Source organism: Cyprinodon tularosa, unplaced genomic scaffold (genome assembly GCF_016077235.1).
Source record: "Cyprinodon tularosa strain WSP-4 unplaced genomic scaffold, ASM1607723v1 ctg47, whole genome shotgun sequence".
In the NCBI taxonomy this organism is placed as follows: Eukaryota; Metazoa; Chordata; class Actinopteri; order Cyprinodontiformes; family Cyprinodontidae; genus Cyprinodon; species Cyprinodon tularosa.
Genome location: NW_024039196.1, coordinates 79,299 through 149,981, shown reverse-complemented (window position 1 = coordinate 149,981; position 70,683 = coordinate 79,299). Strand labels below are relative to the sequence as shown.

The 70,683-nt window shown below is 37.9% G+C and overlaps 6 protein-coding genes across 11 annotated transcripts in view; all 6 read right to left on the bottom strand.

Moving 5' to 3' along the window:
* Positions 1-15,978: 15,978 nt before the first annotated feature.
* On the bottom strand, positions 15,979-42,287 carry gpt (glutamic--pyruvic transaminase). Of its 4 annotated transcripts, none has more exons than XM_038301583.1 (12): positions 42,131-42,287; positions 34,970-35,156; positions 26,471-26,560; positions 26,186-26,294; positions 25,889-26,022; positions 25,164-25,407; positions 23,163-23,242; positions 22,948-23,084; positions 22,660-22,834; positions 22,203-22,358; positions 21,118-21,230; positions 17,278-17,388 (listed from the first exon to the last, which is right to left on the bottom strand). In XM_038301583.1, the coding sequence occupies exons 1-12, from the start codon at positions 42,139-42,141 to the stop codon at positions 17,298-17,300; spliced, it is 1,527 nt and encodes a 508-aa protein (XP_038157511.1). In that variant the 5' UTR covers positions 42,142-42,287; the 3' UTR covers positions 17,278-17,297. The 4 variants fall into 4 exon arrangements, with proteins under 4 accessions (XP_038157509.1, XP_038157511.1, XP_038157510.1 ...); XM_038301582.1 differs by having other exon boundaries at positions 42,088-42,279; XM_038301584.1 differs by having other exon boundaries at positions 42,006-42,275.
* fuz (fuzzy planar cell polarity protein) lies at positions 40,219-41,999 on the bottom strand. The gene has a single exon (XM_038301585.1). It carries the CDS (start codon positions 41,799-41,801, stop codon positions 40,515-40,517), a length of 1,287 nt encoding a protein of 428 aa, XP_038157513.1. The 5' UTR covers positions 41,802-41,999; the 3' UTR covers positions 40,219-40,514.
* A 1,158-nt stretch (positions 42,288-43,445) lies between the features above and the next one.
* gng5 (guanine nucleotide binding protein (G protein), gamma 5) lies at positions 43,446-46,504 on the bottom strand. The gene is made up of 3 exons (XM_038301612.1): positions 46,319-46,504; positions 44,007-44,149; positions 43,446-43,907 (listed from the first exon to the last, which is right to left on the bottom strand). The coding sequence occupies exons 1-2, from the start codon at positions 46,397-46,399 to the stop codon at positions 44,024-44,026; spliced, it is 207 nt and encodes a 68-aa protein (XP_038157540.1). The 5' UTR covers positions 46,400-46,504; the 3' UTR covers positions 43,446-43,907; positions 44,007-44,023.
* Positions 46,505-46,589: 85 nt separating this feature from the next.
* ssx2ipa (synovial sarcoma, X breakpoint 2 interacting protein a) lies at positions 46,590-56,986 on the bottom strand. 2 transcript variants are annotated; one of them, XM_038301609.1, is made up of 14 exons: positions 56,871-56,986; positions 54,828-54,957; positions 54,461-54,618; positions 53,540-53,746; positions 52,517-52,627; positions 52,295-52,430; positions 52,105-52,180; positions 51,848-52,028; positions 51,411-51,552; positions 50,681-50,817; positions 50,413-50,586; positions 50,213-50,330; positions 47,774-47,930; positions 46,590-47,057 (listed from the first exon to the last, which is right to left on the bottom strand). In XM_038301609.1, the coding sequence occupies exons 2-14, from the start codon at positions 54,859-54,861 to the stop codon at positions 46,919-46,921; spliced, it is 1,770 nt and encodes a 589-aa protein (XP_038157537.1). In that variant the 5' UTR covers positions 54,862-54,957; positions 56,871-56,986; the 3' UTR covers positions 46,590-46,918. The 2 variants fall into 2 exon arrangements, with proteins under 2 accessions (XP_038157537.1, XP_038157538.1); XM_038301610.1 differs by lacking the exon at positions 56,871-56,986 and adding an exon at positions 56,753-56,862 and having other exon boundaries at positions 54,828-54,956.
* A 1,883-nt stretch (positions 56,987-58,869) lies between these two features.
* On the bottom strand, positions 58,870-65,621 carry mcoln3a (mucolipin TRP cation channel 3a). The gene is made up of 13 exons (XM_038301552.1): positions 65,491-65,621; positions 64,748-64,973; positions 64,506-64,673; positions 64,277-64,430; positions 62,362-62,443; positions 62,190-62,286; positions 61,734-61,833; positions 61,525-61,637; positions 60,442-60,591; positions 60,242-60,343; positions 60,037-60,159; positions 59,762-59,968; positions 58,870-59,679 (listed from the first exon to the last, which is right to left on the bottom strand). The coding sequence occupies exons 2-13, from the start codon at positions 64,967-64,969 to the stop codon at positions 59,524-59,526; spliced, it is 1,674 nt and encodes a 557-aa protein (XP_038157480.1). The 5' UTR covers positions 64,970-64,973; positions 65,491-65,621; the 3' UTR covers positions 58,870-59,523.
* Positions 65,622-67,204: 1,583 nt separating this feature from the next.
* The window catches only part of bcl10 (BCL10 immune signaling adaptor), a 7,990-nt gene continuing 4,511 nt past the window's right edge, over positions 67,205-70,683 (bottom strand). Inside the window, exons 2-3 of one of the 2 annotated variants that reach the window (XM_038301635.1) lie at positions 69,398-69,686; positions 67,205-69,321 (exon numbers count right to left, since the gene is read on the bottom strand). In XM_038301635.1, coding sequence (XP_038157563.1) covers positions 68,918-69,321; positions 69,398-69,686 — 693 coding nt within the window. In that variant the 3' untranslated portion in view covers positions 67,205-68,917. Of the gene's footprint in view, positions 69,328-69,397; positions 69,687-70,683 lie in introns of both variants that reach the window. The other variant, XM_038301634.1, reaches the window with a different exon arrangement.

The window sequence follows — 70,683 nt, the reverse complement described above, 5'->3', positions numbered from 1 at the left end:
TTGGCTGTTTTTACTTGTGTGTTTTGGATCATTATCCTGTTGAAGACCCATAACCTGTGACTGAGACCAAGCCTTCTAAACCTGGGCAGACCATTTCTCTCTATATAGTCTGGAGATTTCATTGTACCCTACATAGATTCAGACACTCTGTGCCAGATTAAGCAAAGCAGCCCCAAAACATATCAGAGCTTCCTCTGTGTTTCACAGTAGTAACAATGTTCTTTCCTTGATATGCCTTATTGTACTGTTTGTAAACATAGAGCTGATGTTCCTTGACAAAAAGCTCAAGTTTCCCTCATCTGTCCATAGGATATTCTTCCAGAAGCTCTGTATCCTTTCAACTTTTAGCTGGGAAAATTCCAGTCTATGTTTTTATGGTTTATTTTCAACAATGGTGTTCTCCTTGGTCGTCTCCCATGGAATTCATTTAGGCACAAACAATGACAGATAATGTGACCTGACTCTCATATTCCTGGAGCTTGAAGTTCACTTTTAATCTCTAGAAGTTTTTCTGGGCTCTTTTGTTAACATTCATATTATCCTTCCTTTCATACATATTTGTCTATAATTTTCCTCATGATCTCTTGAGATAACTCTTTCCTTCACTTCTTTTGGTCCGTGTTGAGTGTGATACACACCATGTAACCAAACAGCTCATTGACTACCTGCAGCCCCCACATATAGACCAAATAACTGATTACAAGGTTGTAGATACCTGTGATGCTAATTAATTGATACACCTTGATTTAATGTGCCTCCTTGGTGACAATTCTTTTCATTGTTTCTTGAGGTAACATCATTTTTGTCCAGGTAGGTTTTATTCCTTTATCTTTTAAAAGCATTCTATGTCTGACTTTCATTTGTTCATTTTATTTATTATTACTTTTGCCAGATTCAAGTTATTTCTGTGACCATTGTGGGTTTTTTTTCATGAAAGTGGGGCGGCAAAGTTTTGTCAATGTGTGTATTTTGGTGCAGAGCCATTAATGGTTTATAGATTAAAATAAGCATTTTAAAGTATATTCTCTGAGATACAGGCAGTGAGTGTAGCAATAGTAATAGTTATATATAATGAGGAAGCAGGTAGCAACATTCCGAATCCACTGCAGCTGTCTGATCAACTTTTTAAGGAAACCTGTGAAGACAAAGTTGATTAGTATTTCACTATTATTTCGTTTTTCAAGATCCTGCTGAGAAAGTTGTCCTGCTATCCTGTAGATTTTCTTTAGGCAACTTAAGGTAAGCATTATTACAGTCTTTATTTGCCTTTAAAAGTTCAGGCCTGAGTCCATAAATACTCCCAGATCTTGAGCCTTATTGGAGTTTTCTAGCTTTATTAGCTGAAGCTGGGCATTAACTTTTAAATGATCCTCCTTCGGTCCAGAAATTATTACTTAACTTTTGTTTTAATTCCATCCATCCATTTTCTAACACGCTTAATCTCAAGTGGGGTCACGAGGGGTGCTGGCCATGAACCACCAAAATACACACATGGACAGCATAAATACTAATCTATGGGCGAGAGGTGGGGTACACCCTGGACAGGTTGCCAGTCCATCGCAGGGTAACACAGAGACAAACAACCATTCACACACACACCTAAGGAGAACTTTAGAGAAGCCAATTAACCTAACAGTCATGTTTTTGGACTGTGGGAGGAAGCCGGAGTACCCGGAGAGAACCCACGCATGCTCAGGGAGAACATGCAAACTGCATGCAGAAGAATTGAACCCATACCTTCCTGCTGCAAGGCAGCAGTGCTACCCACTGCACCACTGAGCGGTGGGTACTGTAGCTTTGCTGAAGAAAATTTTGGCACATACATGCACTGATTTCTTCTATGTATTTACCCAGAGATTGAATGGGTTCATGGTTATCTGGTAACATCATAATGCATAGCTGTGTTTGATCCACATAGTTATTGTAACTTAACGTTGTTGTTAATCAAAATCAGATTTCTTCCAGCATACTACACCTATATTGTTCACAGATTTTTACAAATTTTCATGTCAGACAAAGATAAATTAAGATAAGGTAGACATAAAACTGTATTACATAGCTTTGGAGGAAGTTTTGTTTTTCCTTTTTTTTTTTTTTTGAAATTATATACTTCCTCAACATTCAAGGGTTTTATGTGTGAACGTCCTGCTAAAGGTAATGTCACAACCTTTCAATCTGATTCATGTCCAGATTATGACTAGGCTACTCCAGATGTTCATTTAGTTTAAAGAATCACACTGAGATGTTTTTGAACTTGACCAGTCTGACTAAACTGCAGCTACACCATCCTAATCTCAGGCTGAGGCTTTGACCAAGTTCAAAACCCTGACTAATTTATTCTAGCCAATCAGAGGTGTACTTGCTGGTGTGACTCTGATAACTCAATTCAGTTCAGTTTCAATTCAGTTTATTTAAATAGCGCAAATTCACAACCCACGTCATCTCCAGGCACTTTACAGAGACAATGAACTCGGACTGGTTAAAAGTTTAAAGCCAGGAAAACCAGCTGATTGCATCGAGTCACTGACTTGCAAGAAATTTTCCTCCCGGACAAGCTTGCAACTCAACTCAAGTGCACTTGATGTAAGAGATGTCACAATCTGAAATCGATATCGGATATCGACCAGATGTTTGCCAAAAAGCTAATATCGGATTATACCCGCCTGCAGGTAAAATCTGATATTTCATGCTGATAGAAACACTCTGCTTCTGTTTCAATTTTCTGTACCTCATTGGTTAATTTTTCTTGGGTCATTTGTTCTCATACCTTTTGATGTTGACCTTTGTTCTCTGTTTTAGTAACATCACTTATTGAAGCCATTTCTAACATTCTACTGTACAAAAAAAGTAATTACAATAGTATGCATGGTTTATGCTAATATTGTATCGGGTCAACATCGCTATCGGCCAAATCCCAAAGCATCAGTAATAGTTTATGATTTACAGCAACTCTCCAAGGTCCTTAACTGGCAGTGTTTGTCACAGATCATTACATAACCTTCACCATATTTGACAGAAGTAAAAATGCCAAGTTTAAAGCATCTTTACTTTAAAAAGCTTCTCTTCTGCCTCATTAGTCCACAGCATGTTTTTCCCAAAGTTTTTTGTCTAGAGGATCAGAGTGAAGACAGATGGACACAAACGCATGCCACACATTTCTTTATTTACTTTATTAGTGGTAACCAATGAAAGTCGTGTATCTTGTTCCTCTATAATTCTTTCTTTATGTTTGTCTTCAAACCTGATTAATAATTGTTTTGAGTGTTGTGAAAATAATCAAACTGTGAGGAAACCTTTTCAAGCCATGGTATTTGTCCTTTAACGTATAACGCAACTAGCCGCAGTTAGTCAGTATAATGTCAGAGGAGATTTAACTAAGTTTTACAGGTGTTTGCAAGTTTAAAGGGCAGTGCATGTAAGCTAAGACTCATTAACATTTCTAAACAGACACATTTTCTGTGGGAAGCGTGATACATAGACAAGTATATAAGTGGACAGTATATAAAACTCTGGTACACAGTCACTCATGCACAAACACAGTAGGACATACTGTGGCGGCTATGAGTCAGTGAGCACTTGTTAGTGGTCAGGCTCCTTCCCTCCAGTTGGCACAAACCTCCAGTGACTCAGGGAGACTTGTCGACCAGGAGCCAGCATGAACAACAGTGTCAAAACTCACCAAAAGCTGTGGGAAGATAAACAAAATCAACTTGTGATAAATGCTATTTGCACTTTCACACAACTGAATCAGTTTCTAAATATTGCAATTAGCTGGAAAAGCAGCAACTTACGGCTTGTCCGGAGCTCATTTCCATCACTGGCTGTCCAGTGCAGGATCTTCGTTACATGGCTCACTGTGTCGAGAGTTTCCTCTGGTGGGGGAGAGCCCTGACAGGTTGTTTTGAGTCTCAGCTTCAAAGTTCATTTACAACCAGTCAGGCAGGAGTCCACCGGGAGTCTGATGATTTTTCTGACACCCAGACAAGCAGATGTTCAGAGAACATGAATAAAACATACAGCCCATCTGACCACGGAGCGAAAGCTCTACGAGAGTCTAATAAAATATGAGGTGTGATTTCAGTTTGCGAGGAAAAAAGGAGGAAAAAAGGAAAAGCTTTGTCAGATAAGTGGGATAGGGCATGAAATATGTATGACCTTAATGTAGCCTGGTCAGATTGGCTAAGTGCGGTTCAGATGTGGATATGACAATCAAAGCTGAGACAGGTTTTGTCAAGGAACTTAAGTGGTGAATGAAAGGAGAGTGAATGGACCTCTCATTAACAGCCAGGAGTATGAACAGAAACATTATGCGACCCGGGTGTTTATCCACCGATAACACACCATGTGTGCCATGCCTCAGTATTTTTCCCGTTCTGCTCACTCTGAATCTGGCTGTTTATTTCTTTTTTTGAATCCACTGAAAAAGCCAGAGAAAAAGCTGGACTCGGGCGTTGAGCACAGCAGGAGGTGGTAACAGCGTGTGTTTCCACACAGCCCACTCAAAGCTGCTCCCGCCCCGCGTTTTAGACGGAGAAGCAATCACAGTTGTCCTTGGTGGGACATTCAAGCAAAAATCAAGGTGTGATTGTGTTATTTAATTTCATTATTTAATTCCATCAGACCAGCTAACAATCTGAGTGCATGTCCTTGTGTCAATGGGTCTTTTCATATTTCAATTACCAGTGTGGGAGGGATGTCCTTGTGTGGACTTAGAAAATAATCAATTCAGATTAGATAGATTATAACCACACAGAATCAAAATAGATTTGGAGCTTATGCCTCACACAGGTATAACTCAAATCAGACCTTTCCATCTAATGAACATTAGCTTGTATTTATTATTTATTTGGGGATTTTATTTTTATTTTCTGGAATAATAATAAAGAACTTTAAAATAGACAGGAAAACTCATACATTCATGTAAAAATATATGCACTCACCAGTGAATTGATCAGATATACCAGTGAGGGGCAGATTTATGGATAAAAATTACTTGTTGAGGTCAGACATCAGAAAGCAAAGACTTTAATCGTAGCATCTAAACAAAAACCTGTTCAACGAAGTTAATTCTTCCAGTTTTGCTAACGGGAATGCTAGATTTTAAGTCAAATACCTGTTGTAAGTCTCCATGTAGAATTGTGTGGTTTTAGAGAAAATCGACAATTAATTGAAACGTGTGCATCCAGTTCTAGTAAAAAAAAAAAAAAAACAGCAAAAAAACAACAATGTTTCATAAATTTAAATCTTTGCCGATGAGTGGTTTTAAACTTATAGTGTAGCCTGACAGTTTGATACATGAACTGTGAAAGTAATTTAAGCTTTTAACAGTTTGATTAGGCCAAACCGGATAAAAGAGTAACACAATGCAATTACCAGCTGTGTTTAGGTCAAAGGATTGTGAAGGCCAGATGGTGTAAACTGTGAAGTGAGATGAATGACTCAGCCAAGTACAGGTGCTGGTCATAAAATTAGAATATCATGAAAAAGTAGATTGATTTCAGTAATTCCATTTAAAAAGTGAAACTTGTATATTATATTCATACATTACATACAAACTCATATATTTCAGATGTTTATTTTGTTTAATTTTGATGATTACAAATGACAACAAATGAAAATCTCAAATTCATCATATCAGAAAATTAGAATATTGTGAAAAGGTTCAAAATTGATGGCCCCTGGTGCCACACTCTAATCAGCTAATTAACTCAAACCACCTGCAAAAGCCTTTAAATGGTCTTTCAGTCTAGTTCTATAGGCTACACAATCATGGGGAAGACTGCTGACTTGACAGTTGTCCAAAAGACGACCATCGACACCTTGCACAAGGAGGGCAAGACACAAAAGGTCATCGCTAAAGAGGCTGGCTGTTCACAGAGCTCAGTGTCCAAGCACATTAATAGAGAGGCGAAGGGAAGGAAAAGATGTGGTCGAAAAAAGTGTACAAGCAAGAGAGATAACCGCACCCTGGAGAGGATTGTGAAACAAAACCCATTCAAAAATGTGGGGGAGATTCACAAAGAGTGGACTGCAGCTGGAGTGAGTGCTTCAAGAACCACCACACACAGACGTATGAAAGACATGGGTTTCTGCTGTCGCATTCCTTGTGTCAAGCCACTCTTGAACCACAGACAGCGTCAGAAGCGTCTTGCCTGGGCTAAAGAGAAACAGGACTGGACTGCTGGTGAGTGGTCCAAAGTCATGTTCTCTGATGAAAGTAAATTTTGCATTTCCTTTGGAAATCAAGGTCCCAGAGTCTGGAGGAAAAGAAGAGAGGCACTTCATCCACGTTGCTTGAAGTCCAGTGTAAAGTTTCCACAGTCAGTGATGGTTTGGGGTGCCATGTCATCTGCTGGTGTTGGTCCATTGTGTTTTCTGAGGTCCAGGGTCAACGGAGCCACATACCAGGAAGTTTTAGAGCACTTCATGCTTCCTGCAGCTGACCAACTTTTTGGAGATGCAGATTTCATTTTCCAACAGGACTTGGCACCTGCACACAGTGCCAAAGCTACCAGTACCTGGTTGAAGGACCATGGTATCCCTGTTCTTAATTGGCCAGCAAACTCTCCTGACCTTAACCCCATAGAAAATCTATGGGGTATTGTGAAGAAGAAGATGCAATACACCAGACCCAACAATTCAGAAGAGCTAAAAGCCACTATTAGAGCAACCTGGGCTATCATAACACCTGAGCAGTGCCACAGACTGATCGACTCCATGCCACGCCGCATTGCTGCAGTAATACAGGCCAAAGGAGGCCCAACTAAATACTGAGTGCTGTACATGCTCATACTTTTCATGTTCATACTTTTCAGTTGGCCAACATTTCTATAAATCCTTTGTTTTTATTGGTCTTCAGTAATATTCTAATTTTCTGATATGATGAATTTGAGATTTTCATTTGTTGTCATTTGTAATCATCAAAATTAAACAAAATAAACATCTGAAATATATGAGTTTGTATGTAATGTATGAATATAATATACAAGTTTCACTTTTTAAATGGAATTACTGAAATCAATCTACTTTTTCATGATATTCTAATTTTATGACCAGCACCTGTACATAGAGGGGGTCTGTTGTAGTTTTTGTTCAAAGTCTGACATTAAATTGCCAGCATGCAGTAGCAACCTTTAACACTTGATGGAGGGGCAGAGAAACAGTTAAACCTGGTTTATTTTTCATCTTGCTAAAATCTCAGATTAACACAGATCTTGGGAGCCCAGCACAATTTGAAATGAGCGTATGACTCAATAACACCTTCAAATCAGTTTCAGTTAGAGATGAAGCAACACACATTATTTTCTTTTCTAGAAACATCTGGAAAAAGTGCACCATGCTATATTACTTTCCAGGTGAATCCCAGATTGTGCTTCCTTGTCTTTTCAAAAAAAAAAAAAAGTGCTTTAAATCAGTCCTACCTGTCTTTATCCATGCTGGGTCAAATCCTGACGTTTGAAAAAAAGAGGCAGGGGAAGCAGAATAAAGCCTTAGCCTTGCTGCATGCAGTTAGCCAAGCCTTCTAGCTTAACCATGTCCTGGATAAAGACCAGGAGTAGCTTCTCCCTCTGTCTTTGGACTGCTGATTCATTTTGATGTTGGCTGATCAGGTCCAAACGATTTCACCTGCTGCTTCTCTCTGTAAGTTTGCTTTAAGGGACTTCACTTAATTAAATTGTTCTTGCACCATTTCTCTGTACGACTGTGACGTCCGCTGAGATCGCTTATGGTTTTGTATTGTAGAGTGACTACTGCGCATGTACAGCTTTTAACGAGAGTCAATGGCCAAAGATTTTTGTGCCCAAGGGTGGAAATACATCACCAGTCCGACGAAGAAACAGCTTTACTTGTCATTAAATATTTATCTTGCACATCTAAAAAAAATCTGTTGATATATTTCGGAATATATTTTAATTTTATTTGAGTTTGTTTGTTTTTTTAAGTCTTAATCAAGGTCACTGGGTAGGTGGGGCGGCACCCTGACGCCCTCTATTGGCCAGCCAGCACTGGTAAGAACCTAGTTTGAGTGGCATACGCTGAGGCATTATTTTATATCATATGAGTTATTTGGAGGATTCATGCAGAGTCTAACACGAAAGGATTTTTTGAGGTTGTTACCTTGAATAAAGTCACCCTCTGGAACAGAGGTGAGTCTTGCACTTCTTGTCGTAGGATGGTTGTCAGCTTCCATCACAGCCAATAATGACTTCTGCAACTGCATTTGAAAGCAGTACATTGCAAACTAGTTATACCTATTCAACTTTTCAAATTTGGTCACTGTCATACCGCAAATATCTGTTTAATTTAATTAGTTAGTTCTCGCCATAACCTACTCTGAGCATAAAATGCTTAAAAAGTATATTTTTAGGCACTTTATGGATGTATTTTATAGTTATATCATCTGATGTTACTTTATATGGGTCTAATATATGAAATCCTCATAAGACCACTGAAGTATTAAATATTTATTCAAGGCTCTTTAGCTTAATCTGTAAAATAAAAAAAAGGGACATCTTTAGTAACCATTCAAAGAAAGTTTGTAGATTTGTTGTGACTTTGCATTGGTGACTGTAGCGCTGCTTCCTATTACTAACACACTGATCACGTTTGGTTGTTTCTCTGCTGCTTCCTCCTGTCCTCCAGCAGGAGCTCACAGCCAAACACGTCATCGCTCATATCTTTGAATAAGACATTGAATCATGAGTTGCAGCCTCTGAAAAGCAAAGGAACAATGTAGAAAGACGCTCAAATGGTTTCAGTTGAGGGGGAAAAAGCCTGTCAGGAAAGCTGTGTTCTTAAGCAACTTGACCAGAACTAGTGTGGATGGGATAGAAACAAACGTGTTATAGACAGACAAAAATGCCAGTATTCTACATCATAAAGTAAAAATCAAAGTAAATTTAACTTTCACTGGACAAATATTAAATGTTTTGCAAACAGAAGAGTCTACTGTTTATTCTTGGATTGTTGTGATTGCTCACAGTAACTTTGTGCTTGGAAACCCGGAGGACGAGATTACAGAGGATTATGGCGAAACCAAATCCCACCCTCTCCATGAAAACAACAAAAAACATATAAGTAGATTGATTTTCATGGAGATGTCAATCGATGCTTTGTTTTGCTGATGGCATCAGAGGGTGGAGTGTCACATTTTCTGCCGATGAGATTGAACGGCATCGAGGGGCTTAGTGGCAAACACAATCGAGGAGTGTAAACACAGCGAGGGCCACGAGAGGCCGATCAATGGCCCCAGTCTGGGATTGATTAATTACCCCATGAAAGAGACTGAGGTGTGAGAGCACCACAGAAACCTGATCAGAACAAGATTTATCACCCAATCTCTGTATCATCACCCCACCCCTCTCACTGTTTTCTCTTAACAGGGTTTTTTTTTTCTCTTTTTAAACAAATCTGTCCTTGTTTCTCTATTTACTGACTTGACTGTGTCACATAAAAGTAGAGAGATCCCTTTAATTTTCTCAAACAGAAAAAATAGGAGGTCAAAAAACAAGGTTATGACCTTTAATCTCAGTTTTAATTAACACTGAAATTAAATATCAAGAGCCCATAATGATGCCTTGTGCTATAATAAGAAGTCATTTGATTGTCTGAAATATGATTTTAAAGTCATTAATTAAACAAATTAATATGTTTAACAAGAAAGGAAACATAAGAGAAAACATAACAGTTCATAAATATTTTATTCACCTGAAAAACTCGTTCTGGGTAAATATTCTTCTCTAGACTTAATGTACTGTTATGGCTAAATACATGTGAGGTAAAAAGCTCATGTAAAAAATCTAGAAACAGCTGTTAGGGATATAAGCATTGCAGATATATAACACAATGACACATTTTACATGATGTGAAAAATAAAATGTCTTTTTTTTTTAAATCAATATCTGAGGTTTTTTGATATTTTTTCTGTGATAGTCGATGGCTCAAAAACTCCTTTACAAAAGGGTGAGCAGATAAAAAAAGAAATAATAAAATGTGGGACATATCGGATGGTTTAAAGGGACAATGACAGACAATTTTGTTTGTGCGTTTCTTTTGCAACTCACTTTTATTGTTGCTTTACATCGCGCTCCCATCGAATCAAATTGGAAACTAACTGGCTTATTACTAACTGGCTTATTGCACTAAAAGCTAGCTGGACTAACTTTTTTATAAACTGTCTTTGTTGTGGCTGCTTTTTATTTTCTTTAAACACAGTTTAAAATATAAGAGCATGGCAAATAATTGGAACTTCTCAACATTTGTGATGGCTGCTCTGCACCACTCAACTAAAAAGCCAATAATTCTGTTTGAAGGTAAAAATGTAAAAAACAAACAAAAAAAAACTGGTTGCCTAACTTCAAACCCTGAAAAATAATCTTTTCCTAGAGTCTATATTGGTTGCAGCATCCCAGGATTCCTCAGCCTGATTAAAACATATTTCCACTCTCTGTCTTGCAAAAGTTCTTCCAATCCAACATCTCGTGTGGACAGCCTTCTTAAAAACCCCTGGTCGGGTTTAATTCTGAAATCTGTTAAGTCCATTCCCACACTTTAACTATGGTGGAATGTGAGGGGGCCTCTACCGGGTTTAACTGGGGTTTTGATATTATACTCCAAAGGTTTGATGTTGTTTTTGTGTCTAATTTACTTCCTTATCACCTGACTTTAGTTCTGTGGAAATATAATGTTGGTAGACAATTTTCACTATTAGCAAATCAGGAAACTGAGTTATAATCTTAGAGCATTCATTGATTATATTGCAGCGACTAAGAAAGAATGTTTCCATTGTAATGAATTTAAAATTAAATTAACATCTGTCATATTAATTAAGTCTTTATCAGATTTAATTAATGTCGGATAGATCCATCAGGCTGCTTTCCATCTTGTTAATGTTTGTGACACACTTTTCATTATTCACTCTGAGTTTGTTTGTGTTTAAATGGGTGTAAAATTAAACTGATATAGATAAAAAAAAAACTGATGTCTCTGTAACTAGACGAGAGTCCAACCCATATTCAGAAAAACATGTAACCGACTACAAAGGCGGAAATCTCTAACTTGTTAACAAAATACTATCATATATCAACCACCTCATATTCAGTGGGGTTAAATCAGAAATCACAACAAATACATTTAAATTCCCAACAATTTCTCCATATTTTTTCTATTCTAAGCTTACTTAACAATCTGACGGTCTAACATATCATACCATAACATAAACATGTCTAACATGTTCTACAGTGGATTAGAGACCTTTGTCAGTGGATTAGAGACCTTTGTCAGCCTTGGTAAGAAGAAGAACAATTCCCATTTTATCCCATTTGTTTTACTCAATTTCATTGGCTAAAAAAAACTGAAAACTTACTTGCTCAGGACAGGCCCAAGTGCTGCAACTGAAATAAATTACAAATGATCAGTTTGCCTTTTTACAATCAATCAATCAATTAATCAATCCATCAATACATCCACCCTTCCATAATCCATCCATCCTAAAGGTGACTTTCCTCATGCATGTAAGCATTTTTCAAAAATCTTTTTTTTTTTTTTTGTACATTAAAGTTATAGTGGAGGAGTTTCTTTTGGATCTGGGTGGATCATCAAAATAAGTGGTCCTCCTAATTGTCAATCATTCTGGTGATATATTTTAGGCTGTCCTAGGTGCTCGTCCGCATTTTCACTTACCGGTGGTGAGTCTGACATAGTGGAAAAATTCGGTAGTAAGCCTGTATGAGCGATGCAAACAGCAACTTTTAAATAGAGCGTGCACGGGGAGACATGGGTTCGTGCACGCTCTCACACATGTTTAATTGCGGTTCCCGCTTATGAGCGGTTACAGAGTTGTGCATATGTATTTTTTTGAAGTGGAGAGGGCGGGTCTTTTCAAAGATTTACTCAAATCCTCCACTATACCTTTAATTCATACAGTTTTTTTCACACTGATTGTAAATGCTTACCAGGGTAAGTTGTCCCTCAGATAAACAGACCAACAAGATTTGCAGGTTCAGCCATACAAAGTGTTGCTCCACAACAGCTCTGCAAAAGATCCTGCTAGATCAAACTAATTTTTGCTTTTTCAACAGAGCAGAAAAAAATTGCCACACTACTAAAGTATTGAAAACATGATGAAACTGTAAAGGATGAACTTTGACCAGACTTTCTTCTTTTCTGTTTAGCCATTTCAGAAACATCTGAAATGATTGAACCTGACAAGCCAGGTGGACAATGTGTAGCAATGTCCTGCTCCAAAAAAATCTCTACGGAATATTAGGGACATTTGGCAGAACCTTACAAGCTGAAGGAGGAAAGCGAAACCTATGTTGATAAAATGTAGTTACTGTATGGTTAGTCAGTGGGTAAAAATAAACAACACATCTTTGCCATCTAAAGATAACCAAAGCCCTTGTTCTTCTTTCATTGTTTAAATTATAGGGTCTGACATGAACAGATGTGATAGCAACCAATCCATAATACTGCAACATGATTGACTGACCCATTTTGGGTCGGTTCTTGAATGACTGAGGCAGGAGCAAGAAGAGGATTCTAGTGCAGTTCTGAGTCAACAAATACACTTTAAACCCGATTCCAGTTGGCCAGGCTTCCTCAACTTTGTGATGAGAGGAAGCTATTTAGAGCTGCATAATGCAGGAGAGATCTTGATAGCATAAACACAAATGCAGGGAACCCCTCTTAGGAAAAAATACTTCTCTGATATTTTCATTTAAATTAATGGTTTTATTTGAATTTAAATAAACTGAGTATTGATTCATAAATACTGCCACCCTCCTTCACAGTTTCAAATTATTAACTTGTGCCATCCACAAAAATAATGTAAAAAAAAAAAAATAAAATAGAAAAGGCATTTTTTTAGGGCTTAAAGCCTTTCACACCTTTTACATTTGCAATCTCCATATATTTTCATACACCCCAAACCTGATGTTTATAGAAGATATGAGAAGTCCCATTAAAAGTTCATCACAAACCATGTGGGGAAAACAGCCTGTGAAGAAGATGGTCTGGTCAGATCAGACCTAAACTTTTTGAACAACATGCAAAACACTGTGTAAATGAGAACTGAGGAGTTTATTATGAAGATTGGTGATGGCAGCATGATGCTGAGGGAATATTTTATTTAGCTAGGATAGGGAATCTGGTCAGGATGACTAGAGAAATTAAAAACAATTAATTTTCTCTTTATTCTACAAGGATGGAATACTTTGTGTTAGACATGCACATAAAATCCCAATAAAATAAACTGATGAACTTTTCTTGCCTCAGCCCCTCCTATCGAAGTTAGTGCCATTCCTGACAAAATAACTTTTAAGATCCTGAATTACACAATTATGAAAACATTCCGATGACAAATTCTCAAACACCACTAAGCTTCAACTACCCATCACAGTCGGCTAAATGAACCTCCACATATGAGACAGTGCCCTTACTGGTCACTGTCATAACCAGCGAAGCCACATGACAGCGCTGATATCTGATGCATAGCTGTCTCGCTGTCGCCCGACATCCTCACCCGAAATAATGATGACCTTTGATTCCCAAAAGATGTCAGGAGACAGGAGGAAAAACTGCAAATGCAGCCAATTAATTTGGGGTGAAGAGGAGTGGAACGAGTGAATGCGTCAAGCAGCTCGAGTGAACGCTGAAGGGCTCCAGGAAAGACAAAGCTCAGGATAATTAGGATTCAGAAAGCCCTTTGTCAAAGATAATTAAAGCTGACAGCCACTGTGGAATGGAGAGGAAGAGAGCAGAAAATCCCTTCAAACTACAGCGCCCACTTTTAACAATCACACTGCATCATTCTTCAGCCTCACACACACTCACAACCTGCAGTAACATCAATCATCCCTACTTGTTCTGATATTGCATACCATGCATTATAAGAGACGACAGATCAAGCAGGGAGACAATAAAAGCTGCTGTGGTTTTTAGGGAAGCCTGTTGGACATTATTAAAGCCAATAGATTCTGATTCTGTTCATTATTCTGCCCAAATATTTGTACGAGCCAAACAGGACATGGGGGAATCCTTTTTTTAACCTTATAATTGCACATCAACAGGACAAAATTAGCTCTCTAAACTGTTTGCTTTAATAAGTGACAACAAAAATGAATTTTATAAACCATTTAGTGTTTCTCGGGGATGTTTTTTTTTTTTTTTTCGCTCAGGCTAAATGTTGTTTTGATGTATTGAAGTGGATGCCAATTTTGTTTCTTGATTATACAGATACAATAAATTATTTACACCCCTGCAAGATTTTCCAAATGCTTAAAATGTTGACACATTTGTTGATTTATGCCATTTCTATTATTCTTGTTCTTTGCATTTTGTCCCCATCCTTTTTTTTCCTCAATCAAACAGCAAAGCCTTTATTTGCCATCATAGCAATGAAACACTTATTGTGTTCACTAACAAGCACTTTGCATATCTCCCCTTTTCATTTCTGAAAACCATTAGCTCTTGATGTTTGCGGGTCCAGCTTTTGTTGACTTAAGGCAAAGACACTAATTCTGCAATAGGAAATAAAGAAACTTCATTTAGCCAATAGTCACAATGTTTGCAGAAATTCTGGTTGAAACTGCAGGGGGATTAAAAAACAAAATAAAAAACAGAGCCAAACACGTCAGCAGTTTTGTCAGATGCTATGGTCTGCATCCTTTGTCCTTAACCTTTAACCTTAAATATGACCTATTGGTTTTACATCCAGTGACTGAGTCAGTGAACTCGCCTTTATGTTTAAGAAACCATCTTAAGATTTCTGGGTTTGTGAAATGATCCATTATTCTGCCAAGAGTTACAGTCAGGTGATTGATACATATTGTCCAAAGAAGATGGACGTTATCAGCATGCTAGTTCTTTGCTAAAGTGTGCAGCCTGATTCGTTTGGACTTATCATGATGGGTCAAACTTTTCTCTAAAATGAAGCGCTGATGGTGAACAATGCAGCACTGATCTACATAATTAGGTTGGTCAGTTTCCTTTAAGCTGGTCTTCTGCTGTAGGTTTAATGTCTTTTTTGTGCTCATTGCTGGTAATCCACAAAGCTTGGTATTACTGAACTGATATTTGTACTTGTTTTTCCTCTTAATCAAACCAGTCAGGGATTCTTTTGCTACCCATCAATTTGTTTACATCCACACAGCTGCTGCTTTCTGGATGTTTCCTCCAAGCCAAGCTGCATTAAAAACCACTTAAATCCCCTCCTTTCTTTGCTCTGAGGCTCAGTTTAAACCTGAGCAGCTTGTCTTTACATTTAGATGCTTAAATGCGACACTCACAGTTGGTGACATTTGATTGGGTTACTCACCATTTATGTTGTCAACCAATTGAAAAGGCTGATAAAGTGGCTGGAGAAAGTTAAAGTGCTGAAACGTGGAGCCAGCTCCTATTTGCAGCTCCCTTTCTTTTAGCTTTTAAATCAAAGTAAGATTTGTCTACATAAGAAAATATATATAAATTCATTCATTAGGTTTGTCATTTACCATTCAGGTGTAAAGTTTCACAGTAACAAAAGCAGAGCAGATACAGGAGTGTTGGGACCCTTTAGTTTTAATGTCTTTACATTCATTTATTTTTTTTGTACCAGTAAGCATGGACCAAGTTATACAGAACAAACCCAAACAGCCCTGCTTTAGACCCCAAACTGACTTCTTTATATATATATTTTTTTTTATCTGGTTGACACACACATGGCCCTGGGTTACAGCAGAATTTCCTCAAATCAATTCTCTTCATCAGTCTTAAGTTCTTTGACTTTGGAAACTTTTCCACAATCCACATCAAAACATATCTCTGAAGTGGGGAGCTCCTTGCATTGAGAATAAGGTCCATAAGTTTGCACAAGTGTCCAGGTTAAACTGCTGGAAACAGTAATGTCCCATAAGTTAAATAAAAATAATAATAACTTCCTAATAGGAATTATATTATTAACTTGGTCAATGCAATAGTAAAAAGCAGACTAAACTGTAATAGCTTTGGAAATGTTGAGTTTTTATTTTAAAAAAAGACTCCCCATTAAGCCAATCTAAACACAATGCTGAACAATTGTTAGTCACTGTTATATCAAATCAGAAGAAAAGATCTGGGCAAAAAACTTTACAAGAAAATAAAAATAAATGCTTAAATTACATTTCGACTTTTGAACAATTGTTAAAAAAAAAAAAAAAAAGAGGCATAAACTACATGGTGGGTGAGAGTAATTAAACAAGTAATTCATTTTTTTTTTCTGTGAAAGAAGACCGCTTTCACTTCCTAACAGGAGGAGATGAAATTGGAGTCTTAGTCGGTGAAGTGCTTCTTTAATCCCAGTTGTGCAGCAATTTTAATCAAGAGTTTGTTAGAGAAACTCAACAACCTCTGATCCAAATCAGGCTGAAGTAGTACCTCCTCGGCCTGCATCATTATGCCGAGGTTCTTTGCTTTATAGGGAAAAATAAATTAAAAAAAGAAAGAAAAGGGAGTTACTGTTCTTTTAGAACAAAATCATGTTAACTGTTGAACTGGTCATCGTTCTCCTTCGGCTCAGTAAACTAAAATTAAAAAAAGTGAAGATGAGATGATACACATGCTGTTATTTGAATCAATGAGGAAAATAAAATCAAGTAAAAAAAAATATTTAGTATAACAGGCTTCAAGATTGGGCAAAATCAAGTAAACATTGCAACCCTTCTCCATTTGAATCCAGAAGATTAAAAAATAAACTTTCAATATAGTAAACAATAAAACAACGTAAGCCCAAAAATCTAATTAAAACTAAAAAAAAATCTCAAATAAGTTCATAAACTCATGAAACATGTTACATCCCTTACTCTATAAAATTAATGCCTATTGAAACATCATGCATGTGAGACATGGAGTATATTCTCGCCATCATGTTTAGTCTGCAGGAATGACGCATTTCATTCGGTTAAACATTTTCTCAAGTTTATAAGCTGGCTTACCTTTTTCTTAAGCTGTACCGCCTTTTTTCAGTTTCACATTAAAAGTTACTAGCTGTCCTGTTGCCCAAAGGAAGTATTTACAATCTTTCAAAATTAAACATCACAGACATTACAGGTAGCTGCACTTTGTGCACCAAGGCTAACATAGGGCTGTCTATTTTTGAACTTCAGTTACATTTTTTATTTTCTTCCAGTCCTTTTTGACACTGGCTCCATTAAAGTCCAAATGTGCGTGGCTATAAGTGCTTTGTCACAGGGATCAACAGAGGAGACAATGTAGGAAAGGCACTTCTATTGCAGATCTATTCTGATTGGCTTAGACTTTTTAGTGTAGTTGGCATTATTAATTTAAGAATACTGCTGGGTGAACCTCTGGTGGAACTCCTTTACGCTGTTCAGCAGGATCTTCAGCTTATCTGTTGGTGGCAAGATGGTCATTCTGGATGGAAAACAAAAAGAAATAGCAAAAATTAATGTTTTTGACTCTAAAAGAAGTCGATTAGGATAGGAACAGTAATATTATGTGACGTTTATGTGTGTTACCATAGGCTGAAACGGCTCTCATCAAATATTTAAAAACATGATTCTTTTGTGTGTGTAACACTTATTTTTAGGTCTACACTTTATCTGGGATTTCTTTCTTTAAATCTGGTTGAAAACAGGAGAACATTCAGTAGCAACTCCTGATCCCAACCTGCCAAAGTTCGTTTTTAGTCAATAATGTTATCAAATAAATTAGCAGAAGACACCATGAAAAACCACATCAACTTAAACTTCTACCATCTGTTACTTTCGCAAAGATGAGAATGTGAATTCTGACAAAACAGATGTGATAACATTAGCTAAGCATACGTCCACCTCCACTGCCATGTTTATTTCGGTTCGGCTGTAGACTCTGCAGCTCTTTCTTTCATTACAGCGATGAGTCCCTCCTTAAATCATGATACTTCTACGTGATTGGCCGACCCATGTTCAATCAGACTCGAACAATTTAAGCTAGAGCGGCACAAGATGGTTTCTCGTGTCCTTGTGAACTCACCGCTAACGAATTAGGCTTTCAGGCAACGTCACTGCCTTGCAGGATTGTTTTCATACGGCCACATTAAAGTGTTTCTAACGCTTATACTTCCAGTTAAAAGTGTCCCGTTGTTACAATAAGATTTAGGTCACGGTTTTAACTAGGGCACTCTAAAATGTTTTTCTTTGCAGTCACTAATACCCATTTCCCACTGTTTGAAAAACCAGTTTAAACTCGGGAGCAATCGGCTTTTAGTGTCAGTGGGAAAAGCTCACTGACTTGTGTCTAAACAGGTCAAACGACCCGGCAAGCTACCCGTGTTAAAATCGCCTCGGCTCTGATCGGCATGCATTAGGAACAACAGAACCAGGAATAAAAAAGCTACTTTACAATTTTACTGGACAAATTATTTATTTCTTTACATTGTACATAAGAAAAAATAATAATTTAAAAATCAGTTTACAAATAGATGAGCAAGTTCCCCTTTTTATTTAACCTTTTGTCATATGGTGTTAATTTGTAAAAATAATATTTATTAAATTGCAATTTAAAAACTAAGCAAATATTCTATTTTCTACTCTAATTACAACCAAGAAGGATTTCTGAATCCTATTGAAATCTATTATTTTTCCAAAATATAATGAGAAAAAGAAACAGACTAACATGTTCTAGCAAAGATTTTGATAGAAAATATGCTCATCTAATGTAGGCCTATTTTAAAACAAGGTTCCACTTCAATGAATGTGATAGCTGGTTATCTTGCCCCTGTCGAGGTGGGATCAATCTCTGATAATAAAACCTAATGGAAGCCCTAATTTTACAGTCCCTGGTGAGCAACTGTATCCTGTTCTCTTTACTGAATGGAAAGGGAGGGCTAGCAAAAATTTAGAGATCTCTCCTGGCTGCCACTTTTGAATCTTTTCATTCTGGTTGAAACCTTCGACAACAAACCCTTCATCTCTTGTTAACAAGGTCGCCCCAGACTTTGTGTCCTTTATGGAAAGTGCTCTTTGTTGTGGTTCTTGCAATGCCTTGGAGAAAAGATACATCCCTGTGATTTTTTCCCGCATTTTCTCCAGTTAATACCACGAATTTGAAGGTATATTTTGGGGATTATATGTGCAAAACATAGTGGTGGACTACTTTGAAGTTAAAGAAATGTATTAAATACTTAAGAACTTTTTTTTTTTAAACAATACAAGAAAAGACTTTTGTGTTTGTTTTCTGCACCTCTGGCTTCAAAATTTAAATCATTACGGCAATAATTTTGGTGTCTCAACAATTTCTGTGGAGCTACAGGCTGTGGATAAAGTCCCACCAGAAAAATCCTGTTGTCCTCTTCTTAGATCTGCACCAAAAGCAGATTTAGTTTTTTGTCATTTGGTCCAGTTTCTATTCAAATTTATCTTTTTGCAAATGAACTTGAGGTCACTGCAAAGCCAAATGGAATGAATGGTGGTACCATTGGTCAGAAAGGACTCATGCAGAGCACAGAACCATCCTTCAAACCGAGGAAGATCGATCGCATTCAGGTAGTAGTGTTGCTAAGTAACATACAGTGGAACAGTTATGATTTTGATATTGTGGCTATGTTAGCATGGACACAAACAGTCGGACTGAAGACCTGATCAGATGAAAAATGTTTCATGTCAACTTCATTTTGACTGATAGAGGAGGACTAATCCATGTACACACCCATTCAAATCCCTGGAGTAAAATCATCTCCTCTGCGCATGTTTGCAACATCAGCGTGATGCTTTTCTCTTAATTCACTGGCTCCTGGTCCTCCTTGGTGTGTGTGTATATATATATATATATATATATATATATATATATATATATATATATATATATATATATATATATATATATATATATATATATATATATATATATAAATAATGTGTGTATTTTCAAACCACGCCAAGGGGGTGTGGGGCCATGGGAACAGATTCAGGAATTGCATGAATGATTGAACACTAAATTTGACTTTTGAAAAAAACAATACCAAAACCGGCCAGAAGATGGCAGAAGTGCATCTATATCTAGTGTGAATGAAAGCTGATTTATACTCAGAAACTAGGCCGTCTGTGTGTGTCGCAGTGAACGCAGATATGCTCCCCCCTTTCTACAGACACTCTGCTGCACCTCTCCAAAATTTTAGGTGACCGCAGACAGAAGGCCTCTGATTGGTCAAATCTACATTCGCTCTACACTATGCATATTTCCTATGTGGCACCTTACCGGCTTGTTTTGTTTTTTGTTTTGTTGAACACTGGGACCCTTTTTCACCTGGATCCATGCTCTTTTTTGCCCTCTTTTCCCTCCGTTGTCGGACAAACTTGCCCCCACTTCCTCACCGCCTCAGCCGTATCTAGATCCACAGCTAGTCCTGATTGGCCCTCTGGCTTTGTGGCGTGGAATAACAGCGCAGACCACACCTGCAATATTGTTCCTAAATCAAAAAATACCTGCGACAAGCTCACTGCGACACACTGCTGCTGGTGGATAACCAGGCCGAGGTCATGTTCGGTGAGGAAAGCACAAACCCTTATTTTTAACTCTCATAAATGCTCAGTTATTGTCACTGGTAAATCAGCTCCTGCCGTAGCTCCTGGCAAACTTGTAGTGTGAGCGACCGCATGAACAGCACCCACCCCCTTCTTCTGATTGGCTAATACTGTTAGTTCCAGGGCGCTTCTTGCTACCATTGGCTGAGAAACGCGAGAGGGATTTCGATTGTCTTTGTTTTTATTTATTTACCGTCAATTTATTTTCGAGTTTTTTTTTTTGTTTTGTTTTTTTTTTAACCAAAGCAATCGTTACGGGCCGGAATACTTTAATCCCTTTGTGTCAAAGCTGAAGTTAACTCAAACAAATAAGAAAATCTGTGTTTTAATTTTCAGGTGGGTCCTCACAAAGCAGAACAGATTCCAGCCCTATTTTAGTTCATTATTTATTACCTGAGAAAAAAAATTATTTTCATGCACCCATTGCAATGCACTTGTGGAACACTAGGGGTATGAGTACCCCCTGTTGAAAATGACTGGTATAGACAGACATCCGTAAGGCAAGCAGAGGGAAAAGTACAATTTCAGCCAATTACTTTACACCTATTTGCCACAGCCTGTGAGGAGAAATGTTTACTACCTGAAGTGGTACGTTCCCTCCTTTTGGCCAAAGCCACTTCCTGGAACGAGGCAAATTCCCGTCTCTTCCAGCATCTTCATGCAGTAAAACATATCCGGCTGCTGACCAAGTTTCTAAAGGAGAAAACAAGGACGAATCACTTGGTTTATTGCCATCGATGAGAAACTTCAATCTTTTTGTACATTTTTTAAAAGAACAGAACAGTCTTTCATCATAAAAATTATAATATAAAGTGAAACTCACTTCCTTTTTGAGATTGCTCGAATTTAGATAGAATAATTTCATAACAAGTCCATTCACAGAGTGGTGGACCAAAAATCAAAAGTTCAACATGTCCAAATTAGTCACCCTTTCAAAGCTAAAAGTCCCTGATGCACCGACTTCAAAAATGAATCAGTAATTAATCAGTTATGCATTTCTGAAAAACACTTCTAAAAACCTCTTGACTTCATTCCTTGCTGTGTTAATTTCATTATTCTGCTTATTAAAGCACACGTCCTTTGTTCAGATCCTCAGTCACAGTAACAGTTCCTGAGCACTCACACATTGAATAGCTCTTGATCAAAAGTAAAAACAATTGGGAAAAAGGAATATTGCAGTAAAAAAAGAAGGCGCAGTCTTTGCATGTGCATTGTTTTGAGATATTGTGGACATCAATACATCGAACGGTTGGGCAGATCGATCAGACTGATCCTGTGTGAAGCTCATTAGTGTTTCAGAGGCTCCACTACTCATATCCTAAAATTCCTACTGGCCAGTCAACTGTAAGGCAGCAGGGCCACTGAAAGCTATTGGAAATCATTTGTTCTCCTTCGCAAACAGTGGGATGGTGCGCAACCTCATAGACTAGTTGAATCGTTTCTTCCTTGATGTTGAACTTAACTGCAGCCAGATTGATGATGTCTGTATTATGTTCATGGCTGTTGACATAGCTAAAGAACAACAGGTAGATTGTTTTGGATAAAGAAAATATATGTTCCACTCAATGCTCCTGATTTTTACTGTTCCTATTTGATATAATCAATCTGACTCAACCATGCGAGACAACTTGGATCACTGGAAGAAGACGATGACTCAGAACTGACCTTGGCCTCCTGAATGGCCTTCTCAGGTATGGTTATCCTAGGAAAGGAGTACATGGCTCCCTGTACAGGATTGCAGCTGATGCCGTCCACAGTATTGAGGACCTGCTCGGTGAGTTTGGCCTTCTCTGCTAAGGCACTTAATGTGGCTGTGCGTTCCTGGTAGTAGGAGAGACAAGAGAAAGGAAGAAAGAATGATATAAAGACAGATTTTACTACCATCTCTAACATTAAGAAATTTAATTATGATAATGTTGTTTAAAAAAAAGCAAAACAAAAAAAAAACAGCAAAACTTAGAATTGCAAACTAGGTTAAAAAAAAAAAATAACTGCAACACTAAACACTAAACAAAAGAATTCAGATTTTCTTTTTGCTTTCTTTTTTAGTAATTTTTAGTAATTAGCTGAATACATTGTATGTGAAAAAGGAGGTTTTGTTTTCTATATATCTGGTCTTTACCTTAATAAAGCGCTCATATGAAGGTTCCCCAGGCTGAGGTGGGTTGACTACCAGGTCCATTAGAGCTTGCCCAGGAACAGGTGAACACAGACGGACCGACAGCAGCTTGGTCAGCTGGGCTTTTACATCATCGTCCATGTTTATGATCTCCATGTACCCTCCACGGAAGCCACATCTGATAGCAAGATAGATTTACCAAGACACAACATAATGAATAAAAACATAAGATTTTAGCATCTGTTTAATTGATGACATCATTTCTTTTAGCGAATAAAAGAAAAGACTCACTCTCCCATGTAACACTTGGAGGTGGAGTGGAACGAGGCCAGTTCTACTGTTTCAGAGTACTCTGGTCCCATCTCAAACAGAACCTTCTTAAAGGAGTGGAACTGGCAACCCTCAGCATACACGTTATCCTGGTACACCTGACAGTGTGGGACACTATATTAGAGGATGGCTGAGATCTAAAGCTGGTAGATGATTAAAAACAGGTATGACAGTACCTCATCAGCCATGAGGAAGAGACGCTCTTTGGCAGCAAACCGGATCACATCCTCTATGCACTCCCTGGTCTGCACCTGACCTAGAGAGCAGGAGGAGACAGAAGTTAATAACTGCTGCTAGTGAGTCAATTATTCTGCTCTGCTGCCATCTAGTGGATATCTTTGGAATTACATAATTATTTCCACTGTTTTATTCCTACATTTTAAATAATTATTAAAGAAAGAAATCTAAGCAAAAAAATATACACTATTTCACCAACACAAACAGACAGAGGAGATGTTTGAATACAAAACAGCAGAATTGTCATTAAAGTACTAAATTGATGATCGATCAATCAGATGTATTAAAACCTAATCTTCTCTAATGAACGGCCCATAACAAGAAGCTAACAGTGGAAGCGGTTAATGAAGGAAGGTTTTCATTTTAGGTACCAATGAGGAAGCACAGACAGAAGCCCTCTTAGGAAAAGACAAATAACAAGGAGCTTAATGTATCACAGCAAAGTTGTTCTGCTTTATTCATTCAAAGGGTCTAGTACCATCTGCCTCGGATTAGGCTGAATTAGGGCAGCTGTCGTCCATTAGGGCCAATCTTTAAAACCCATAAGGAAATTCTCCAGTTTGGACTTTTGCAAATAATAATGCTAACTCTGCTTAGTGCTAATAAAAAAAAAAAACATGTCAACTCAACTAATTTTGTCTATGCTTTGAATTACACAAGGAAATCCTGCAGAGCTGTGCAACACCAACTGTTCATATATAAAGGGTGAATTTACCTCCTGCCCTAATTTTAATAACTAAAAAGTGATAAACGCTGAGTACTGTTAAGCATGTTGTATAATAAGAATTTATCAATTAACGACTTCACAATCTAACACAACACAGTAAGCTATGAATAAATAAAATATTAAGCTACACAACACCATTAGAAATGTGGAAATCACCTTGTAGAAAAACAAAAAAAAAGATCTACATTTTTAAACTTGGGCCAAAAATAGTAAGTAGGTGATCCATAATCTGTTTATCAGAGGTTGTGTTTTTTATACTATTTTTATTTCTATATCGAAAACTTTGTTGAATTCTTGGAGAGATTTACGGTATTGAATGCAGAGCTGGAAATCCTACAAATACGGACAGTTTTCTGAATAGTTGTTCTTTCATTTTAGACAGCTTATTGAGAAGAGAAAGGGAAAGAATGTTTTGCTCTTATAGTTATTTAAAGGAAATGGTCTAAAATGTGCATCAGCAGTGTTAAGAGTTGGGAGTTACAAAACTGACTACAAAACAGCCAGATTTACTGCATGTGTAAGTTATGGGCCCAAATCTTTGATTTATGTTACATTTCAGATGTTCCCCTAAGAAACATGGCTCTGACTGCCGGATACCCAGCTGTTATCTGTGTTCATAGCTGGTTATATGTGAGAATGGTGGAACATTTCACTAAGCAAAGCCTGCAGCTAAGTAACAAAAGGTGGTTCCTTGCTCACAGTTTGTGCATCAACATTAGGATTCTCTTAAAGCAGCCCTTTCTAATGTAATGTTTTAACTGAAGCAATAAGTAAGCAAATAATAAAAGTAAAGTCAATTCCTGTTGAGATGTAATCTTCAAATATAAAAGTTATTTTTATCTTGATGTTTACAAGCAAGCGTCCTTTACCTTTGCCCATATTAAAAACCTATTGCAGTCATCCGGACTATAAATATAAAATTATAAAACCGTACATCTTATCTAGAGATCAGTAACTCCTGTAAAAACAAAAGAGCTATTTGGTTGATGTTTTTCTTTTTGTAATAAGAGCCACAAGTTCTTCAGGAATCTGTTTAACTTATCAGCTCTTTTCTATTTCAACTCATTTAGATTGTTGTTATAAAGCAACCCATGCATCTTGCCACTCTGGTCCTTGCTGCCCAAGTGTAGCTATATGAGACATTAAACAACAACACTGCTGAATAATTCGCCGCTGTAGGTCTAGCAAAAACAAAACAGTAATAGAAATCTACCTGTGGGGTTTCCAGGGTTGATGATGCACAGGGCTCTGGGGTTGCAGTAGAGTCTAGCCTCATTCAAAGCTCGCTGGAGCTCATCGATATCCAGACTCCAGCACTTTTCTTCATTAAGGTAATAGTTGATTTGAACAGCACCGAGTTCAGCGAGTGCGGCCGAGTACAGGGGGTACTGAGGTATGGAGATCATGACGCCTGTGCGCGTCACACCTTCGCCACAAACCAGCAGCTTCAGCATGGTCTGAGAGAGAAGTACAGGGATCAGAATAGAAGACACAAAGACGTTTACATCCCATACAGTTATGAACCATTTCCCTTTAGAAGGATTAGCGTACATCTATAAAGTTATGCCAACATACAGTATAATTATAATGAGGGGAAGTTTCAAAACTCCACAGCTGAACTAAATGTTCATCTTTTCAGTAAAAAAAAAAAAAAAAAAAAAAAAACCCGAAATTATTTTTGAGATATAAAACAGATTTTACTTTGAAATGAAATCAAGTTGTGTCTTTGCAACGTGATTGTTGAGACATGTCCAGATAGAAAAGTATCGTGTTTGGTCGTCACTAGCTCATTCATTAGGAGACATTTTTATGCTTGAATATTTCATTGGTCTGTGATGAGCATCACCAATACAATGAGTTTTACTGACTTTGTTCTACAAGAACAGCTTTCAATCTGTTAAATAAAATTATATTTTATATCTCATTTGATTTTTGTACCACAATGCCGTCACTGGCCCCAGTGGTGAGGTAAATGTTGTCTGGATCACAGGGCACGCCGCCGTCGCGCCTCTCGATGTAACGAGCCACATCCTGACGTACAGAGTCTATGCCCTGACTGGCACTGTAGGCACCTGTAGGGAGACCGTAGAAGCTGGTGCTGAATTACGTTTTTACAAAACTAGTTATGTTTGTATTCAGTAACAGAAACCGGTGTGAAATTTTAAAGAGGAAGGATTGGTTCTTATAGTTAGAGCTTGTGAGTGCATTAAGAATGTGTATTGCAGCTATACATACCCATACTGTTTCCTCCACAGGAGTTCAGAATACGACATGCTCTGCTTTTAGCATCCTCTGGGAATGAGCTGTCGCTCAGCAGCTCGGGATACGAGCACAGTGCCAACACCTTCAAATCAAACAAAAGTTTGTGTGAATATTTGAGATCCAGCATGGATCCCACACAACCAAGCCGACGAAGATTTTCAATGAAGGGGCAAACTTTTATTTTATTTTTTTAATAATCGATTATGTAAGCTACTATATTTAGATGAAAACTTAAAGAGAGAGAGCAGAGGAGCAAACCTGTCGGAAAAAAGTGATTGGCTGCTGGCCCATGGCATGTGCGTCACCAATGTTTGCCTTGATGACCTCAGCGAAGGGCTTCTTCATTCCCTGAATAGATGAAATTGATACAGAGGATTAGTGAAGCAGTGCTTGAATACTTCACATGACTGATTGTAAATATCTAAACAGCCTTCCTTTTATCAAAAAGAAGGAAGTTGACAAACTGTCTCATCATGTAATCAACCGACACCAAAGCTGCTGCATAAACGTAAACCTCCTTTCATCACTGTGGTTCAAGGGTATCGTCCTAAATGTTTGTTTTCTTTTGAGATTTGTATGAGGTGTAAAACACTTCACAGCTGAGTTTCACAACACCCCAGCTTCAAAACTACACCGGAAATTTACAGAAACGTTTACATAACTATGGCCCAAGTAGCTTCCTGTTGCAATTTCTTTCTCCAAATGATGCACAGAGGCTTTTAACAATCTCCTACTTTAGTCATTAAGAGTAGTATAACTAAAAATAGTGCTCTATAGTCTGTCCATTTACCATTCCTTACCTTATTATATGTAATAGCCTAGTCAGAGAAAGGAATAACTACAAAAATACGAACTAAGTAACTATTTTTATTTTTAAGAAACAGAAGTCTTAAACAGAACTTTGCTGAACAATAATAAATGAAGTGACTACATGCTACATTTAACAACACTAAGATAGTAACTCACTGCTCCCCTCAAAGTCGCCGTAAAGGTTTTTAAGGAGCACAGTCATGTGACCACTACCTGCTGACATATAATTTATTTCTACGTTTTACACTTTGGTTTTGCTTAGTTGGATAGTAAATAAAGCCATTCATGTATATTTACAATAACAAAAGAGGTATAATAAAGCGCATATGCGCAGAGGGTAGACAAGGAAGTAATGAGCTAAGCCTGTTAGCACCTCTAAGTGGAGTTGTGAAAATAATGAAATTCAAGATGCAGTTTGAGAAAATGCAAAAGTTTTTGACTCCAAGAGGTATTAAGAGTCAAACGGCGCTTCAAATGCAGTATTAACTTTGGTATTTAATGATGCGGAGCTAAAGCTGAGGTGGAATTTAAATACTGCTGCAGAGCTAATGGATGTGTAATTAAACGTCCTTATCACTACTGATAATAGCACAGCAATGACATTATTAGTCTCTGCAGTCCAAGTATAAAAGACATTGCAAAAAGATTTCTGACCATGCTGCTAAAATCCACAAGGGTGCTTAAGATCCGATTCTATTAATTCAATTTATTTTGCATTCATTCCAATGAAAAGGTTTTAGCCTATGCCTTTTATTTATCTATTTGAGATATTTTTCTTACCCTACTCCAATGCTGTGTTTGATAGAAAAGTGAATGTGCTTTCCCCTTAATATTATGATAGGAGGCTCTGCTGAGAATTCAGTAGAACTCGTTGCTGTAGATCAATTTAATCAATATCGGTCGACTTCGTCACTTGTCTCTAACTAGCTTTCTGATTCTGTGGTACGGTCTCATCACACCTTATGCAGGAATTCTATTTAGGCTCAATAAGGACCATCAAAACACCATCAGGACAAAAACTAGATGGAAATGGCCATTTTATTATAATTAAATGGTTATTAGTCTTTTTTTATTTAGGCATTTGTATTAGCAGCAATAAAATACCAAAACAACAGACTCCAAACAAGAAAGCACGCAAGGCTATGAAAAAAAATTCCGCACTGGAGCGTTTATGTATATGCCTGGAGTTAGGAAAAACACAAATAAAATGTTGTATTACAGATTGTGCGAAACTTGCATACAACTACAGCGAACTTAGCACAGCATGGTTATCCCCCTAAACTGACAGGCAAGGCATGGCTCTAATCTGTAAACATATGACTCACGCACTCCTTTAAAATCAGGCTTATAGTAGAGGAAAGTTTATTTTTATAGCATATTTTAGTGGCAAGACAAAATAGAGTGCTGTTCATGAGGAAGATGGAAAGTAGATTGCTGTAGCATACAGGCAATAAAATAATGAAAGTACACAACACTAAAAAATCTACATTGAAATGGTTATAAGAGATATAAAATAATTGAAAAAAGATTGCTGGTGCCTATCTCCAGCTGTCTACAGGCAAGTGGCGGGGTCCACCCTGGACAGGTCGCCAGTCCATCGCAGGGCAACACAGAGATAACAGGACAAACAACCATTCACACTCACACCTAAGGAGAATGTACAGAAGCCAATTAACCTAACAGTCATGTTTCTGGATTGTGATAGGAAACCGGAGTACCCGGAGAGAACCCATGCATGCAGAGGGAGAACATGCAAACTCCAAGCAGAAAGACCCCGGGCCGGGAATCCAATCTGGAAACTTCTTGCTGCAAGGCAGCAGTGCTACCCACCTATCCACTGAGCAGCCTTAAATAATCACGTTTAAATTGTACAGTTAATCAGTTTTTTAAGGTCTGACTGCTTCATTAGTCTTTTAATCCTGGAAATGTTCTTTAGGTGATAGAAGGCCGACTTTATCACTTTCTTTATGTTGTTCTTGAGATTCAGGTCCGAGTCCATCTCAAAAACCAACAGCCTAATTGGCGTTTTCTAGCTGTAATATCAGCAGCTGGGTGCAAACTTTTCAAAAATATTCCTTTAGTACAAAACTTGTTACTTTAGTTTTGTCTTGATTCAGGTGAAGAAAATTTTGGTACGTTCATGAATTAATTTCTTCAATGCATTTACCCAGAGGGTGAATGGGTTTATACTGTAGTTACCTGGTGACATTGTACTGTGCACCTGCGTGTCGTCTGCATAGTTATGGTAACTAATGTTGTTTATTAAGATCTGAATTAGGGAGAGCATCTACATATTGAAAAGGAGGGACTTTAAGATGGACTCTTTGGGAACGCCACATGTGATTCTTTAGATCTCTGATGTAGTTACCTACCGACACATAAGAGTCCCCGTCCTTCAAGTAGGATTTAAACCAGTCCAGCTTTATACCAGAAGCTCTCACCTAGTTTTCCAGGCTCTCTAATAAAATCGAGTGATCAGCAGCTTTCAATGCTTCACTGAGGTCCACTAACACCCGAACTGTCTGCATTTATGCAGATTTCATTGAACACGTTGTCAAGGGCAGCTTCTATACTGTGTTGAGTTCAGAAACCCAACTGGAAGACATCAAAGTGGCTGATCATTGTTAGAAAGGTGTTAAACTGTTCAAACAAGGCTTTTTTAATAATCTTACTGATGAAGGGGATATTTGAGAGGGGCACGTAGTTGAAGAGTAGCAGCTTACGCAGGTTGATTTTTTTTAACAGCAGTTTTATAATTGCTGTTGTCAGGGCCTGGGGGGAAAACACTTGACAAATAAATTATTATTATTAGAGCTAAATCAGACATTATAACAAGCAGAGCTATCTTTAGGAAAGCTGTGGGTAATAAATCAAAGCGTTGGGAGGAAGGGTTTTGGTGCATGATTTCTTCTAAGTTTTTGTAGTTTTTCATCAACTAAGGAAATTATGTATAGATCTGCTCTCGTTGGAGACAACAGTACTTGATATGGATGTACAGACTGCCCCTCTAATCTCTGGGAGGTTTTCAGGTAAAAAAAGCAAAGTCGTTTAAGACCCTGGCGGAATAGTGTTCAGATGCTATACTTACAGGAGGGTCTACTAATAGGGGTGTAAATCACATCCATCATGGCGATTCGATTCAGTATCAATTTCCTGACCCAACGATTCGATTATTTTCGATACTTAAGAATACACCACGATTCGATTCGATTAATCGATTAATCGGTAAAAAAATTTTTTATTTTATTTTATTTTATTTTTTTTTACACCTTACAGGCTAAACAAAGTTTCAAGTTTGAAATAAATCAATGAAAGCTGTAATATCGTTATGCATTTTCTTTAGAAACAACAGCAAATAACAGAAGTAGAAAAGTTGCATCAAAAAATACTGTAAAAATACTGCACAATATCAGTGTAATGAGTTCAATGCAATACCTCGGCTCCAAAGAAACTGTCCAACATATTTTTTTAGAATTTAATAAATATACTCAGGAAAGAGAGATGTTGTGTAGAGAGTTAGACAGGAATAAAAATAAACTAGATATAAGGGAATTGTTTCAAAGGTAATCTGGGGACGTAGTTTTTGGTAGTATTTTTAATTTTCTAAGAACGGGTATTTTAGGGAGAATATAATAGTTTGTCTGGTCCATACTCCATTCTGGAAGGTGGCGGTAATGCACCTATAAGTTGTTTGCCAACCGCCATTAAAAAAAAGAAGAAGAAGAAGGCTCCAGAGTGTTGACGTCACCGCCCCTTGAGAGACGCTCCGCTGCTCCTCTCCCAGATTGTAGCTGACCGCAAACAGTGCACCAGACAGGAGGCCGGCTTGTTTTGTTTTTATGACCGAAATTGCGGAAAACAACTCGTGAAGTTTGACCCGCTAGAAGAGCGAGGTGCGCGAGAACGCTGGGAGCCTTTTTCCAGCTGAATCTCCGCTCTTTTTTCCCTCCGTCGTCGGACTAAACTCGCCCCCACTTCCTCGCCGCCTCGGCCGTATCTAGACCCACAGCGTGTAGCTCAGACCACGCTTCAATACTGAGCATAATTTAAAAATGTATGTGTGAAGCTCACTGCAACACACTGCTGTAAGAGTATAACCAGGAAGCGCGGTAGGAGGGCAAAATAGGTTTAGCGGCACCGCAGCACGGGAGGAGAGTTACGCCCAGGAGCAAATGGATAAAAATAGACCGGAGGGAAAAAAAAAAACAATCGATTATCTTGCGGACGTGTCGATGCATCGGATCGTCGGCTTTTGGATCGATGCATCGATACAAAACGATTATTATTTACACCCCTATCTACTAACCTGTCATCCATGACAACCAAAACATGAGTTGTTAATGTTTTTGCTAATGATCTCAGAAGAGAGCTTCCCTTGCATTTTTTCTGTTGTACATTCTATCAGTAAAGTCTCACTTTAAGGATGTTCTAGTTAAATTGAAATCTAGACATATCGAGGAGCCACTTTTACAACAGAAACAGGATTTTGAGCTGATGAGAAGTGGAGATAAATGTGGGGCAATCCTGGGCAAAAAAAAAAAAAAAAAAACTGTTAAGGGACCAAAAAAGACATGAGGCTGGGTCAGAGGTCAACATTTTAGAAGGACGTGGGGTGTAGGGTTGTGTACATGGTGTGCCTGCCAATTCTTTTCGTTTTTTTATTCAAACCATGCATCATCTAGATTTATTTGAATTGTGCATGAGGCTGTAATCTGAAAAAAATGAGCAAGTTATTATGGTTAAGAGCACCACACTTCCTCACCTTTGTTCAAAAAACGCCATCTTTATTGAAACACTCCTAATAGAATAAATTATCACAAAAGTAACAAATGCCAAATGTTAATAATACAGTAGCTATTTGAGATATCTATCTGAAAACTATTTTAGATAAATGAGGAGAAGATACATTTGATGAAGACAGATTGGGCTTTAATCTGCATGGGGTTAAGTGATAAAAGGCAAGATAACATACGTGGGTAGCAAATTCCATGTAATTAGAGTGAAGAATATTACTGAAAAAAAAAGTTATTTTTTATAATGTCTCTAAAGGCCCTTGCTGCAAGCTGAACTCTAATGCTGTTGGATCTGCTGACAGCACAAACCCCAGCTGCTTACAGTGGAGATGAAAAACATGGTGACAGCAGAGCGACAAGAAACCAGAGGAACATCAGGAACCCCAACACCCTGCAGAAATCAAAACAGCCTTTTTGTTTGATTTGTCCAGTACAGCTTGGATTTTATGAAACCTGGGACTCTGGCTGCGTCATTGAATGGGCGTCAGAGAGGCGTATCTAAGGCTGAGCCAATAACATCAAACAACGTAAATAACTCCCCTCTTTGTGAAGGGAGCCTCCCATTCAGGACGCTGACCTCTTGAAAAAAAAGTTAACCTTTGCCCCTCTGCACTGGCATCAAAAGCTGGGTGATTTTTGTTCTCAGTCCTCATTAGGAAATGAAACACAAATACTTTAGAAAAGTGCAACTATTCCAAGCTTGGATACTGCACCTCTGGTTTAATATGCTTTTCTTTAATTTCATAGTTTTATTATTGCTACAATAGCATAGAATAAATCATTTGTAAAAAAAATAAAAACAGCTTTGATCTATGCCCCTTTTTTGTGGAAGACAGTGGATGGAATCTGCTTACACAGCCCTCTTTGTGTCCAACTTGGATACTTTCTAAAATGTCCTAATTTATCATCAGCAAGTAGCTCATTTAGACAAAACAAAGGCTACAATCTAATAACTTTGCATTAGACTTTTATCAGTGCACCTGCAGGGTGGTGCAGTCTAACACATACTGCGATTATGGGAAAAACAAGGCAACAACTGTCCAGACTAATCATGTGGGAAACATGAGTAGGGAATTACACTGTACTTTACTGTGTGAGTGTTAAAGTCCCAGACAAAAGCAAGAACACCACAGTGACCCGTTTACCAAGGTAACCCAACACCATCCAAAGAATTACTTGATCATGTAAGCACTTATAAAATGGAGGAGGGTGTTTTTTTATTGAAACCTTAAACAATGAGCAGTTTTCAATACAGTAGTCAGTAGATGTGCAAAGTATTGAAAAGAGAGGGATGGATTGAGAACAGTAATGATTCGTTTGAATAAGTTTGTGGACATAAAGAGAAATCCTGTTTTCCCCTCCTCAGGATCAAACTGATTATTATTATTATTTTTTTTTTTAAGGTTGGACCTTAAGATTTTCCTGCTAATTACTTTTTTTTTTCTATGAACTGAAACAAAAAAAAAAAAAAGAGTGGTATATTTTACAGAGGTTGTAGATTTGAACTGCATCCTTCATCCAGAAAGTTGATATTGGAGGTTTGTGAATTTTATTTACCGGTAACTAAAAAAAAAGAAAAAAAGGCATCTCTTAATAAACCCTAACAAGTCTTTGGAAAATATCTAGATTCACCACAGAAAACCTCACAATATGTTGCTGATCATTACAAGGTGGATACAAATGTAATGTCTTCTGCTTTTTGACCATCAATGCCTCGGCTCAAAAACACCTGATCAAACCTTCGTAGAGCTGAGAAGAAAATAAATTAGCTGGAAGAAAACCAAATAGAAATCAAGCCAATAAAGAGGGAGATCAGCTGAGGACGTGGCTGTGTCAGAGTAAACACAATGGGAACCAGTGAAGCATCTGGTTAAAAGGTTACCACTATCATTACACTCCAAGCAAGGACACACCACAGAGAGATGTTCACATGCTTATTCTATCCTCACACCAGACTGCACTGGGTACATTAGGAGCTGCCACATCATCAGACATGGTGGGACAGGAAGGGATACATCTGGGGAGGGGATAAACTGGCAATATTTGATAAATGCTGGATGGAAACCTCTGCTAGACTGTTCTCATAGTGACAGTGGGCACATCCCTCTTTTTAAAGTGCTGCAATTATGGATAAAGGACACGAGTTTCATGAGGAAGATAAAGGGTGAAGAAGAAAAAATATTTCCTCGATATGTTAAAATCTACGGAAGAGGATTATTCTGAGAAAAAAAGTCAGAATTCTGACTTTTTTCCTTGTATTATACTGAAATAATATTTAAAAATCTGTTAACTTTTTTTGTTTTTTTAATGGGCCTAATCCTCTTCCGTAAAAACTGAATCTGCAGCTCAGACATAAAAAAAAAAAAACTAAATGGCCATCTAGAAAAGAATGAAGATCTCTGCTGTAAATCTCTCTACTGTGCAACAGGGATATTACTAGGTGGAACAAACTGGTTAAGATTGTTCTATAAGCAGCTTTTTGGTAACTAAAGTTTACCTAAAACAACTGGAGAAAATGGGGGCTTGCTTAGAACAGGGTTATGTTATAGATATCTAGTTTATATTTCAATTATTACCTTGCAAAAACAACAACATTCAAATATTTTAATTTAACAGCTTATGGAAATACATGCTTTTAATGGATGCATTTTGATTTTGGCAGATGGTTCAGTGTTCTTGTCTGCCCTAGAAATATAAGAAATACACAGAGTACACAAAGCAGACAGAGTTTTAGCATGATTAAACTGGTCAACGATTCAGATCTGGAATTAGTTACCAACCGGTGGACTTTGATAAGTAGCACTTCCCCCAAAAGTTAAATAATCTTCGTTGTTGGTATTTAAATGCTGATGCAGTTTAATTTTATCTGCATGTTAGTTTAAATTCTCTCTTTCTGGCTGTTAAAATGTGTTGCTTAATGTGTTTGGTAATGGTGATTTTATTTTTAACTCCTCTGCCTGGCTGGGATTACACTGGATCAGGGATCTTTACATCATCATTTATTTGCATCGTCCCTTTCCATTTAACAAAGGTTTTGTTCATTTGCGTTTCAACCAAATTAGAATCTACTCCTTAATATCTCCAACATTTTGAACAAGCACTCTACCAACACAGCATGCAGGTCCCAGCTGGTTTCCCCATCAGCTGCTCTTACCTCACTGAGCTCCCTCTCCAGCTCCACGGCTCGCTGCACGATGGGCCCCCGGACGGCGTACTCCACCTTCTTCACGGTGGGGTTGATGGTGTCGATGGTCAGCACCTTGGGTCGGGACATCATCCCGTTCTCGGACATTTTTTCTTTGGGGAGTCCGCGTCGCGTAGAACTCAAACTGGACAAGGCTCTGCCGAGAGAAGAGGAGGGGGAGGTGAGTGAGCGGAACCTGGGACCACCGCCATTCCCATGCGCGGTTCTCCCCGGGCTGAAAAGCCGGAGGCTTCTGGGTGACAGCAGCTGCACGCGCGTGGCTGACATGTTACAACAGTCCTGTCCAAAGAGTCGGTGGAGTTTAGAAAAGAAACCCTCAGCTCTGCACAGCGACCGCCGTCAGACCGGTAACCTCACACTGCAGAGGACGGATAAAGTTGTGTAATTGGCCCCTCAGCGCTTCTAAAAGTGACTGAGATCTCGGACTTTTGGACCTTCAAGACGCCGCATTGATAAGAGCAGCGCGAATAAAAGCCGAGAGGAGGCGCCTGGAATCAGCCACGGTCCTCAAACTTTCACTGGAAAGTTTCAGGGTGGGCGGATGGGGACAGACCCACCCCGCCCCTTTCGGCTTCTTTTCCACCTCAGGGCTGTGTTCGAATTCATGGGCTGCAGGTCTACCCTACGGCGGCTTTTACCGCCATACGCTCTGTCGCTTAGCAACCGTGACAGATGACCCCCAAAGCAGGAAAAGGATGAATACCGAACTTTTCAAAAAGTTTATATTTCATTTTCTTTTATTTTTATTTTAAAGTGAACAAATACTACACTCATGTGAATACAGAGTGTAATAATAGTTAAATAACATGCTGCTGTCATTTAGCACAATGTTGCTATTTTTTAAACATCCATTACTGTAAAAATGTCCGTAGCTGTATGGTTATTTATTCTCTAGGTGCACCGTTTTATATTGTTAAAAAACGTTACAGTATAGTGTTTTATTGTTTATATTTTAACCCTTCCCTATTATGTTATTCTTATACATTTTTCTAAGGTCCACATTTGTGTGATCATTTTTAATAATCTTTCTGCTGCAGTGAATTTCCCCATTGTGGGACAATAAGAGATTTGCTATTCTATTCTATAAAATGGGTAGAAAGATATAAGTAAATCTAAACAATGTGTGTATAAAGAATATATCTGCAAAATCTCTAATATTCAACAACAAAAAATACTTAGTTTAGCAAATTGGGCAAAACGGCAATGCAAAAATAAAAATCACATCAGATTTATAGTCCCTAAACTGCAGATATATTAGAATGTGTCCTTAAATTACAGCCAAATCCATTTACACAGTAACAGATAAAAACCTTTAGATAAATCAAACATTACCGCCAAATATCTGACTCAATAACCATTAAAACAACTTTTTTTCATTTATTTCAGACGAAACTATTCACATACTTGGGTTATATTAAACTGAACTTCCAATATTTACCACTGTCCGGCGACAAGTACCACTTCCTCTGAGCTTGCTTGGTCTCGCAATGAACTCTGGGATATCCAAGGATAGGTAGGATACACCAGACCCATCCTTCAAATTGGGCAACAAGTAGCTTTGGAATCTGACAAGACCTCGGCGCCGCACTATGACATAATCGGCCTTTGAATCTGTCCTTCGAAGGACGCATCCCATGAATTTGAACAGAGCACAGGTTAGCCCATGCATTATTGCCCGTGGCTTTCATTTAGGGTCTATGCTACGGTTACATAACCAACCGAGACAGCTGAAGAAGACCCAGTCGGACAGAAGATGGACATTTCCAACCCTGTCGTGTCTATTCTTTTAGCTCTGTGAAATTAGCAGGGATTTGAGTTTGCAAACTGTTGCTCCAAATAATAATGCATAAAACTGATTGGAATGAATGCTTGTAATGTAACATGAACATGGTTTACACTAATTGGACCCAGAGCTGCATATTCCAAAGGAAAACATGACATTGCAGCACTTTCAATTAACCAATAATCTTCAGATCTCCATAAAAGTAATGTTTCCCCTCAACAATTAAATAGAAAACCGACCAAACATGGCTTTACACTCAGACATCTTCCTACCCAAATAGCATTTAAATGACCTCTAAAATGACATTCCATTCAACAGATTTGGATGTAAAGTTTTGAAGACATTTGGATCTACTGACTGATTGAACTACTGCTACAAGAAAATTAAACTAAGATTCTCTGCTTGTACCTGTAGCAACATGTTCATTAAAAAACAGTTGGCGTTTGTGGGAAAGATGTAGTGCCAGAAGTCATGAATGCAAAAGAACAGCTTGGTATCAAGCTTGCTGCCAAAAAAAAGTTTGAAGAAAATGAATTTACCTAATCTCTACCTCAATTTGATTGTGAAAGTTTGATTTATTTTGTGTGAGGTTTTAAAACTGTAATGCTCATTCCCTTCCAAACGTATCACACTTAAAATAAAGCCAAACTCATAAGCATAAAAATGGTAAGTGAAAGTTGAACTGTTTAAACTTTGTGATTTAACTTTATGCTCTGATGGTCTGTATTAAATCAAACCAGTAGCGCACAGATAGTACCAACCAAATTCAACAAATGCATCAGGTAGCAAACTTTTATATTCAAGGCAGCCATATTAGGGATGTGAGATGGTGTTTTCAACTTGTTGACATTGTTCTTGTAAGAGCAATTGAATGGTGTTTGCTCAGGCCTGTCTGCCATGGTCTCAGAAAAACAAAGTGGCAGAGAAACTTAAGTGTTTTTCTGCAATACAGCAAAAACTCTGAGATGATACTGACATTAATATCCTTTCGTCCTCCAAATTCAGTTTTTATCATTAAAAATTGTGTTGTCTTTTAAAAGCACCTAACATTTTTTTTAGGTTGAAACTACTGCACGGTATTAAATATTTTGGCATTGATCAGTTTTGCTGTGGTTAATGCCGCAGGTTTTTAGGGTGTGTCTATCTATGTTACAGATCCAGAGAGTGAACGTTTAGCAGGTGAGTGAAAGAGTTCTGTTTGGGTCGCAGCTGACCTCTTGTGTTAAACTGCAAACTTCTTCTGACTTTCTCCTTACCACCTATAAGTAAAGACATATTTAATGGAGTTTATAATTACCAGTTTCCTGCAGTTTTGCAGTTCTGCAGAACAGGTCTGAGATGGGTTAGTTACCAAAACCCTTCCAGCAGATTCTCTGACTAATGCTCTCCTTGCCCAGGCCTGCCAGCTCTGTACTGGTAGTTTTGCAGTTGTAAGGTACTTTTTTTATTTCTAGGTGAACTGATCGTTGGCCTGAGAAGGTTAAAAGTTATCACTGGTTCATACTTTGCCATAATTGCATGTCTGGCCTATTTACTGTGTTCCCTAATCTTAATAAAGCTGTTTCTCCAGCCATGTTCTCTAACAACCCTCTGAAGATCTAACTGATTGTAGACCAGATTACACACACTTCTTATCTATTTGGAAGGAAATTGCATGGGCTGGTATTTATTTATTTAGTGGGATCAGACTAAAGCTTGGTTAATACAAATACACATCACTTTATTTCTCAGTTTATGGAGTTAATTTTGTTTAACTATTAAAAAACTAAAGAACATATATTGTAAATTGTATAATATATATATATATATATATATATATATATATATATATATATATATATATATATATGTATGTGCGTGTTATGGTTGAATCAATTATAAATATTTTGCATTTAAAACAAAAACCCTTTCTCCCTTCAATATGATCTATCAAGAACTCCACAAGTCGAAAAAGTTGTCCTCCTTGTCAGTCATTCTGGTGATATGTTTACATAAGGCCGTCCTATGTGCTCGTCCAGTTAGCTATCTTTTTCTGCAAATGTGCACTTTCTGGCGTAAATATGTGGTGAGCTACGGTTTCAGACAGTCATCGAAGCCCACCTTTCTCACCAAGGTTCTTTGAAAATGACCGACGGTCGTAAAAGAAAGTGTATCAGAAGAAAAGAAAGGCCTCAGAAGAAGCAGATATATGCCAGAATGCTTTGCGTGGAAAGCTCTCCTCACAAAGCATTATTGGATTTGCTGTTACAGCGGGACACTGTTGCCATAGGCTGTTGCTACCCGACAGTGGTGACTGATAACAAAGATGGCGCTGAGGAGTTATGTGACCAATGGGGAGCAAAAGGCAGTGATCATCTGTCCGAACGGTCAGTTTACTGAGTTCGCTATAAAGTCCACTATATAGTCCCTGCTCTAGATAGTGATTGAGGGATTAGTGCGTACGTTCAGACACAGTAAGCTTGTATGAGCTATGAGAACAGCAACTTTTAAACAGAGCGTGCACAAGGAAAAAAGGGCTCTCGCACGCTCATTCTTTTTTTTTTTTTTTTTTTTTTTTTAGTGGAAAGGGCAGGTCTTTAAAAAATTCAAGAAAATTCTCCACAATACCTTTAAGTTCACTTTTCTCTTAGATGTTTTTTCTATATCATTATGTTTTATCAAATTCTCTTTTTGTTATTTTTAAGGTTGTATATTTAAGAGATTTTTTTTTTCAATTAATAATTTTTCTGATTGAGCTTTACAAATTTCAATCTCTTTAACTTCAATTCAACACAAATGTGGGTGGCACCTATGCAGCAGACTAGAAATGTGTCCTCGCTCCCCACGACAGAGGTCCTGCAGAAAATATGATCAGGAAAACATCATTTGATTTGTAAAACTCGATCTGAAAAAGATGAATCGAAAAAAAGACAAATTTGAATATATGAAACCTTTAAAAAATGTTTTTTTTTTTTTATAGCAGTTTAAAAATACTAAAATGTGAAAAAAAGAAAAAGTGCTTTTTGAGAAGACAGTTTTTTTGGATCATTTCTTCTTCCAATTTCCATTTAAATAAACATGCAATTTAATTGCAAAAATAACTGAACAAAGTTTATTACATACAATTCCCTTTCCTTACACTTGCCTGTGATGATGGGTCTAAGCAAAAAAATTGGAAACAAATTTTCCAATTTTCTTGTCAAAACATGACAAGAAAAACCATTAAGATCACCTGTAAAAATAAGCAACAAACCAACATGTATATGGAAATAATGCAAAGATTAAATGCTAAAAATTTACTGCAAGTTTACTTTTTGATTGTGAGCATTTTGTTTCGCTAACTTCAGTCGATTATGCTTCACCACCAGTAAATATGGAATCTACTTGTTTTCTATTAACTTATTAATTTCAAACACAGAAACTGAGCGAGTGGAGCTTAAAGTATAAATGTTTATGCGTATTCAATCGATTTGAGATGCTTAAATCAGAAACAGCAGGCACCTATTGATGACAGGACAAAATAATCTTCACATGAAATGCAACACTTTGACAGAAACAGGTTGAGGGCCAGTGTAGTTTAAACACTAATCTCTAAAGTGAACAATAAGAAGGAACTATGTTGCATTTTCACAGCTTTATCTTATACTTCAGTTCTCTCAGGCATACTTTATCACCTTTTTTTTGTGCCAGCAAATTCAAAATTAAGTCCATCAGCAAAATAAACTATTCCTGTTAAAATCCTGTTGCTGAAATTATATCAGAGAGAGTTTGTGTTGCAACTTTACGTAGAGCAAAGGTTGGCACAGATGGGAACATGAGCAGAAAGAGCTGGTGCTGCGGTGTCTGAAGTCCATAACTTTTGCATTCTTCTGCAACTAGATAGCATTGCTGAGGCTGGTGGGAGAATCCGTGCTGAAGTTCTTCTGTGGGCCCCCCCTGAGCTCTGTCTTCTGGTGCAACCCAACACGTCTCCTCCTGGGTGAAATACCGTGACATGCAGAAGATATAAAAGAGTTTCAGTAGCTCCCAGCAGCGGGGTGTAGACAGTATGGGATCAGTAAGTGCGTGATGAGTGGAAAGTTGCACACATGAGACACAGCGACGAGTTTCGCGGTTAATAAGAAGAAGGGCCAGCACATCAGGACGCAGAGGTACAGATCCAGGTAAGCTGCGCTCCCCAATAAGGAGGCAGCTTCTCAGGGTTTCTACCAGGGGCGACCAAAACTGACCCACCAGTTGGACTTCAGCTCTGAGCAAAGATGGGGTGGGACCACACAGCACGCAAACATCTGCTCCAGGAAGCAGCTGGAAACGGAGAAGGCGGTGGGCGACGGTGGGACTGCCCAGAGGAAGGAAGACTGGGTGATCACAAGAAGCTGATCCAGATGCTGATAAGGTGCGCACCAAAGCAGACAACAAGACAACTTCCTGAGGTGCCAGGCGCCACCACTTCTCAGTAGCCGCTGCAATCCTCCCATGGACAAAGAGGCAGCCAAACTCACTGTCTGCAGCCTGAGCAAAGCCGTCCACGGCTTCTTGGAGGACAGCTGGGTTTGGAGGGAGCAGGGAATCTGCGCAGTGTGTGAGGTTCCCCAGGAGTCCTTGATGCTTCTCCTCCAGCAGCTCATCGATGAGGCAGAAACAGGAGCGCAGGTCCCTCTTGAGTCTTTCAACATTCCTGAGTTGAAGCAGCTCATCCTGTCCCAGCACCAGCACCATGCTGTTCCACACGTTTTCCAGTAGGCGTTGTAAGCGGATCTCCTCCTCTCCACTTGAGCCACCTCCACTCACAGCGATGAGCATCATGCTGTCGTGGAACACCCTCCACACCACTTTCCCACCCCCCTCAGTCTCACATGAGGACAGGAGCACCCCATGTCCTCCTCCGAACATGTGAACCCCATTCAGAGAGCCAATGATCGAGAATGGCAGCTGTCTGGAGGCCCCCCTGGTGAACAGAGGAACCCCGCTGCTGGCTGTCAGGCACAGCAGCTGAGTGGATCCATCCTGTAGCATCATTAGAACAATAAGCGCGTCAACACCCACTTAACAAACTCGTATTTCAACTGCGGCAGATTACAAAGCCTCTCAGCTATTGTTTCGTTTGACCGGTTGTATAACAAGAACAGAGGCTAAAACTCCTAGTGTTGCATCAGCTAAGGTTAGCCGTTAGCCTCGCCTGAATCATTAAATAATAAAAGAGACATAAATCAACCGACAAACCTTCTAGCAAACCGCTCTTTAAAGCCGCTTAGTCTTGTCTTCTAGCTGTATTTATACATGCTAGGTTAACAAAAGAGGTTACCGTCGTTTCCACAGTAACGATGTCCCATGATTCATTCTCTTACATCGGTTTCATCAGGCTGGTCGAGCAGCAGTTCTCAGTGACGACCTATGCTGTAACCGCCAAAGAGCGGGACAAGGATACAGATCTGGGTTCAGCCTCACCAGCTCCGGGAAGCGCCTCTCCCTACGTAGAGCTGAAGAAAGTGGCTACCCGGAATGTAAATCTCGCGAGATTAGAATACAATCACTTCGCGGGCTCGCGATTAAATGAAATGACGCTATCTTTCTTCTTAGATAAGCGTCTTCCACTGCGTAAATATATATATATATGCGTAAATATATATATATATATATATATATATATATATATATATATATATATATATATATATATATATATATATATATATATATATATATATATATATATACAAATAAAATGTTTTTTATGCTATGGTCAGTAGTGTGTTAAACTTATAAATCTTTATTTTTTAGAAAACATATATCCACAAATGTAAATGGTTTAGTAGGTGGATTCCTCAGGTTTAAAGTAAACAGCTATTTCAACATAAGTTTTAAAATCCCTGGTTAGAGATAGGCTACTTCAAAAATACATCTAAAACGCCTTCCTAGTTGAATTGTAATTGAAACATGTCTTTTTTTTTACTCATATTTAATATCTTCTGTCATTCATAATCTTTAAACATCACAGTTTTGATTTACTAATGCAAAACATAAAGCTTTGAGGGAAAATAACTAGTATGTTTTCTTGGTGTCAGATCAGCATTCAAAAACTGCATCACTTGTTTTCAGAATGAATGTAGAAGCTTAATTCAGACTAGTTTATCAGTACCAAACCAAAGAGTAAACACACTGGAGACATTATCCATGAAATCATCTTTAGACGATGTGCTTTTGTATTCCTCTGGAACAACTCAATCTACTTCACTGGATCTGATTGATTTTGCATTGCATAACATTCCTGCTGGAGGTGAACCTGCTTCTCCTCTTTTGCATTTGTCAAAAAGCTTAATTGCCGTGTCATATGGGAAAAGCCTCTCCTTTTAATTTATTTCATGTTGTTTACAGGGCTTTTGGCAAACTGCATTTCTAAGAGCTTCTAAATTTCACTTTTCTATAAAAGCTAGATTTCTAACAAGTGTAGTCAAAAGGCTTCCGGCTACATCTTATCTAATATTTTAGCAACAAATAATTTAATGTAAGGGTTATGAAAATATATGAAACAACACTTTAATTTGGTAATTTTTTTTTAAACCTCATAATTGTACAAGCAACTAAACCACAGAAAAAATAAAAGCTATAGCTGCCTTGTAAATTCTCCAGAGATGATGCTGTAATTTTGGAATCTTTTCTATAACATTTTTTACAACCTAGGTCTCATTAAATATTTTTTTTTCTCCACCAGATTAAAAAAATATTCATTGCATTAAACTTTCATTAAAACCTTTAGCTGGCCCGTCTACAAACTTCCCATGTAAAATGATTTCATCTAAAATATTCAAACTATTTAAAAGTTCAAAGAAAGCCTTGTAGTTATGAATTTTTTTTATTGTTTTTAAATACAAAAGTCCACAGCAATAAAGACCACTGATAGAAAAAGGCACAATTATTTACCCCCCAAAAAAATAAATCACAGTGTGTGCCATAAAAAACAAAACAAAAAAAAACTAAAATTTTTCATTTTAATGTCACCAATAATAATAAATTGATTTTCCTGATACATCTTCAATGAGTTCTACGATTCCTGTGGCAGTATAATGGCTTGGCAAGTGGAGCAGTGCTGAGGTCAACATTTCCCTGAAGCATCTAAATGAAGGCCTGCAGGATAAACACACAGAAGCAATTACTAAAAGGCACTACTTTCTAGACATACAAGTCATACAAGGTGCTTGTGTTATTTATGTAAGGCCTGCATACCAATAAAGATGACACTTTTACAAGAAGGAGCAGACTTTCTGTGGCCTGAAGGGGTTGGTGCTGGAGGACACTCCAGTCAGCAATGGATCCTGCAAGGCATTCTGCAGGCAAAACTGCTGCAGGTCCACAGCTGCTTGTGAAACCTTGAAACCAGAGAGGAATCAGGATAGTAATAAAAATACAAAATTAAAAACTGGGAGATTAAATAGAAATATAAAAAATTAAGGCAGAAACAATTAAATGGATCAATCGTGTTTAATCAATTATTCAGAAGTTTTGTAATAATTGGTAACTGAAGTATAGAGACATGCCATTAGCTGACAAAGCAACCCTCTTAAAAAATTAAATAAAAACAAAAAAATATATACATTTTGCGGTCAATACACTCTTCCCACAACTCCTCACGTGGATACGTTTTAGTTTCACCGGGTTTTATTTAGTCAAAAGTCTTCTGAAAGAAGCCTTTGGCTATCCGATTATTGATTGATCAAAAAAAATATTTTTTCCAAAAAAAGTTAATCTACTGGACTTTTTTCCAAGTTTGAAGACGTTTCGCTTCCCATCTAGGAAGCCTTTTCAATTCAAAATGACAGAATTAGCATTGAGCTGGAAGCCTTGTATAGTAGCCCAAAAACTTGTTTTGGCTTAGAGAAGATGCAAAATCTAAGACAAAACAAGTTTTTGGGCTACTATATAAAGCTTGTGGCTGTATTTGTTCCTTTGGATTTATTAAGCTTTGGTCACACCGATAATTAGTCCAATTATTTTTTTCCTTCCACTCAACTTCCTACCAAAATGCATCACATAGAGCATTATCAACAGCCAGTTTCTATGGCAACCCTTTTAGTGATTCACTATCCTTGTTTAGTCAGTGAGTCTATTGGTCAGCCACTAAACTCAGCAGTCTTCGTTAGGATTGTATAATCATGACTTTGTCTAGAACTCTGCCAACAAAAATAATTCCAGTATATAGGTTTATTATGTTTACTTACAGAAGAGGATTAGGGCCACTGAAAAAGGACAAAAAGTTAACTGATTTTTAACTTTTATTTCAGTTTAATATGCACTGAATTCTGAGATTATAGTTAGAATTCTGAAAGTATGGTCAGAATTCTGAGGAAAAAAAAGTCAGAATTCTGAGATTAAAGTCAGAATTCTGAGATTATAGTCTCAGAATTCTGAGATTATAAATTCTGATATTAAAGTCAGAATTCTGAGAAAAAAGTGAAAATTCTGAGGGAAAAAGTCAGAATTCTGAGATCAGTCATAATCCAGAGATTATAGTCATAATTCAGAGAAAAAAAAGTCAGAATTCTGAGATTATAGTCATAGTCCAGAGATTATAGTCATAATTCAGAGGAAAAAAGTCAAAATTCTGAGATTAAAGTCAGAATTCTGAGAAAAAAGTGAAAATTCTGAGGGAAACAGTCAGAATCCAGAGATTATAGTCATAATCCAGAGATTATAGTCATAATTCAGGGGAAAAAAAATCAGAATTCAGAGAGTAAAGTCAGAATTCTGAGAAAAAAGTCAAAATTCTGAGGGAAAAAGTCAGAATTCTGAGATTATAGTCATAACCCAGAGATTATAGTCCTAATTCAGAGAAAAAAGTCAGAATTCTGAGATCATAGTCATAGTCCAGAGATTATAGTCATAATTCTGAGTTTAAGTCATAATTCTGAGATTAGTCAGAATTCTGAGAAAAAATTCAAAATTCTGAGGGAAAAAGTCAGAATTCTGAGATTATAGTCATAATCCAGAGATTATAGTCAGAATTCAGAGAAAAAAGTCAGAATTCTGAGATTATAGTCCTAGTCCAGAGATTATAGTCATAATTCAGAGGGAAAAAAAGTCACAATTCTGAGATTTAAGTCAGAATTTTGAGATTTAAGTCAGAATTCTGAGATTTAAGTCAGAATTCTGACTTTTCCCATATAAAACTGAAATAAGTTTAAAATCAGTTAACTTTTTTTCCCCAGCGGCCCTAATCCTCTTCTGTATTTACTATGAGACATCGCAGTGTTTTATAAACATACTGATATAAACCTCTTCATATTATTGGAATGAAAACTCTTAGAGACGTTTTTCGTGTTCTACTTTATACTGAATATTAGCCTTTGTTGCTACATACAGCTAACTCGATAGTTCAAAATCCTTAATCAAATGAAAAAAAACACGTTAACGAGTTACGCGTTTCTTTAATGTTAATAAGCCAAACTGTTGCCCTGCCTGTTGATCGTGGCCTGTAGTGAGGCCGATAGCAGCTGTTAGTTAGCGGATCAGTTGGTTATTCACCAGAAAACACTGCTTACCTTCACTCTGGGTATACTCGCCTCGAAGCGGAGCTGCTGTACCGCCTTTTTCATGCTGACCAAGTTCGAAGAGCTTGACATTATGCTTGTATATTTGTTTTTAAAAAGCTGGGCGCTAGTAGCGGTTATTAGGGCTACGATGCTTTGACAAAAGCAAAGATGAGAACATCCGGATTCCGATTGTTGTTATCTCTTGGTGACGCCAGAGGGCGCCAGAGTAAACAGGAAACGAAACACTTTGAAAGGAAAATCTTTATTGTGCCAAATTCCATCATACTTCCATTGCTCCATTTGATCAAAACCTTTAATTTATATACTCAATATTTAAAAATGCTATAAAATTAAGTTACTCCTTAATTGATAAATAAATCTAAACTGTCAGTAGTGACCAGGCTTTAGAGGAATAAAGGTGAACGATAAACTTATAAAGTGCTTATTTGATCAATGCGGTGAATGATACATGTATTTGTAGAAAATGAGTGTTCATCGCTGCTGGCAGTGAAACAATTAGGTGCTCAAGTCCAGCATGGGAAGACAGGGAAAAAAACAAACAAAACAAACCTATTCTAACAAACCTATAAAGATAAACGTTTTTATTTTTTAAGTGACACTGTGATCATCAAATGTGAAAATACTCATTTCACCAGTGTGAGCTTGAATACTGGACTTGACATGAGGATGTTGATCTTCTGTTGTGCTTGACTCTTGCCACTGTCCTCGATTTGAATGCTTGGAGGAACTGAATTTTTAAGGAAAAAAAAAAAACAGATCAGCAAGGTTAGTGAGTGATCTATGATACAGTGAGAAGTCTCAATCTTAAAGCAACACTGTGCAAGTTTTCGCCACTAGGGGCACCACACCTATAGCATCCAGCGTCCCTGACAGAAACTGGTCACTGTAGCAGAATTGAAAAGCCTCCCTTTGTTTTAGAATCTGATAGCAGAACATTTTGGAGCAGTACACTGAGAGGTTACTTGTAAAGACCCTTGAGGGGTATATCCCTCGAGATTAAATCCTACATTAGAGAACCAAAAAAATATGTCTGATCAGGTAAGGAAACTAAATGGAGGCTCACATGGAAAGATAATCGTGCAGATTTCTGCCCCAATCTTCCCCATTACACATGTCATTATATCAGGGACATAATCCTGCTGTCCAGTCTTAACATGATGACTTGATGAGATTAATGGAGTCTGGTGTGCTATTGCTTGGTTGGAAAGAAAACCTGCAGCCACATGGCCCTTTCTGGAACCAGTTTGAGACCTCTGCTAAGGTTATATAGGAGAGATTCTGAGGAGCAGCCAGCACAGGGCTTTGATAGGTGCCAATTGCTGTATAATGACCTAAAATAAAAATAATTTAATCTATCTCAAGCTAATACTTGGGTCAACATTTGCATAGTGTTGCCCTAATGAAAAAAAAAAAAGTATGATCTAAATTGGAAAATAGGCGTACTCCCTGCTGTCTGATAGGAGACGCAGTGCCCGGTAAAGCTCAGCAGTGGATGGCACGAGGGAAGTCCGTGACGGTTTAGGAGTTGAGAAGGTACTGTAGATTGGGGATTTTGAGCGCTTGGCTTTCACAGAGGACATCCTGATCTCTGGTTCACTCCCTGCCGCCATGCAAGAAATCATAGAATTAAAAATCAGAGCAGATTTGCAGACAGGACAGAATCAATGAGACTTATTAAGAATATAACTGCAGAACAACAGTTAAAGTAAATCAATAACAACAAAAATACATTCTGCAACCAAATATTGCCTTTTCACCATTCTCTGCTTTTGCAATGTTGCAGATACAGATATTGCATAGCTTTTCTGTTTAAATCAATCATGCAGCTCTGAGGTAAACATTTTAAAGATGTTAATGAAGCTCAAGATCTTGGTCATTTCAACAAATTTTAAGAAACAATTAAATTTGTTTAACTTGGTGCTCAACAATCAATAAGCCAATCTGATAGTCAAGTTGAATTAGCATATGGCTCTAAAAACATTGAAAATGCAATTTAGCAATGGATGATGCAGTTAGGCTGCATCACTCCAAGGAGACGGAAGTCTTCCACTGACAAATTACAAACTCTCATAAGTTAATTGTATTCCAACCCTTCTGATTAATACAGAAAAAAAAAAAAACATTGAGATCTTTCCTCATTTTATTAAACACTGAAAAGCCAAAGATCAGGTTCCAAGTCAAAACTCTGCTTTAATAGAGCTGCTTAGACTTGCTTAAGATCCTTTTAATAAAGTAATTAAATGTGCTTAGCTGCTTCTCAACTAGTTCAAACAGTGACTCAATTCTTTTGCCCATGATTAAACGTAAATATTCTGTGGTTAAAGTATGCCAGTATAGTTATATGGCATATTTTCACAGATGGATGTCAACGTCTTCCCAAACAGGAAAGCCAACACAGTACAGAGCAATTTACAATAAAGATAAAGAAGAAAATCCCAATAGAATAATTAATGCCCAACACAACACCTCAAATCTAACTTATATAAACAAAGTCCATTACAATTTAAATTCTGACCTTTTTCTCCCCGGTCCTCATTTCAAATAGTGAAAACAAACAAAACGAATCGAGTATTATGGATCTCAACTTGATATTTAAGGCAGATACCGTGATACATATTACAGCCACATTAGTTCTAGAGTGCTACAATATAGATCTATTTAAAGCAAGCAAGCAATATTCCCTTAGGGGCAGGGCTGAACCACAGCAGACCTACCATACCAGTAAAATCAGGGCCGTTGTGCCATCTGTTGTCATCAATGCCCTGTAAAGCCATTGTGCTGCTTGACAGACAGTTTGATTGCCTAATTACAGCTGAAACCATTTTAAAACACATTTACCTGCTTATTTGCACGTATATGCAAAAAACCAGTTGGGCGACCTTGTGTCAGTGCGATGAAAGAAATACAGTTATTTTCAAAGTTACACTTGCTTAGGTCTGCTTATCAGGGCTCAGCACTTTCCCTTCCATTATCTAAGGGGGGAGCGCCGCCCTGCCAATGAGACCACCTGTTCCTCGCACTTCATAGCCTGTCACTGATACAGTCATGTGTGCTCACACCAGCTGACAGAGTTCAACCTCTGAAAGCAGGAGTGGGATGTTACACTGATCTCTATTCACTGGATTGCTGATAGGCGGGGCGCCATATTGGTACTCCCTAGCTAGGCCAGTTGGAATGTAAACTATACTTGCGCTACAGCATCGAAGAGTAATGATGTTCTCATTTTAAGGGGGGCCTAGGACTTTTAAAATAAAGATAAATTCATCCCTTCAACACAAACTTGCTGTTTCATTGCATCAGTACATTATTATAATTCATGTTAAAGAATAGGCACATCACATTGTATACGGAGTATGGAGTCCATAAAGTCCTTAAATCATGTAATATAACATATTATACAAATCCATTACAACAGAATTTGTGAGAGCATAATAATACTTTAGTTAGATATTAATAATATTACACAAACACTATCTGAAGATGTGCCAAATGTGCTAACTTGATGATGTACATGTAATATACATGTATTTTTTCCATTGTTATGGTAATTACATTACAGGCATTTTTATGGCGCAACTCCAAGAAGGTGGGGAATACCAAGATGGTGGAAGGTGAATTCAGTTTTTACAGTCTATCAGCAATCCAGTGAATAAAATAGAGATCAGTGGATGGTTATAGGGAGGTTCAGAGGGAATCTTTTTCCATCCCATACAATGCAGCATCATAACTGGACCTAAGCATAGTAATTAGGAACATTTTGTCCTGATGTTTTTATTTTTCTTTATGTACTTACAACCTGAAAGGTGCAGACAAGTCAGATTATATTGAACCATTAGAGGACAACATCCATGAAATTTTCCATCTTTTTCTACATTTACTCACTGATTGATAAGGCACTTTGTCCATCTGATGAGGAACATCTCCTGCGATCTGTAAAGGGCGTACTGTTCAAAAACTGATTCTTCAGCCATGCAGCACGGTCTTCCTCAAAGGCCATTTTCTGCAGAATGTAGAATATTTATGTATATAATACTGAAGTCTTTGCAGCAGGTTAAGTTAAAATGACCTCCATCAGCACTTACTTCTCGGCCCAGCCGAATAGCAGCCTCTGTGAAGTTCCTCCTCTCTTTCTCAAAGTTTCTCTTCTGCTCCTCAAAGAGCTTCCATTCTTCTTTTAGGCGCTCCTTCTCCTCCAGTGTGTAGCAGCCGTTCAGGAAAACTGCCGTCTCATCATCAAATGACGTGTTTAGTTGTTGCTAATAAAAAAAAATATATATATATATATCAATCATTAACCTTCACCTTTAATGAATTTGCTGATTTTTCATTTAATAACTAGATGATGCTGACCAAGAGAAGTTGCTGCTGTGTTTGAATGAACTCTTTGCACTGCTGGACTTCCTGCCTCATCCTCTCCATCTCATCCTCATGAGTTTCCAACGGTATCATTTCTTTGTTTGACTCCATCTGATTCTGCATGTGGGAGGCTAACCAAACAGAAATTCAGGGTTGATTATAAAGAAAGTGCTTCCCAGCATAAAGCATTTATATTTCTTTCTTGAAAAGTCAAAAATTAGTGTCATGTTTAGATTACAGTACATTAACACACACAGTAGAATGGCATAGTTAAAGTCCCAGTCTCATCATTAGAATGTTTGACGAGTCTTGAGGTATAATGTTCAACAATCCTTAAGCAGCTCGTAAAAGAAGCTCGGGTTAAAAAGTTTAGTTACTAAATAAGCCAAGCAGAGAAAGGTTTACTTAAGGTGGAGTAATACACGCCACCCTTTCCAGATTCCTGTATGTAACGACTTTGAAAACCATCAATCCTTTTTCTCCCAATTTAAAATGATGTGTACTACTATAACTACTATTAATTACTTGACTAAAGTCAAGTTGGTTGCAGGTTGGAAATTCACTCTCTGATCTACTGAAATGTATTTATGATTTCATTAACTTTGAGAAACTACAGCCAAAGTCACTCTAGTTTCTTTATTTTCTTTAATTAGCACAAGCTAATTAAAGGCTGAGTTTTCCTTTAAGAAACATATTGGAGTGAATGATGAAACAGCACGTATACCTTGGTCTAGTTTTACCACATGGTTTCTCAGTTTCCTCCACTGCTGGCGGATGCTGTTGAGGAGTTGCTCCCTTGCATGTTCACAGGACTGGTCCAAAGCTTCTCTGCTTGTGTCTCCTGCTCTCTCTTCATCAAACTCAACCTTCAAAACAAAAACATCATCTGTTAAAGCATAGAGTAAAACATTGCAAAACTAAACTTGGAAGACAAAGGGGTAAAGGTTAAGAACCAACAATTACGACTCAGTTTTGTCATAGGGAATAGGTTCCTAAAATATCAATGAGAGAGAAGAGAAGTAAAGGCAAAATAAGTGAGGTTTTTCCTATACAGCTGCCTAAACTTGGATGGCTGTCCATTAAACACAATCTCTTCTTTTGACCAGGCTCTAATCTTTACTTCCATCTCATTCATTTTGCCCTTTTGTCTATTTTACAAACCTGTTCCTGGCTGTCATCAGCAGCGGCTCCACTGGCAGGTTGATGCCGCGGAGTCAGAATGTGAATCATCTCCTTCTTCATCTGCTGGAGGACTTTCTTAAGCTCTGCGTTCTCCATAATTAAAGCCTTCTGACTTGTCTCATAGTCAGACAGCAAAGTTTTGTACATGTCACTCTCATGGCTGCAGAAAGAGAAAATTAGATTGAAAATAACTCAACAAATAAAACACTTAATAGAGAGATTGTCGTGCATAATACCTTGCTGCTAATTTTGCCGTCCTCCATACACTTCTTTTTCCATCAGATCGTCCCAAGCAATTTAAAACATCAATGGCTTTAAAAAAATAAAATGCCAGACTTAAATGATTTCTTTATAAAACAGATAATATAGTAATAATATAGTAAATATAGTAATATAATATAGAGGTTAACTAAAGCTAAGATTTACCTATTTTCTTGTCCTTCCTGTCAACAAGTAGCTGACTGAGGCGTTCCTTCAGCTTTAAAGCTTCCCTCTCTTTTCTCTTGGCATCATGACTATACTGAGAGGCACGACTAGAGATGATACTTTGGAGCTTCTGAACCTGTGAATATTGGAGTAGAGGAGCCAGTCAAGCTTTAACCAGTTAACAGTCATCAGGTTTCTAACAGTACACAGGTAAACTTCTACCTCCTCCTTCTCAGTCTTTAGGCAGCTCTGTAGCGTCTTTATTTTCAGCTGAAGCTGCCTCTCCGTCTCGTGCAGACCGGAATTCTCCCTTTTTGACAGCTCCAACTGGTCCTTTAGAAAACACAAACAGAACAACCTTAGAACTATGTCCTAAGCTAAAAGCCTCCGCCCTACTGTACAACAGTTTTATGTGATTTAAATATTAAGTAATTTCTCAAGCTGCCTACAGACAAGTTGCTCTAAAATGTTATTGCTAGTATATCAAATCTATACAGACACATTACTCTTGGTCAGGGTCTTGTGTCGGCTCTGAATGCCAAAACAGACTCCCAGTTTTTAAACTCTGGATACGTCATATTTGTTGACTTGACCTCTAGGTTTTTTTCCAATGGAGACACAGACTGATTTCATCTGGCATAGGAGTTTGATAGCGACCGTAGGGCTAAAGCTATACAAGTAACCAGGTTATTAAAACTCCCTGCAGCAAATGATCCATGCCAATGCTCCTGCCAGGTGGTCATTTGTGTGCACAATGCTCTCACTTCAAGTAAAGATAGCCTACCCTGCTGCTTCGTGGACGCTAATTTAGAGCTATGAAAGGAGACTGAGGGGCAAAAGACGACGTTTCAAAAGTATCGAATGTTTAAACTTAATGGTAAATTAAATATAGCAGATTGTGTACTGTAAAATTGAAAAGTGCTCTATAACTCCATTTTGGGTGATGCAACACCTGAGAAGAAATCATCAACTGAAGCAGCAGACCCAGAAACCTTCAGCTATTTCCCCCCCAAACATTTTATTTCCTTTCAGAGTAGGAGACCGTTCGAAATGTATCACCGGTTGGAGGCAGACTACTTCAACAATGACAAATGAAAAACAAAACATGTGTAATAAGTTAAGCACTCCAAGGATGTTAATAATCATGAATAATTATTGGTCCTTTCAAATTTATGACACACATGTTCAAAGGCAAACATGAATATCCATGTTCCATAATTAATCAAGAGCCACAGATATACTTGCCTTCAGTCTGGAATTGCTTATCTGCAAGTGCTCCAATGTGCTCGATTGTTTTAGCTGTTCTTCTTCCATCTTCTCTAAAGTGCACATAGTTCGTTTATGAATTTGGAGCAGTTCATACATGGCATTAAGAGCTGGCACCGCATTTAGGCTTGTTCCCTCTGGTGATCTGTCCTCAAGACACATGGAGAGGCCGAGTGAGGCTAGCTCCTAGAAGAAAAAAATAATAATTATCACATTATCAGTCCATGACTGTGTCAAATTATCTGCATGGTTAGTGTTCAAAGACCTCATTTTAAAGCCTCAGCTAAGTTCATCTGTATAAGAAAATTCATTTAAAAAAAGCCAATTGGACCAATTTCTCACAGACTAAAAAAAAAAAAAAAAAAAAAAAAAAAAAAAAAAAATCGCACAAAATGACTATTTAAATCAAAGCATTCTACTGTTAAAATAAAAATACAGATTTTAAATGATGGTGCTTGCTCCCCACTTAAATAAGGATAACTGTTTAAGATCACATTCACACTCTTTTGCATTTTCTTCCTTGCATAGCTTAAAAGAAAAAGACTTTAATCTTAAGAGGTTAAACCTACACAGTTTATTTTGTCTACATTAATAGAACTGGAAAAAAAAAACTTTCAACATATTTCATGATGTTATAAACCCAGATTCCTGAATTAATTGCACCTATACTAGTATACAAGCCTTTTGGGATACTTTTTTAAGAAATCCCAAACTTAGGGGAGGAAAAGCACAGTTAAGTTCATTTTCTGACCTATTTTACATATTTTATGTACCATTTCAATTTATTTTTCTCATAAGAGATTTAGATGAAAACAAAAAAAGTCTGAAAATACTCTATGGATTACAACTGAATTATTTTAAACACATTAATGAATTAAACAACAATAGACATTTTCCTACCTGATTGAGATATGAAATGCACTGAAGAACATTATCTTCAGTACAAAAGGCACTTATCACACTGTAGGACTGCTTTGACAAGGGCAAAGCGTATGCCGCCACATGATGATGTCTTGAGGGAGATATAGTCACATGTGATATTCTTGAACTCTCAGGATCTTTTGAGAAGAGAAGAGAAGAGAAGAGAAGAGAGAAAGCGTTTGTACATTGAATCTATTGTGGCTCCAATTGAGCAGCTCTAACTGGGTCAATTCTATAAATAAGGATGGAAATTTGGGTCACCTAGAGCAGATTTCAAAAAAAAAAAAAAAACAGGAATATAGGCCTTCCAGGTCCTGAAATACCAACGAAAATGAAAGGAAATTACCCATAGATGCATTAGTTACTCTCCACTCTCCCATTGCACAGGAACGTCAGGACACAGGATGTGACTTCATGAGTTATCATCAGCACAGAGGTGTATGAGCAGTCCAAAAAAATCTCACTGGACCAGAGCCTTGCAAAAGAGCATCAAACCATGAGACAGACCGGTAATAATCTGGGCTGATGCTTCAGCTACACAGGATTATCTGACAGATTTAGCTGAGAGGGGGTATCAGTCTGGAACCGAGGCACAACCTCTCTTCAGTCACAGATATCTAAACATTGATATAATCTTTAAGAGAGCATTGCCAAAGAAAAAAAAAAAAAACACAGATCAGGCATCATAACATTATAACCCCTCGACAAACATGGGTTGGTCTCTCTTTAGTAGCCAAAACAACTACTTTACTAGACCCTTGAATGCATTACATGTTAGAAGAAAGTAATTTTGTGGTCATTGCAAGACCAGATCTCCATTAATCTGACTTGTTTCTTGGCAGCATCCTGCATTTCAGCTAAGATCAGAGGACAAGTCAACACCTCTAGTTGTCCCTTTGTGTTCCAGGCCATGGCATTTTCCTTTCAAGTGTAATTGCTGTATGAAAAATACCAGCCTCTACTACCCCCTTCAACGACAGGCCTTATTTTGTGTTTTAGTGCAGAAAAATACATGATTATAGAACATTTAACACAACTCTGTGATGCTACTAGGGGAAAAAATGCATCCTAGAAAGTTATTATTAAATCAGATCAATTCTACAAACTCACTCCATTCCTACACTAATCATGTTTTCCAACTTCCAACAAAATGTTCAGATGCTTGGGTAAAGAAATCCTGCCCAACAGAAGCCATGTTGGAGATAGAGGAGTTATGTATTTCTTATTAGACAAATGTTTTCCATGGTCAGCGTCAGAGTATTAGGAAGTACCTTTTTTAATTTATTTATTAAACTTATATGCCTTCAGGGAATGATTACACTAATAAAATACCTTAGTGCTAAAGGCTGAACCAGGGAGAGTAAACAACAGCCACTCCCATTACTTTACAGCCACAGTACAATCACAAACGGAGGTTAAAACTTGAGCATTGGCGCTCAGGAAGGCAAAGAAAATTGGGAGCTAAAGCTGTGTTTGCGTGAGAGGAAAGTTCAGATAACCCCAGGCTCACACCGACTCCGGTCTTACCGTTGCGGTGCGGTGGGTGCGGCGCCGCAGTGATTCCAAGTCATTAAAAAGACGTAAACCTCTCTCACCGGCTGCTGAGCTGTCCGGCTGCGGTTACCGAGACACTCCGGCGCTGCAGAAAATTCCGCAAGAAAGCTATCCTTGCGGCGTGCCGGAGAACCTCCGCAACAAGCTCTCGCAAATATCCTTATTTGGGCCGTGTTATCGCGTGAAGTTACGTGAACTCAAGTGAACTTCTGTTAAATCTCCGGACCTGTTGCCGGAGCCGCAGAGCCGCACTGCACCGTAATCAAAAGGGCGGTGTGAGAGGGGGTGTGCGGGAGTTGCGGTCTCTGTCGGCTCGGTAACCGCACCGGAGCCAGTGTGAGCAAGGGGTAAACTACAGCTCTTATCAAGCAACAGAAAACAGCTGAAATAGCTACAGTCCGGCGGTTAAAGTTGGGCAGTTAATTTAACGGACACTTACAAACACGTATTCGTTTAAAAGCGGTTATAGTTAGCATGGTCATTAACATAAGTAATATTAATTAAACAAAATAATGAAAACTCAACCTTGTCAGTTGACCTAACTTCACAGTTAGGGTTTCCAAACGGTAATAATTTGTAATATAGAGTAATTGACTCAATTCGGTATCTAACTCCACGCTTTCAACCGCAGCTTGTTAATTTAACTGACAGCTATGCTAAGCTAAAACATCATAAATATAACCAACTAGTATACAGGGCGTGGAAGAGGTCAACTAACCTCGACTTTCCAAGTTTATGGAGAGGTTTTAATTATCGAGGCATGAAAATACCTTCAGTTTTTAGCATAGCTCAGTTTATATACTGCGCTAAACTTAATAAATAAAACAAAGTCTACCTTATCACAACCAACTGGGGCTGCTCACCGACAGGTCTACTCACACTCCTGCTGTTCACTGGCTGTGTATTTTTTTTTTGAAGACTGCTTCGGTGTCGACCAACCAAACTGGGTTGCTATTGGTGGGAGCGTAGTTAGGCAACCAGTGTGCCAGGCGTTTATTGGACAAACCTGTACGGCGAAGGATTGTTTAAAAGAGAACAGGTGTAAGAAGGATACTGCATCGCCCCCTGGTGGCCATAAGAGGTAGACGGCACCTCACTGGTTTTGACGTTAGAATAAAACAGAATAGATTCTAGTGATTACAGCAGCATAAAGATTATAGTAAAAATGGTCAGAGAACTGTAGGCCTTAGAAAAGTGCATAACAATAACATAATAGTGAAGAGTTAAAAGTTAAACAAATAAATTACTGTACTGTAAAGGTTTAACAATAGAACACTGTGCACCTGGAGAATAAATAACCAATATACAGCTATGGACATTTTTACAGTAATGGATATTTGAAAATTGCAGCATCAGAGATGTGCAAAATGACAGCAGCATGTTATTTAACTGCATAAGGTATAAACTGTGTAAAATCAGCATGGATGTAATAACTATTGAGGTTGTTGGGAAAAGTGGTGGTTATAAAGTCTTAGAGCTGCTGGGAGGAAGGATCTGTGATAACGCCCCCTGGTGCATTACTGTGTCCGAACATCCACCCTAGCCCTGAATCCCTCAATCATTGAGTGGGGACTAGTTGTTGGACTTTATAGTGAACTCTGTCAACTTATCGTTCAGACAGACTTTTTGCTCCGTTGGTCATGTAACTCCTCCACCGAGGGTGCAGCAGTCTTTCACTGTAAGTATAATAATTTCTTGGATGACATTCACATTAGAAAAGATTCACTGAACAATCCTGCAGTTGGTCACTTAAAAACTCTCCAGAGGCTCCAACTCCTGGTAAAGATGCTGTCCAGATCTATATCAGACCTCAGTGTAGCCACAGAGCCATGTGCGTGTATAACCTTTTTTGCTTGTGTAATTTTTTAGGAGTCAATATGAATAAATTGTATATCAGCAGACCAATTGTAGTACAGGAAATACAGAAAAAAATGAAATCAAACCAACTTGTTTTAAAAGTAAAGTATTAGATAAAAATATCGTGACCTTACTAAAGGTTTTTCAGTGTGTTTGAACTTTTGCATTTCTTTCTTTATGCTATGAGGGGCGATTTGAAAAGGACACATATGGGACTTTAGCCCTGGAAGCCATAGGTCTGACGATACTTATTAATGACAGAATAATACAATTTATGAAACTCCTGCTGTGGTGTTTTATTTTGGTCCCATCCAAAGATCATCACCTGTCCAGGTCTGTTTGGCCTCTCCCCACAAGTAGACTTTCTTTCTTATAATGGGCATATTTGGTGCTATGGTGCCTATTAGAGTGATCTTGAATTTTACTAAAAATTTTTCCGCTCACATATAAAATTGCTTTCATTTTATTGATGCGATTTAAAAAAACACTAAAGTTTTTTCTTAAAGAGGCCTTATGTAAGTTTTTATTGAAAGATACCATTAAAATAGCCATTTATTTTAATACTTATTAGTAATATAATAAGTACATTTCATAAATTAATAACTGATCTTAGACAACAAAGACAGTATATAAAGCTCCTCAGTGCTTCTTTCTGGCTTAACTTTAGTCAACTTCATCATTGTCATGGTTTTGGTTTGTGTTATTCTAGTTCTTTTTTGTTGTATTTGAGTTGCTATGTATTTCTTGTTTACCCTCTGTTGCCCTCTTGCATCAGTCTCCTTCCCCTAACTCCCTTCTAGATTCTTCTGTCCACACCTGCTCCTCATCTGCTAATTAATCCTTGCATTGTTTCAGTCTCCCATTTATACACCTCCTGTTCAGTTACTCTTTGCTGGTTCATCATCATTTCTTGGCTCCTCATGTGTGTTTTCCCTGATTTCTCCTGGATTTTTTTTTTCCAGTATTTTAATTTTTTATTTTTTTTTTTAGACTGCATCTGCTTCTGTCTGTCAAGAATCCACTTCACAGCCGTCTCTGTATTTGGGTCCTCTAAAAACCTCCACACAACCTGACAATTATAATATCTTTAGCTCAGATTATGTAGTATTAAAACTTCTCTTTCCTTCTCTTTTGTTCACTGATAAATCACTCACCACTTAACCAGAACGCACCACAGGCATTGTGTCAGTGTGTCCAAAATGTTGACTTAGTTGGAACCAAAATGTATTGATTTCCTTGTAGAACAGACAGAAATCATTGTTTTTTGTGCCAAGTCAGAAATCTGCATGTAACAAGACTCGATTACGCTTAGGCGTATAAAGCAAGCAAAAAGTCCAAGTGTCAATATAGAGTCAGATTTTAACTTTAACAACCTAAATCTGCAGAACTACATCCACATGCTACCTTCAAATCTTATTAGATACAAGTTTTTTCTATCTAAACAGAGGAAAGGAAATGTGTACATGTATTTACATTGGAGCTTAGGTAACAATTTCTCTTTGGCATTATGCTGTTACATTGTTTCTTCTTGAACAAGACAACCATCAGGTACTTTTATCCCTGGCTACTACAATCAAAGACCTTTATGGGTATATTGGATTTGTCGGCTGGAGTTTTATCCTTACAGCTCATTACATCTTTGCGATATGTTTTAGCCAGCCCCATGGAGGGAGACAGCAGCTTGAAGACTCCTCGTCATATTGGTACGGTCCAGACTCAGGCTGGACCTGGCACTCGGCTATGAAGGCTTGGAGCAGGGACGCTGGCTCACTGTCTTTCTGGTGATGCTAAAATAAAGAAGATTCCCATTTAACAGTAAGAAGGTGTTCGCTCAAAAGAGAAAAAAGCACCTTAGCTGGTAATACTGACCTTAATGGTTTCATAGGTGTCGGTGATGAGGGCGATGAACAGGCTGAGCACCATGTAGATGAAGAGAGAGGTGAAGGAGTAGAGGTAGACTCTGCTGAAGAGCCACACCATGTAGCTCTTGTCTCTCATATTCAGGAAGGTGGCGAACATGTCGTCACCGTTTATGAGAGAGAAGAGGCACTCTGTCACTTTGTCAAATGTTCGGAACTGAAAAATGAAAATAACAAATCAGGATTTGATGATCATTACTTAGTGAGTAAGTGAATTGTGTATACCTTGTCGTGATAAGGTCCTAGAACAATCCAACCACAGAAGCAGTACCCGAGATAGATCATGGCAGCGCAGCAGCAAAAGCGGATAACATTAGGAAAGGCGGCCCTCAGGGTTAGGATTAGGATCTGGAAGGAAGGGAGCAGTTTCAGCTTTGCTGTACAGCATACAATATTCAGAACACAGAGAAACATTTATTGAAGAATTTACGTTGTATTTCTTGAAGTAACCAAGGTACCGAATTACACCAATCCACACCAGCATGGTAGCTGTTCCAAGTAGGATGCTGCAGCCATCATAGTTGGTCAGGACCTACAAAGTTAAATTGTTGTATTAGAAGCTTGTGAGCCCCTCCTTGAGCCCCCTTCTTCCAATCAAACACAATAGGTGAAAACAAAGCTAAAACAAACCTTGGTTTGTATTCCTATTTTTAGCACTGACCCAACTATGGTTAGAGTGTCACTGACAATGATGAATATATACCAGCCGTTCACAAACTCCATACGTTCTGACCAAGTCACCAATTTATTGAAGTATGCATGGAAGAAAATGTTGAACTCCTGCACAGAAGAGAACAAAACAATGTAATGACACCATGTCATAGGAAAGCAGATTATTTCTAAACCCTGTGATATAACACTTTGCCATAAACTTTACCGAAAAACCCATTAAAGACATTTAAAAATATATTCAATATTGTTTTCCTAACACAATCTAATATGATTCACTTATAAGTCCCATTAACAATACCTACACAATAACTGTACCTATGTGTTTTTAGAATTTATTTCTTATCTTTTTGGTTTGATCAGATTGTACAAAAATGTAACTAGTATTACCTATATTCATGCTTTCTTCTCTATAAATAGAAGCAGTTTAATCAGGTTGTACCTTACTACTATGCCTAGTGAATATATAGTTTCCTAAAATCTGCTGGGACTTTAACTGAAACCAAGTGCTTTGTTCAAATCAGACTGAAACTGACCTTTAAAGACATAAACATGGCAAGTGGATCAAGCTTAAACAATTAATAAATATGTGGAAAAGCATCCAATCTCCACTGTTAAGCATGGTGGATGATCTGTGATCCTGTGGGCCTCTTTGTCTTTGAAAGGTCCTTTGTTATCTGAGACACTTTGCAATATATTTTTGTTAAAGAGTCAATAACTATATGGACCTTATACCTTGTCTGTTTACTAAAAACTATTCTTACTAATAACCGATTATTATAATTATATTTTCCCAGCCCCATAACCAAACATATCTTAAATATATAACATTTTGTTTGGGACATTGTTGAGCATTACATTTACTCTAGTGAATTTTGACATCATTACCAGGGTGTCTCAATAGAGGGAGCTACATTGATTTTTTTTTTACACCAACATGACAAACCTTCTTAAAAACTCCAGACAGATCCAAATTAAACAAAGAAGAGCAACAAAGAGATATTAGCTAATTGAGTGTATAACGACCACTTCATTCTAACTTACAAACTGGAGTTGAATGCCTTTAACAACAGATCGTGTGCAGAGGATGAAGGAGGTGAAGCAGGCGAGGATCACCACAGAGTCAAACATCAACAGGAGATAATTCCTTTTCCCAGCTGGAAAACCAGAGCCAATACTTTTAGGGCATTTATTCCTTCTAAACGGTAATTTTGCTAATAGTTTTACTGCCTAAGCTGTGGGTAAAAACTTACAAGCACCTATCACGTTATAATCTCTGCACTCATAAATTCTGACATCATTATCAACACCCACTTTTAATTTTCCGCTGTGTGCATGGTTGTCAAATTTGATCTGTGCGGGGAAAAAATATGGCAAATTTGAAATTTGTTCAACATATTTAATGTTTTAATTTGTTCTCTGTATCAATTATGGTAAAAGTAAAAAAGTAAAACATTTATAGATAAACCAAAAAAAAAAAAAAAGATAAAAAAGTAGTAGAGGATTAGGGACACTGAAATTGTTTTTTTTTTTACTGATTTTTAAATTTTATTTAATATTGGACAAAAAAATCTCTGAATTCTGACTTTAATCTCAGAATTCTGACTTTAAGGGCCAATTTTTCAGCTGCCCTAATCCTCTTCTGTAGGATATGGTTAAAAAGGATTGAAAGAATTATGGTTAATGTGAAATTAAAGGCAGTCACCAACCTTTATATGGAAGCAATAGCAGTCTGGTAGCTCATGTTGCCGCACAGTTTGCAGATTGATGGTTTTCAGGGTGAAGTTGATGTTAACTGAGACCAACCTGAACACAGACGTACAATCAACAGCCAGCACTGCTTTCAGCTGTTTTTATCAGTCTTCTTAACTCGGTTCCTACCTTTTGAAATCTAAAGAGAAGTTGATGTTTTTTGCCAGATTGATATTGTCAAGCGGCTGCACTGGGGATATGGAAATACAATCTAAACAGGAGGAAGAACGTGTTAGAACGTTTGTTAGCATAGCAGGGGAAGAAGGGGAATAATACAACACAAATCTAACAAGTTATTTCCTCTTTTCGTGTCACATGAACCTCCACATTGTGATTATTTTCCAGTCTTGACTTTGAGTCAGCTTTTATTAATACAGATCATTGCAGAGAGTATTTATATAGTTGTGCTTGAACCTTTACAAACCCTTCCATTAAAAAACAGCTGTCAATTAAAGAAATAAAAATTGACAAAAGTAATAATGAATACAAATGATAAAAAAAAATAGAAACCATTACACTGATTTTTAATATATGAGCGCTGCAACTAACGATTATTTTGCTAATCGATTAATAATCAGACAACCAAAGGTTCCTTACCAGGGGAAACTAAAACTTTTCCACTTGTGGAGCTCTGGATCGATATATATATATATATATATATATATATATATATATATATATATATATATGTTTTAGTTTCCCCTAGTTTAATATATATGAATAAAAACAAGTAAACAATCTCCTGAACTTGCGCAATGTTGTTCTCTGACACGCTTAGGAAATGTTCAGTCAGGCTTCTGCTCCTGTTGACAGGTTTGTCTGGTTCACTGTTTATTAAGTTACTTTAATTTGTCTTGGACAGGTTTGTTTTTTTGAATAAAAAAAAAAAAATCTACATCAATATTTTCTTTTGCTAAATTACAATATAGTACTTTTTATTTATGATTCCTTTTTTCAGTTTTGTGTTATTTGAATCACTAGTGTGAATTTATCCATCAATCCATCCATTTTCTGTCACTCTTATCCCAAGCAGGGTCCCGAGGGGTGCTGGTGCCTATCTCACCGGAGAGGTAGCCAGTCCATCGCAGAGTGTGAATTTATAATTTTCTTTAATGGGAAGATATGTAAACGCTCAAGCACAACCATACCTTTTCATCTGTTTCATACTTTCTATTGTTAAAACACATACAGCAAGTATTTTATGAAGGTTTTACAAGATTCACCAACACAAAGCAGTATATAAATGTGAAGTGGATGGATGATAATACAAGATTTACAAAAAAACAAATAAGTGCCCTGCAAAGTTCGACATGCTTTTTTCATGCAGCTCCCTTTTACTCTGATACCCCTGAATATAAATCCAGCTGCTTAATAAAGCCCTTTAGACATCTGTTTGAGAAAAGCATCATAAATAATTTGTAGAAACAGGAAAACTATTTAGTTATGTCCCACAAACTTGACCTTTATGAACTGGTAAAATGAGAGCCAAGCACAAAATGTCCTGCTAGAGGTTTGCCACAAATCATGTCAGGAACACTGCAAACACTTGGAAGAAGGTGCTCTGATCAGATAAGCACACATTTTTGACTCATATGTAAAACGCTTTTGTGTGACGTACAACAATACACACATCACCTTGAACACACTGTCCCATAGCGATATAAGGTGGATTTATTGTGCTGTCTAGAGGGTTTTCTTCAGCAGAGAGAATTACCAGTTGAAATAAAGATATATGGAGTGAAATTTGTAGAAAATTCTGCAGAAAAAAGCTGTTAGCTTTAGAAGTTGTTAACATTCACTCTGACTGAGCTCAAGCTAAAATGCAAAACTGATTATAGGGTGGAGGAGGGCAAGACTAACATTGCAAGCAGAACAATCGACTTTTATTACACAGAATTGATAAAAGTTTGAAACATTTGCTTCCATTTCTCACTTAAATATTACTTTGTGTTGGACTGTCATATAAAAAAGATTACAAAAAGTGCAAAAAATGTAAATCTCCCACATGAAGAATAAAAATTCCATAAAGTTTGTGTTTCTTTACCTTCATCAATATGTGGATCGATATAGAAGGTATCTCTCCCCGGATCAATGGTGCTGTTTCTATAAAACAGCCTACAGACGGACAGTGGGGTGTACTTTCCATCAACCTGCTCATATGCCAGATTCCCTAAGCTGATGTTCTCAAGGTTGGAGTACTGAAAGGAGGAATGGAAAAACATGTTTATGGCAATAATACAAAACAACTGCAGCTTTCTTTGCTAATTATTTACCCTGTTAACGATGTGGTGGATGTGATCATACACGTCAGCTTTAGTGTAAAGAGCATAGTTTCCCTGCCAGTGGTCCTTGAAATCTTTCAGGAACAGATGTTTGAACGTCATCAGATTGTCTTCTTTGAACGTAGCCATCATTTCGTTGCTCAGGCCGAAAGAGACCAGCTGTAAAGGTGAGACAGTGAGTAAAAAAATTACTTCAAATTCCATAAAACAAACCAAATATTCTTTGAAAACACCTGCACTGTGATGATGATAATTTTCAATATCTGCAGCATCAGTTTCCACGGTTTCCGACCCCTGGCTTTGTACTTCTCACATGGATTCATGAAGAAGTACTTCAGCCTCCACCTGAAATCCTCCACAACCTTGGAATCCAGGGAGCGGGTGCTCCATCTGCAGTGTCCGTTCGGCCTCCTGACATCCGACCTGCGGCTCAACAGAGGCTCAGATTCCTCCATTAAACTGGGGAGCACAAGAGAAACGAGTCAAGAGGACAGCTAAGTAGAGAGTACACAGCAAATCAGCAATCTTAATTAACATTGGAACGCTGTTCAGCCATTCCACTCATTCTGATGTTTATCTAACTGGTTCTGCTGCATGTTATGCTCTTGGCAGTAGGTTTATGCTTCTTAGTAAAAAAAAATTCTAATTATTTTATAATTACCTAGAATGTTCTAGGCTGCGAGAGATGTGTATATTTTTTTGTTATCTAGTGTCACCAGTTCAGTGTAGCGCAGACATGCAGACAGAAAATGTGCAGATTTAAGTTGTTTTTTAGTTCTACTGGTGAATGTCTTTATCCTAAATGGTACCACAAGAAACAAATGTTTAAAAACATTTAAAAGCAATTAAGGTTGTAGTTTAGGGTGTTTTGCAATGAACGAATCATGCCTTATACCAGTTATAGTCATTTATCTAGCTATCAAAAATGAAATAAACATTTAAATCAGAATCCTTTGGGGAATAATATAAGGCTTACCTGCCAACACCTGGTTCGATCTAGAGAGCGATCATTCACCAAGCAGAGCTTCTGTGAGATGTCTGAAAAGCAGCCTGTCACAGTGCATCACCTCAGCACACTGACTGTCATTCCTCTGTGTCACTAAAGGTTCTTCCAGTTTTTCCATAATAGATACAAAAAGGCTTCCAGTGTGAGAATGCAGCAACGTTAGAAGCTGTTCACATTCAGGAAGGAGGAATTACTTCATTAAATGGAATAACCATTAATAAAACCCCTAAAGTCAAACTTTTCAAATACAATAAACATATTTCAGGATGTTAGAAAACAAAAACTAGACACCTTTTGTTTTAGTTTATGAAGGTATTATTACTTTTGTTGTTTGTTTGTTTTTTCTTTGCAGAAAATAAATCAATGTATTTATGAATTAGACGCCCAGAAAGTCATCATTTTGTCCAGTCATCAGTAATCATTCTGAGGAATCTGCCACTGTCTCTGATTTGACTGATATGACTTTAGCTATAGGGCGGAAACACCCGAGGATGAGGAAGGAGGTAAGAAAATAGGAAAAGATAACACTTTGTTGCACCTGGTTAGTGGGTAGATTTACTTATATCTATTTGAGTAATGTTTCAACAAAAAAAAAAGTATTTTCATTCCTGTCTTCTTACTTTTACTTGAGAAGAAATATGTTCAGGTAGCACTACTTTTGCTTAATGATAACTTAGACAACTTTTGTTGTCAATGAAATTTAATCTAATACAGCTTTTAAGACAGGAAATGAACATTTCCAGTTCTTAAATCGCGCAGTGATCAAATGTAAACAGTGTGGGAGAAAAAAAACATGGTGCAAAAATCGCATTGATATGGGAGTTCAGAGCATTATTGTTTGTTTTGGTATTATTAGTGTGATGCAGAGTTTGTGACAAGATTTAGAGTTTTTTTTATTTTTATTTGGGCCGTTTATCTACCTTCTCTATTGGTTTCTAATTTAACAAATATATCAACAAAAATGAATTACGGTCCGATTACATCAAACAAAATTCTTGATTTTTAGAAGTTAAAGCTAAAATAAAAGGTAAGTATGATGTTTTTTGAAGGTGGGCTGCATTTTTTGATAAGACCTTACATATTTAAACCTATCCCGATCTCAAACAAGCAATTTAACATTGAAGTTTCAGTAGACCAAAATGTTACATTTCTGAAACAGATTAGTGTAAATCTGTTTCACACACAAAAAAAGCTTTTTCGTTCCTGTCGTTACCTTACATTGGATGCATGAAAACCACATAGAGTGAATCCATCATCAGCAATAATGGATGTTTTATGTTTGGGATTCTCACTTTTCTAAACAAAGTAGCTGAAATCTATTCTCCATCTCCAATATAACAAGCTGAGTAATTTAATTTCTTAATGTGTCTGATAATTTTCTTATTTGGTTAATAAGTATTGTCGAGGGGTGTTGAATAAGGCTGATGTTACCATTGATGAGAGAACTGCCACTAATACAGGATTGCATTATGAACCACATCATAAAAGGATTAAAAAACACCAGCTAACACTTTTAAACCTTTGCAACTTTTTGTAATGCCACTGCAATTTATTATTCTCTGTTTTTCTATTACAGTATATTAGTATATTTTTTTCATTCAAGCACTTTGAAATTGTCTTTCTTCTAAAATGTGTTATAAACTTGCCTTATCTTACACTGAAATACATAGAAGACAAGATCGGATAAAATGAAAAACAGCAGGATGCTTTTATTCACATTGTGTTTTATGCAGGCTTGTAGTGAAGTTCATGTGGTGTGAATCCCTGTTCCCTTACAACAATGCATAGAAACAACAGGAAACATCTAATTAAACTGCAGCTGCCATCTTTTCACACCCAAAAAATTTAATCTGAGAAAAAAAAAGAGAAAAAGGAGAAAAGGCTTTTGATGGTGACTCAGAATTTCTGAGCCTCTATACAATTCAGTCTGGAAATGGTGTGAACTGTGACTAGTGAGAAATAAATGTTTGTAATCAAGTCGTGCGCCAACTATTAGGATAATCTCTGGTTGAAAATGTAATTCTTATTTTTCAGTAAAACACTTTCTCTTAATGAGGAACCAGCTTTGCACATAAACACATTTAAATATAATAAAATAACTACAGTTTGGGCCTTAAAAAGATCGTAGCAGGTCATCAAGGTGGAGTCAGAACAGGAAATGGACAAATATTGAAAATACCTTCATTGACGGGAGTTTGGGCATGGGCTGGAAGCTGACATAACAGCCTGTTGATATTTGGAAAAGTGAACATGCCACTCCTACCCTCCTACTAAAGATTTTTCTTTTCTCAGGAATTAAGGAAAGATTAGAGTTAGGATTTTTTTTTTTTTTGTGGCAGAGTAAAGCAAGTAATGAAGGCACCAGGAAGAGACGATGTAATTATTTCAGGGAGTTAGGGAGAAACGACCCAAGGAGGAAATTAATGGAATAAGACAGAAAGGATACAAGGAGGAAGAGAAGGGAAGAAGATGGAATAAATGAGGTCACAAGGATGCAAGGAAGGAATGGTTAAAAGGAGGTAGGGATAAACGGTGAAGATGTAGGGCACAAGGATTGAAGGCAGGATATAAGGAAGGGAGCAATTTTAAGTAAAAGTACTATGTATGAAGGTCAGAAAGACAAATTTAAACAGCAGTGTGGGAACCTTAGCAGGAAGATACCAATATGTTTAATTTTCATACTTGTTCAGACTTGTCAAATCCTGGGAGTTGCATTTTTCCTCCAGCCTCTGTAGGAACCCTGCCTGGTGTAGAAACTCAAAAGGCCCTGTCAGGGTATGGCGAGACTTTAAAAAGGTATGTTTCTTCATTTCCCATCACACTGCTCTATCAGCTCAGGAATCTTTTAATCAAACACCAGCTGAAGGGTTGGAGCAGCAGGAGTTTGACAGCCACGTTACCTCACCCCAACCCGTCCCTGCACACTGCCTGTAAGCTGGCTGACGGAAGGCTGTTCACAGGAAATAACAACACTGACAGCTTTTACATAATCCCACTTGAAATAGATGCCAAAGTGGGTAATGAGTGAGAACAGTGCACCTCAAAAAGCACTTAAAAACTATGTAGAGATAAATGTAGCAGGATTTCATACTATATTTGTATTTAAGAATATTAATATGTATCACACTCACAATAACAAAGAAAACATCAATATGTTACATTGTTTCAGCAGCATATGAAATAATGTCTGCTTTCTTCTACACCAAAGCATTTGTATCATGTTATAAAATCACCGTTTTATTGGTTTCAGAACCTCACAGCGGCCCATGCCTAGTGGTAAAATGTAGTTTGATGTACTTGATGTTCTATAAAACTGAAGGCAGGAGTGATAATTAGAATGTTTACTGAGTGAAATGGTCTGTCTCTGGATGGGGGAGTGTCACACTGAGAAATACATTCAAAAGATGCTCCTGTGTGATGTTGGAGTGAGCGAGCGCGACCGCAGAGGTTGGAAATTAGGGTCTCCGCTGCTGGAGGAACCTGGAGAAGTGGCGTCTAAGTGGGAGGGCGACTCCGCCGCAACCTCTTCTGGCAGTGGAGGGGCTCCTGGGTCGCCTGGCTTGGGGAGGCTGGAGGAGGTCGAGGACGGGGCCGCACTGAGGCTGGCCCCGGCCACAGGAGGCAGGTCTCCGCACTTCTGTAACGAAGGCAAATTGAGAGAGCTGGCTAGGTCTGAGGTGGCAGGGCTTCGCTCGCCGTCTGGGTGGAACAGGAGGGTGGAGTTGTTTGAAAAGGCGTTGGGGAGGTCAGCTGTTGTAGTCAGGGTGCTGAAGCTGCTGTCGGAGGATGAACTGGAAGCCACTGCAGCTACATCAAAGAGGGACACAATTAATAAAGAGCAGGAAAGTAATGTTTGATCCATTCATCAACAACTCACCTCTGAGAGACTCGATCTTCTCATTCTTGGCTTTTTGCACTTCGTCCGTGATTTTGGCAATGATGAAGTTTTGCGAGCGCAGCTGCCGAATGGAATCAATCAGCGCATCCAGACCTCGAGGGTTCTCGGCCAGCATGTCCAGCAGCGTTGCAGTCCTCTTGGTCTGTGTGCTCCTGCAGCTGATCTCCTCCGCATCGTCCCGTGTCAGGATCCTCCGGGAACGCAGGTAGTCCAGGTGGCGGTCTGCTCTGATCTTGTCACAGAGATAGTGACGCAGTCTGGTCAGCACCTGGGAAATCCAGAGGAACCTCATAACTGGACAAAGAAATATCTCGCAAGAAAACGTAAAGATAAGCCTTTAAGAGGAACCGTAATGGTCATTTCACTACAGATCCATCTGCCTTATGAACAAAAGGCTAAATGAAGGAACACGGCAGACAGCTAAGCAAAGATAACATAATAATTAGAATAAAAATTTAACTTTATTGATCTCACATTGGAGAAATTTACCTCTCCATTTGACCCATCCCTTTCGGGAGCAGTGGGATGCCATTGTGGGTCTCCCGGGGAGCAGTATGGGGTTAAGGGTCTTGCTCTGAGACCTAGAGTGGAGGCTAAGGGAGTAAGGCTTGAACTCAGAAGCTCAGGATTCCCAGTTCTATGCCCTAACCACTCTGCCACAATTCAATTCAATTCAATTCAGTTTATTTATATAGCGCCAAATTCACAACACATGTCATCTCAAGGGACTTTACAGTTCAACCAGATCAAATTGATACAAAGTTTTCTATCTAAGGAAAACCAGTTGATTGCATTGACTCATTGACTCAAATACAATCCCCCAAACTAAGCATGCTTGTAGCGACAGTGGAGAGGAAAAACTCCCTTTTAACAGGAAGAAACCTCCAGCAGAACCAGGCTCAGTGTGAGCGGCCATCTGCCGAGGCCGACTGGGGTTCAAGGAGACAGAAGCAGAGATACAAAAAGCAGCTGTAAAAGGCGGCCCCGTCCAGGAAACACACAGCCAGGCAGACGAGCTCCGAGGCAGCTCCCATGCCAGAGGACGAAGAGAGCACATCCACTCAGTCACGGTCAGAGAAACAGGACCACACTGGAAAACAGGCCGATCTCCAACATCTATTAACAAGGGTGTTGATAGAAACAGCACAGCTGATATTTTTTTCCAGGATGACGTCACAGCCAAACAGGAACAGACGAGGCAAAGCTACTCTGAGGAAAAGCAGAGAGAGCAGAAGGTTAGAGATTGAACTAACAGATTCTGCAGA

Excerpts from the sequence above, each read along its gene's own strand:
- gpt (XM_038301581.1), bottom strand. The coding sequence starts at position 35,287 with ATGTCAGCCACGCGCGTGCAGCTGCTGTCACCCAGAAGCCTCCGGCTT. Across the intron at positions 26,295-26,470 it reads CAATCACTTTTTTCCGACAG|GTGTTGGCACTGTGCTCGTA; the intron begins GTTTGCTCCTCT and ends TTTGATTTGAAG. Across the intron at positions 21,231-22,202 it reads AGGCCATTCAGGAGGCCAAG|AAACTTGGTCAGCAGCCGGA; the intron begins GTCAGTTCTGAG and ends TTTCTCCTTTAG.
- fuz (XM_038301585.1), bottom strand. The coding sequence starts at position 41,801 with ATGATGCTACAGGATGGATCCACTCAGCTGCTGTGCCTGACAGCCAGC.
- gng5 (XM_038301612.1), bottom strand. The coding sequence starts at position 46,399 with ATGTCAAGCTCTTCGAACTTGGTCAGCATGAAAAAGGCGGTACAGCAG. Across the intron at positions 44,150-46,318 it reads CGAGTATACCCAGAGTGAAG|GTTTCACAAGCAGCTGTGGA; the intron begins GTAAGCAGTGTT and ends TCTGGTTTCAAG.
- ssx2ipa (XM_038301609.1), bottom strand. The coding sequence starts at position 54,861 with ATGGGAGAGTGGAGAGTAACTAATGCATCTATGG. Across the intron at positions 51,553-51,847 it reads CTGATGACAGCCAGGAACAG|GTTGAGTTTGATGAAGAGAG; the intron begins GTTTGTAAAATA and ends TTTGTTTTGAAG. Across the intron at positions 50,587-50,680 it reads CACAGCAGCAACTTCTCTTG|CAACAACTAAACACGTCATT; the intron begins GTCAGCATCATC and ends TTTTTTTATTAG.
- mcoln3a (XM_038301552.1), bottom strand. The coding sequence starts at position 64,969 with ATGGAGGAATCTGAGCCTCTGTTGAGCCGCAGGTCGGATGTCAGGAGG. Across the intron at positions 62,444-64,276 it reads CGATCCACATATTGATGAAG|ATTGTATTTCCATATCCCCA; the intron begins GTAAAGAAACAC and ends CCTCCTGTTTAG. Across the intron at positions 60,160-60,241 it reads GTTACTTCAAGAAATACAAC|ATCCTAATCCTAACCCTGAG; the intron begins GTAAATTCTTCA and ends CCTTCCTTCCAG.